Here is a 72089-nt window from a genome sequence, read left to right as displayed (position 1 = left end):
TATTCACCTTAAACACTGTTTCAGGCAAGAGATTGTGTTTTAGACTAAAAGGGAATACATTATAAGAAGAATATCAACTTTGAAACTCTGTTCTTTACCTTTTTCACACTATGAAACAGCTTTGTATTCACCTTAAACACTGTTTCAGGGCAAGAGATTGTGTTTTAGACTAAAAGGGAATGCATTATAAGAAGAATCTTTACTTAGAAACTGTTCTTTACCTTTTTCACACTATGAAACAGCTTTGTATTCACCTTAAACACTGTTTCAGGGCAAGAGATTGTATTTTAGACTAAAAGGGAATGCATTATAAGAAGAATCTTTACTTTGAAACTCTGTCCTTTACCTTTTTCACACTATGAAACAGCTTTGTATTCACCTTAAACACTGTTTCAGGGCAAGAGATTGTGTTTTAGAATAAAAGGGAATGCATTATAAGAAGAATCTTTACTTAGAAACTGTTCTTTACCTTTTTCACACAATGAAACAGCTTTGTATTCACCTTAAACACTGTTTCAGGGCAAGATATTGTGTTTTAGACTAAAAGGGAATGCATTATAAGAAGAATCTTTACTTTGAAACTCTGTTCTTTACCTTTTTCACACTATGAAACAGCTTTGTATTCACCTTAAACACTGTTTCAGGCAAGAGATTGTGTTTTAGACTAAAAGGGAATACATTATAAGAAGAATATCTACTTTGAAACTCTGTTCTTTACCTTTTTCACACTATGAAACAGCTTTGTATTCACCTTAAACACTGTTTCAGGGCAAGAGATTGTGTTTTAGACTAAAAGGGAATGCATTATAAGAAGAATCTTTACTTAGAAACTGTTCTTTACCTTTTTCACACTATGAAACAGCTTTGTATTCACCTTAAACACTGTTGCAGGGCAAGAGATTGTGTTTTAGACTAAAAGGGAATGCATTATAAGAAGAATCTTTACTTAGAAACTCTGTTCTTTACCTTTTTCACACTATGAAACAGCTTTGTATTCAGCTTAAACAATGTTTCAGGGTAAGAGATTGTGTTTTCGACTAAAAGGGTATGCATTATAAGAAGAATCTTTACTTTGAAACTCTGCTCTTTACCTTTTTCACACAATGAAACAGCTTTGTATTCACCTTAAACACTGTTTCAGGCAAGAGATTGTGTTTTAGACTAAAAGGGAATGCATTATAAGAAGAATATCTACTTTGAAACTCTGTTCTTTACCTTTTTCACACTATGAAACAGCTTTGTATTCACCTTAAACACTGTTTCAGGGCAAGAGATTGTGTTTTAGACTAAAAGGGAATGCATTATAAGAAGAATCTTTACTTAGAAACTGTTCTTTACCTTTTTCACACTATGAAACAGCTTTGTATTCACCTTAAACACTGTTTCAGGGCAAGAGATTGTATTTTAGACTAAAAGGGAATGCATTATAAGAAGAATCTTTACTTTGAAACTCTGTCCTTTACCTTTTTCACACTATGAAACAGCTTTGTATTCACCTTAAACAGTGTTTCAGGGCAAGAGATTGTGTTTTAGAATAAAAGGGAATGCATTATAAGAAGAATCTTTACTTAGAAACTGTTCTTTACCTTTTTCACACAATGAAACAGCTTTGTATTCACCTTAAACACTGTTTCAGGGCAAGATATTGTGTTTTAGACTAAAAGGGAATGCATTATAAGAAGAATCTTTACTTTGAAACTCTGTTCTTTACCTTTTTCACACTATGAAACAGCTTTGTATTCACCTTAAACACTGTTTCAGGCAAGAGATTGTGTTTTAGACTAAAAGGGAATACATTATAAGAAGAATATCTACTTTGAAACTCTGTTCTTTACCTTTTTCACACTATGAAACAGCTTTGTATTCACCTTAAACACTGTTTCAGGGCAAGAGATTGTGTTTTAGACTAAAAGGGAATGCATTATAAGAAGAATCTTTACTTAGAAACTGTTCTTTACCTTTTTCACACTATGAAACAGCTTTGTATTCACCTTAAACACTGTTGCAGGGCAAGAGATTGTGTTTTAGACTAAAAGGGAATGCATTATAAGAAGAATCTTTACTTAGAAACTCTGTTCTTTACCTTTTTCACACTATGAAACAGCTTTGTATTCAGCTTAAACAATGTTTCAGGGTAAGAGATTGTGTTTTCGACTAAAAGGGTATGCATTATAAGAAGAATCTTTACTTTGAAACTCTGCTCTTTACCTTTTTCACACAATGAAACAGCTTTGTATTCACCTTAAACACTGTTTCAGGCAAGAGATTGTGTTTTAGACTAAAAGGGAATGCATTATAAGAAGAATATCTACTTTGAAACTCTGTTCTTTACCTTTTTCACACTATGAAACAGCTTTGGATTCACCTTAAACACTGTTTCAGGGCAAATGATTGTGTTTTAGACTAAAAGGGAATGCATTATAAGAAGAATCTTTACTTAGAAACTGTTCTTTACCTTTTTCACACTATGAAACAGCTTTGTATTCACCTTAAACACTGTTTCAGGGCAAGAGATTGTATTTTAGACTAAAAGGGAATGCATTATAAGAAGAATCTTTACTTTGAAACTGTTCTTTACCTTTTTCACACTATGAAACAGCTTTGTATTCACCTTAAACACTGTTTCAGGGCAAGAGATTGTGTTTTAGACTAAAAGGGAATGCATTATAAGAAGAATCTTTACTTTGAAACTCTGTTCTTTACCTTTTTCACACAATGAAACAGCTTTGTATTCACCTTAAACACTGTTTCAGGCAAGAGATTGTGTTTTAGACTAAAAGGGAATGCATTATAAGAAGAATATCTACTTTGAAACTCTGTTCTTTACCTTTTTCACACTATGAAACAGCTTTGTATTCACCTTAAACACTGTTTCAGGGCAAGAGATTGTGTTTTAGACTAAAAGGGAATGCATTATAAGAAGAATCTTTACTTAGAAACTGTTCTTTACCTTTTTCACACTATGAAACAGCTTTGTATTCACCTTAAACACTGTTTCAGGCAAGAGATTGTGTTTTAGACTAAAAGGGAATACATTATAAGAAGAATATCAACTTTGAAACTCTGTTCTTTACCTTTTTCACACTATGAAACAGCTTTGTATTCACCTTAAACACTGTTTCAGGGCAAGAGATTGTGTTTTAGACTAAAAGGGAATGCATTATAAGAAGAATCTTTACTTAGAAACTGTTCTTTACCTTTTTCACACTATGAAACAGCTTTGTATTCACCTTAAACACTGTTTCAGGGCAAGAGATTGTATTTTAGACTAAAAGGGAATGCATTATAAGAAGAATCTTTACTTTGAAACTCTGTCCTTTACCTTTTTCACACTATGAAACAGCTTTGTATTCACCTTAAACACTGTTTCAGGGCAAGAGATTGTGTTTTAGAATAAAAGGGAATGCATTATAAGAAGAATCTTTACTTAGAAACTGTTCTTTACCTTTTTCACACAATGAAACAGCTTTGTATTCACCTTAAACACTGTTTCAGGGCAAGATATTGTGTTTTAGACTAAAAGGGAATGCATTATAAGAAGAATCTTTACTTTGAAACTCTGTTCTTTACCTTTTTCACACTATGAAACAGCTTTGTATTCACCTTAAACACTGTTTCAGGCAAGAGATTGTGTTTTAGACTAAAAGGGAATACATTATAAGAAGAATATCTACTTTGAAACTCTGTTCTTTACCTTTTTCACACTATGAAACAGCTTTGTATTCACCTTAAACACTGTTTCAGGGCAAGAGATTGTGTTTTAGACTAAAAGGGAATGCATTATAAGAAGAATCTTTACTTAGAAACTGTTCTTTACCTTTTTCACACTATGAAACAGCTTTGTATTCACCTTAAACACTGTTGCAGGGCAAGAGATTGTGTTTTAGACTAAAAGGGAATGCATTATAAGAAGAATCTTTACTTAGAAACTCTGTTCTTTACCTTTTTCACACTATGAAACAGCTTTGTATTCAGCTTAAACAATGTTTCAGGGTAAGAGATTGTGTTTTCGACTAAAAGGGTATGCATTATAAGAAGAATCTTTACTTTGAAACTCTGCTCTTTACCTTTTTCACACAATGAAACAGCTTTGTATTCACCTTAAACACTGTTTCAGGCAAGAGATTGTGTTTTAGACTAAAAGGGAATGCATTATAAGAAGAATATCTACTTTGAAACTCTGTTCTTTACCTTTTTCACACTATGAAACAGCTTTGGATTCACCTTAAACACTGTTTCAGGGCAAATGATTGTGTTTTAGACTAAAAGGGAATGCATTATAAGAAGAATCTTTACTTAGAAACTGTTCTTTACCTTTTTCACACTATGAAACAGCTTTGTATTCACCTTAAACACTGTTTCAGGGCAAGAGATTGTATTTTAGACTAAAAGGGAATGCATTATAAGAAGAATCTTTACTTTGAAACTCTGTTCTTTACCTTTTTCACACTATGAAACAGCTTTGTATTCACCTTAAACACTGTTTCAGGGCAAGAGATTGTGTTTTAGACTAAAAGGGAATGCATTATAAGAAGAATCTTTACTTAGAAACTGTTCTTTACCTTTTTCACACAATGAAACAGCTTTGTATTCACCTTAAACACTGTTTCAGGGCAAGATATTGTGTTTTAGACTAAAAGGGAATGCATTATAAGAAGAATCTTTACTTTGAAACTCTGTTCTTTACCTTTTTCACACTATGAAACAGCTTTGTATTCACCTTAAACACTGTTTCAGGCAAGAGATTGTGTTTTAGACTAAAAGGGAATACATTATAAGAAGAATATCTACTTTGAAACTCTGTTCTTTACCTTTTTCACACTATGAAACAGCTTTGTATTCACCTTAAACACTGTTTCAGGGCAAGAGATTGTGTTTTAGACTAAAAGGGAATGCATTATAAGAAGAATCTTTACTTAGAAACTGTTCTTTACCTTTTTCACACTATGAAACAGCTTTGTATTCACCTTAAACACTGTTGCAGGGCAAGAGATTGTGTTTTAGACTAAAAGGGAATGCATTATAAGAAGAATCTTTACTTAGAAACTCTGTTCTTTACCTTTTTCACACTATGAAACAGCTTTGTATTCAGCTTAAACAATGTTTCAGGGTAAGAGATTGTGTTTTCGACTAAAAGGGTATGCATTATAAGAAGAATCTTTACTTTGAAACTCTGCTCTTTACCTTTTTCACACAATGAAACAGCTTTGTATTCACCTGAAACACTGTTTCAGGCAAGAGATTGTGTTTTAGACTAAAAGGGAATGCATTATAAGAAGAATATCTACTTTGAAACTCTGTTCTTTACCTTTTTCACACTATGAAACAGCTTTGGATTCACCTTAAACACTGTTTCAGGGCAAATGATTGTGTTTTAGACTAAAAGGGAATGCATTATAAGAAGAATCTTTACTTAGAAACTGTTCTTTACCTTTTTCACACTATGAAACAGCTTTGTATTCACCTTAAACACTGTTTCAGGGCAAGAGATTGTATTTTAGACTAAAAGGGAATGCATTATAAGAAGAATCTTTACTTTGAAACTCTGTTCTTTACCTTTTTCACACTATGAAACAGCTTTGTATTCACCTTAAACACTGTTTCAGGGCAAGAGATTGTGTTTTAGACTAAAAGGGAATGCATTATAAGAAGAATCTTTACTTAGAAACTGTTCTTTACCTTTTTCACACAATGAAACAGCTTTGTATTCACCTTAAACACTGTTTCAGGGCAAGATATTGTGTTTTAGACTAAAAGGGAATGCATTATAAGAAGAATCTTTACTTTGAAACTCTGTTCTTTACCTTTTTCACACTATGAAACAGCTTTGTATTCACCTTAAACACTGTTTCAGGCAAGAGATTGTGTTTTAGACTAAAAGGGAATACATTATAAGAAGAATATCTACTTTGAAACTCTGTTCTTTACCTTTTTCACACTATGAAACAGCTTTGTATTCACCTTAAACACTGTTTCAGGGCAAGAGATTGTGTTTTAGACTAAAAGGGAATGCATTATAAGAAGAATCTTTACTTAGAAACTGTTCTTTACCTTTTTCACACTATGAAACAGCTTTGTATTCACCTTAAACACTGTTGCAGGGCAAGAGATTGTGTTTTAGACTAAAAGGGAATGCATTATAAGAAGAATCTTTACTTAGAAACTCTGTTCTTTACCTTTTTCACACTATGAAACAGCTTTGTATTCAGCTTAAACAATGTTTCAGGGTAAGAGATTGTGTTTTCGACTAAAAGGGTATGCATTATAAGAAGAATCTTTACTTTGAAACTCTGCTCTTTACCTTTTTCACACAATGAAACAGCTTTGTATTCACCTGAAACACTGTTTCAGGCAAGAGATTGTGTTTTAGACTAAAAGGGAATGCATTATAAGAAGAATATCTACTTTGAAACTCTGTTCTTTACCTTTTTCACACTATGAAACAGCTTTGGATTCACCTTAAACACTGTTTCAGGGCAAATGATTGTGTTTTAGACTAAAAGGGAATGCATTATAAGAAGAATCTTTACTTAGAAACTGTTCTTTACCTTTTTCACACTATGAAACAGCTTTGTATTCACCTTAAACACTGTTTCAGGGCAAGAGATTGTATTTTAGACTAAAAGGGAATGCATTATAAGAAGAATCTTTACTTTGAAACTCTGTTCTTTACCTTTTTCACACTATGAAACAGCTTTGTATTCACCTTAAACACTGTTTCAGGGCAAGAGATTGTGTTTTAGACTAAAAGGGAATGCATTATAAGAAGAATCTTTACTTTGAAACTCTGTTCTTTACCTTTTTCACACAATGAAACAGCTTTGTATTCACCTTAAACACTGTTTCAGGCAAGAGATTGTGTTTTAGACTAAAAGGGAATGCATTATAAGAAGAATATCTACTTTGAAACTCTGTTCTTTACCTTTTTCACACTATGAAACAGCTTTGTATTCACCTTAAACACTGTTTCAGGGCAAGAGATTGTGTTTTAGACTAAAAGGGAATGCATTATAAGAAGAATCTTTACTTAGAAACTGTTCTTTACCTTTTTCACACTATGAAACAGCTTTGTATTCACCTTAAACACTGTTGCAGGGCAAGAGATTGTGTTTTAGACTAAAAGGGAATGCATTATAAGAAGAATCTTTACTTAGAAACTCTGTTCTTTACCTTTTTCACACTATGAAACAGCTTTGTATTCAGCTTAAACAATGTTTCAGGGTAAGAGATTGTGTTTTCGACTAAAAGGGTATGCATTATAAGAAGAATCTTTACTTTGAAACTCTGCTCTTTACCTTTTTCACACAATGAAACAGCTTTGTATTCACCTTAAACACTGTTTCAGGCAAGAGATTGTGTTTTAGACTAAAAGGGAATGCATTATAAGAAGAATATCTACTTTGAAACTCTGTTCTTTACCTTTTTCACACTATGAAACAGCTTTGGATTCACCTTAAACACTGTTTCAGGGCAAATGATTGTGTTTTAGACTAAAAGGGAATGCATTATAAGAAGAATATCTACTTTGAAACTCTGTTCTTTACCTTTTTCACACTATGAAACAGCTTTGTATTCACCTTAAACACTGTTTCAGGGCAAGAGATTGTGTTTTAGACTAAAAGGGAATGCATTATAAGAAGAATCTTTACTTAGAAACTGTTCTTTACCTTTTTCACACTATGAAACAGCTTTGTATTCACCTTAAACACTGTTTCAGGCAAGAGATTGTGTTTTAGACTAAAAGGGAATACATTATAAGAAGAATATCAACTTTGAAACTCTGTTCTTTACCTTTTTCACACTATGAAACAGCTTTGTATTCACCTTAAACACTGTTTCAGGGCAAGAGATTGTGTTTTAGACTAAAAGGGAATGCATTATAAGAAGAATCTTTACTTAGAAACTGTTCTTTACCTTTTTCACACTATGAAACAGCTTTGTATTCACCTTAAACACTGTTTCAGGGCAAGAGATTGTATTTTAGACTAAAAGGGAATGCATTATAAGAAGAATCTTTACTTTGAAACTCTGTCCTTTACCTTTTTCACACTATGAAACAGCTTTGTATTCACCTTAAACACTGTTGCAGGGCAAGAGATTGTGTTTTAGACTAAAAGGGAATGCATTATAAGAAGAATCTTTACTTAGAAACTCTGTTCTTTACCTTTTTCACACTATGAAACAGCTTTGTATTCACCTTAAACACTGTTTCAGGGCAAGAGATTGTGTTTTAGACTAAAAGGGAATGCATTATAAGAAGAATCTTTACTTAGAAACTGTTCTTTACCTTTTTCACACTATGAAACAGCTTTGTATTCACCTTAAACACTGTTGCAGGGCAAGAGATTGTGTTTTAGACTAAAAGGGAATGCATTATAAGAAGAATCTTTACTTAGAAACTCTGTTCTTTACCTTTTTCACACTATGAAACAGCTTTGTATTCAGCTTAAACAATGTTTCAGGGTAAGAGATTGTGTTTTCGACTAAAAGGGTATGCATTATAAGAAGAATCTTTACTTTGAAACTCTGCTCTTTACCTTTTTCACACAATGAAACAGCTTTGTATTCACCTGAAACACTGTTTCAGGCAAGAGATTGTGTTTTAGACTAAAAGGGAATGCATTATAAGAAGAATATCTACTTTGAAACTCTGTTCTTTACCTTTTTCACACTATGAAACAGCTTTGGATTCACCTTAAACACTGTTTCAGGGCAAATGATTGTGTTTTAGACTAAAAGGGAATGCATTATAAGAAGAATCTTTACTTAGAAACTGTTCTTTACCTTTTTCACACTATGAAACAGCTTTGTATTCACCTTAAACACTGTTTCAGGGCAAGAGATTGTATTTTAGACTAAAAGGGAATGCATTATAAGAAGAATCTTTACTTTGAAACTCTGTTCTTTACCTTTTTCACACTATGAAACAGCTTTGTATTCACCTTAAACACTGTTTCAGGGCAAGAGATTGTGTTTTAGACTAAAAGGGAATGCATTATAAGAAGAATCTTTACTTTGAAACTCTGTTCTTTACCTTTTTCACACAATGAAACAGCTTTGTATTCACCTTAAACACTGTTTCAGGCAAGAGATTGTGTTTTAGACTAAAAGGGAATGCATTATAAGAAGAATATCTACTTTGAAACTCTGTTCTTTACCTTTTTCACACTATGAAACAGCTTTGTATTCACCTTAAACACTGTTTCAGGGCAAGAGATTGTGTTTTAGACTAAAAGGGAATGCATTATAAGAAGAATCTTTACTTAGAAACTGTTCTTTACCTTTTTCACACTATGAAACAGCTTTGTATTCACCTTAAACACTGTTGCAGGGCAAGAGATTGTGTTTTAGACTAAAAGGGAATGCATTATAAGAAGAATCTTTACTTAGAAACTCTGTTCTTTACCTTTTTCACACTATGAAACAGCTTTGTATTCAGCTTAAACAATGTTTCAGGGTAAGAGATTGTGTTTTCGACTAAAAGGGTATGCATTATAAGAAGAATCTTTACTTTGAAACTCTGCTCTTTACCTTTTTCACACAATGAAACAGCTTTGTATTCACCTTAAACACTGTTTCAGGCAAGAGATTGTGTTTTAGACTAAAAGGGAATGCATTATAAGAAGAATATCTACTTTGAAACTCTGTTCTTTACCTTTTTCACACTATGAAACAGCTTTGGATTCACCTTAAACACTGTTTCAGGGCAAATGATTGTGTTTTAGACTAAAAGGGAATGCATTATAAGAAGAATATCTACTTTGAAACTCTGTTCTTTACCTTTTTCACACTATGAAACAGCTTTGTATTCACCTTAAACACTGTTTCAGGGCAAGAGATTGTGTTTTAGACTAAAAGGGAATGCATTATAAGAAGAATCTTTACTTAGAAACTGTTCTTTACCTTTTTCACACTATGAAACAGCTTTGTATTCACCTTAAACACTGTTTCAGGCAAGAGATTGTGTTTTAGACTAAAAGGGAATACATTATAAGAAGAATATCAACTTTGAAACTCTGTTCTTTACCTTTTTCACACTATGAAACAGCTTTGTATTCACCTTAAACACTGTTTCAGGGCAAGAGATTGTGTTTTAGACTAAAAGGGAATGCATTATAAGAAGAATCTTTACTTAGAAACTGTTCTTTACCTTTTTCACACTATGAAACAGCTTTGTATTCACCTTAAACACTGTTTCAGGGCAAGAGATTGTATTTTAGACTAAAAGGGAATGCATTATAAGAAGAATCTTTACTTTGAAACTCTGTCCTTTACCTTTTTCACACTATGAAACAGCTTTGTATTCACCTTAAACACTGTTGCAGGGCAAGAGATTGTGTTTTAGACTAAAAGGGAATGCATTATAAGAAGAATCTTTACTTAGAAACTCTGTTCTTTACCTTTTTCACACTATGAAACAGCTTTGTATTCAGCTTAAACAATGTTTCAGGGTAAGAGATTGTGTTTTCGACTAAAAGGGTATGCATTATAAGAAGAATCTTTACTTTGAAACTCTGCTCTTTACCTTTTTCACACAATGAAACAGCTTTGTATTCACCTTAAACACTGTTTCAGGCAAGAGATTGTGTTTTAGACTAAAAGGGAATGCATTATAAGAAGAATATCTACTTTGAAACTCTGTTCTTTACCTTTTTCACACTATGAAACAGCTTTGGATTCACCTTAAACACTGTTTCAGGGCAAATGATTGTGTTTTAGACTAAAAGGGAATGCATTATAAGAAGAATCTTTACTTAGAAACTGTTCTTTACCTTTTTCACACTATGAAACAGCTTTGTATTCACCTTAAACACTGTTTCAGGGCAAGAGATTGTATTTTAGACTAAAAGGGAATGCATTATAAGAAGAATCTTTACTTTGAAACTCTGTTCTTTACCTTTTTCACACTATGAAACAGCTTTGTATTCACCTTAAACACTGTTTCAGGGCAAGAGATTGTGTTTTAGACTAAAAGGGAATGCATTATAAGAAGAATCTTTACTTAGAAACTGTTCTTTACCTTTTTCACACAATGAAACAGCTTTGTATTCACCTTAAACACTGTTTCAGGGCAAGATATTGTGTTTTAGACTAAAAGGGAATGCATTATAAGAAGAATCTTTACTTTGAAACTCTGTTCTTTACCTTTTTCACACTATGAAACAGCTTTGTATTCACCTTAAACACTGTTTCAGGCAAGAGATTGTGTTTTAGACTAAAAGGGAATACATTATAAGAAGAATATCTACTTTGAAACTCTGTTCTTTACCTTTTTCACACTATGAAACAGCTTTGTATTCACCTTAAACACTGTTTCAGGGCAAGAGATTGTGTTTTAGACTAAAAGGGAATGCATTATAAGAAGAATCTTTACTTAGAAACTGTTCTTTACCTTTTTCACACTATGAAACAGCTTTGTATTCACCTTAAACACTGTTGCAGGGCAAGAGATTGTGTTTTAGACTAAAAGGGAATGCATTATAAGAAGAATCTTTACTTAGAAACTCTGTTCTTTACCTTTTTCACACTATGAAACAGCTTTGTATTCAGCTTAAACAATGTTTCAGGGTAAGAGATTGTGTTTTCGACTAAAAGGGTATGCATTATAAGAAGAATCTTTACTTTGAAACTCTGCTCTTTACCTTTTTCACACAATGAAACAGCTTTGTATTCACCTGAAACACTGTTTCAGGCAAGAGATTGTGTTTTAGACTAAAAGGGAATGCATTATAAGAAGAATATCTACTTTGAAACTCTGTTCTTTACCTTTTTCACACTATGAAACAGCTTTGGATTCACCTTAAACACTGTTTCAGGGCAAATGATTGTGTTTTAGACTAAAAGGGAATGCATTATAAGAAGAATCTTTACTTAGAAACTGTTCTTTACCTTTTTCACACTATGAAACAGCTTTGTATTCACCTTAAACACTGTTTCAGGGCAAGAGATTGTATTTTAGACTAAAAGGGAATGCATTATAAGAAGAATCTTTACTTTGAAACTCTGTTCTTTACCTTTTTCACACTATGAAACAGCTTTGTATTCACCTTAAACACTGTTTCAGGGCAAGAGATTGTGTTTTAGACTAAAAGGGAATGCATTATAAGAAGAATCTTTACTTTGAAACTCTGTTCTTTACCTTTTTCACACAATGAAACAGCTTTGTATTCACCTTAAACACTGTTTCAGGCAAGAGATTGTGTTTTAGACTAAAAGGGAATGCATTATAAGAAGAATATCTACTTTGAAACTCTGTTCTTTACCTTTTTCACACTATGAAACAGCTTTGTATTCACCTTAAACACTGTTTCAGGGCAAGAGATTGTGTTTTAGACTAAAAGGGAATGCATTATAAGAAGAATCTTTACTTAGAAACTGTTCTTTACCTTTTTCACACTATGAAACAGCTTTGTATTCACCTTAAACACTGTTTCAGGGCAAGAGATTGTGTTTTAGACTAAAAGGGAATGCATTATAAGAAGAATCTTTACTTTGAAACTCTGTTCTTTACCTTTTTCACACAATGAAACAGCTTTGTATTCACCTTAAACACTGTTTCAGGCAAGAGATTGTGTTTTAGACTAAAAGGGAATGCATTATAAGAAGAATATCTACTTTGAAACTCTGTTCTTTACCTTTTTCACACTATGAAACAGCTTTGTATTCACCTTAAACACTGTTTCAGGGCAAGAGATTGTGTTTTAGACTAAAAGGGAATGCATTATAAGAAGAATCTTTACTTAGAAACTGTTCTTTACCTTTTTCACACTATGAAACAGCTTTGTATTCACCTTAAACACTGTTTCAGGCAAGAGATTGTGTTTTAGACTAAAAGGGAATACATTATAAGAAGAATATCAACTTTGAAACTCTGTTCTTTACCTTTTTCACACTATGAAACAGCTTTGTATTCACCTTAAACACTGTTTCAGGGCAAGAGATTGTGTTTTAGACTAAAAGGGAATGCATTATAAGAAGAATCTTTACTTAGAAACTGTTCTTTACCTTTTTCACACTATGAAACAGCTTTGTATTCACCTTAAACACTGTTTCAGGGCAAGAGATTGTATTTTAGACTAAAAGGGAATGCATTATAAGAAGAATCTTTACTTTGAAACTCTGTCCTTTACCTTTTTCACACTATGAAACAGCTTTGTATTCACCTTAAACACTGTTTCAGGGCAAGAGATTGTGTTTTAGAATAAAAGGGAATGCATTATAAGAAGAATCTTTACTTAGAAACTGTTCTTTACCTTTTTCACACAATGAAACAGCTTTGTATTCACCTTAAACACTGTTTCAGGGCAAGATATTGTGTTTTAGACTAAAAGGGAATGCATTATAAGAAGAATCTTTACTTTGAAACTCTGTTCTTTACCTTTTTCACACTATGAAACAGCTTTGTATTCACCTTAAACACTGTTTCAGGCAAGAGATTGTGTTTTAGACTAAAAGGGAATACATTATAAGAAGAATATCTACTTTGAAACTCTGTTCTTTACCTTTTTCACACTATGAAACAGCTTTGTATTCACCTTAAACACTGTTTCAGGGCAAGAGATTGTGTTTTAGACTAAAAGGGAATGCATTATAAGAAGAATCTTTACTTAGAAACTGTTCTTTACCTTTTTCACACTATGAAACAGCTTTGTATTCACCTTAAACACTGTTGCAGGGCAAGAGATTGTGTTTTAGACTAAAAGGGAATGCATTATAAGAAGAATCTTTACTTAGAAACTCTGTTCTTTACCTTTTTCACACTATGAAACAGCTTTGTATTCAGCTTAAACAATGTTTCAGGGTAAGAGATTGTGTTTTCGACTAAAAGGGTATGCATTATAAGAAGAATCTTTACTTTGAAACTCTGCTCTTTACCTTTTTCACACAATGAAACAGCTTTGTATTCACCTTAAACACTGTTTCAGGCAAGAGATTGTGTTTTAGACTAAAAGGGAATGCATTATAAGAAGAATATCTACTTTGAAACTCTGTTCTTTACCTTTTTCACACTATGAAACAGCTTTGGATTCACCTTAAACACTGTTTCAGGGCAAATGATTGTGTTTTAGACTAAAAGGGAATGCATTATAAGAAGAATCTTTACTTAGAAACTGTTCTTTACCTTTTTCACACTATGAAACAGCTTTGTATTCACCTTAAACACTGTTTCAGGGCAAGAGATTGTATTTTAGACTAAAAGGGAATGCATTATAAGAAGAATCTTTACTTTGAAACTCTGTTCTTTACCTTTTTCACACTATGAAACAGCTTTGTATTCACCTTAAACACTGTTTCAGGGCAAGAGATTGTGTTTTAGACTAAAAGGGAATGCATTATAAGAAGAATCTTTACTTAGAAACTGTTCTTTACCTTTTTCACACAATGAAACAGCTTTGTATTCACCTTAAACACTGTTTCAGGGCAAGATATTGTGTTTTAGACTAAAAGGGAATGCATTATAAGAAGAATCTTTACTTTGAAACTCTGTTCTTTACCTTTTTCACACTATGAAACAGCTTTGTATTCACCTTAAACACTGTTTCAGGCAAGAGATTGTGTTTTAGACTAAAAGGGAATACATTATAAGAAGAATATCTACTTTGAAACTCTGTTCTTTACCTTTTTCACACTATGAAACAGCTTTGTATTCACCTTAAACACTGTTTCAGGGCAAGAGATTGTGTTTTAGACTAAAAGGGAATGCATTATAAGAAGAATCTTTACTTAGAAACTGTTCTTTACCTTTTTCACACTATGAAACAGCTTTGTATTCACCTTAAACACTGTTGCAGGGCAAGAGATTGTGTTTTAGACTAAAAGGGAATGCATTATAAGAAGAATCTTTACTTAGAAACTCTGTTCTTTACCTTTTTCACACTATGAAACAGCTTTGTATTCAGCTTAAACAATGTTTCAGGGTAAGAGATTGTGTTTTCGACTAAAAGGGTATGCATTATAAGAAGAATCTTTACTTTGAAACTCTGCTCTTTACCTTTTTCACACAATGAAACAGCTTTGTATTCACCTGAAACACTGTTTCAGGCAAGAGATTGTGTTTTAGACTAAAAGGGAATGCATTATAAGAAGAATATCTACTTTGAAACTCTGTTCTTTACCTTTTTCACACTATGAAACAGCTTTGGATTCACCTTAAACACTGTTTCAGGGCAAATGATTGTGTTTTAGACTAAAAGGGAATGCATTATAAGAAGAATCTTTACTTAGAAACTGTTCTTTACCTTTTTCACACTATGAAACAGCTTTGTATTCACCTTAAACACTGTTTCAGGGCAAGAGATTGTATTTTAGACTAAAAGGGAATGCATTATAAGAAGAATCTTTACTTTGAAACTCTGTTCTTTACCTTTTTCACACTATGAAACAGCTTTGTATTCACCTTAAACACTGTTTCAGGGCAAGAGATTGTGTTTTAGACTAAAAGGGAATGCATTATAAGAAGAATCTTTACTTAGAAACTGTTCTTTACCTTTTTCACACAATGAAACAGCTTTGTATTCACCTTAAACACTGTTTCAGGGCAAGATATTGTGTTTTAGACTAAAAGGGAATGCATTATAAGAAGAATCTTTACTTTGAAACTCTGTTCTTTACCTTTTTCACACTATGAAACAGCTTTGTATTCACCTTAAACACTGTTTCAGGCAAGAGATTGTGTTTTAGACTAAAAGGGAATACATTATAAGAAGAATATCTACTTTGAAACTCTGTTCTTTACCTTTTTCACACTATGAAACAGCTTTGTATTCACCTTAAACACTGTTTCAGGGCAAGAGATTGTGTTTTAGACTAAAAGGGAATGCATTATAAGAAGAATCTTTACTTAGAAACTGTTCTTTACCTTTTTCACACTATGAAACAGCTTTGTATTCACCTTAAACACTGTTGCAGGGCAAGAGATTGTGTTTTAGACTAAAAGGGAATGCATTATAAGAAGAATCTTTACTTAGAAACTCTGTTCTTTACCTTTTTCACACTATGAAACAGCTTTGTATTCAGCTTAAACAATGTTTCAGGGTAAGAGATTGTGTTTTCGACTAAAAGGGTATGCATTATAAGAAGAATCTTTACTTTGAAACTCTGCTCTTTACCTTTTTCACACAATGAAACAGCTTTGTATTCACCTGAAACACTGTTTCAGGCAAGAGATTGTGTTTTAGACTAAAAGGGAATGCATTATAAGAAGAATATCTACTTTGAAACTCTGTTCTTTACCTTTTTCACACTATGAAACAGCTTTGGATTCACCTTAAACACTGTTTCAGGGCAAATGATTGTGTTTTAGACTAAAAGGGAATGCATTATAAGAAGAATCTTTACTTAGAAACTGTTCTTTACCTTTTTCACACTATGAAACAGCTTTGTATTCACCTTAAACACTGTTTCAGGGCAAGAGATTGTATTTTAGACTAAAAGGGAATGCATTATAAGAAGAATCTTTACTTTGAAACTCTGTTCTTTACCTTTTTCACACTATGAAACAGCTTTGTATTCACCTTAAACACTGTTTCAGGGCAAGAGATTGTGTTTTAGACTAAAAGGGAATGCATTATAAGAAGAATCTTTACTTTGAAACTCTGTTCTTTACCTTTTTCACACAATGAAACAGCTTTGTATTCACCTTAAACACTGTTTCAGGCAAGAGATTGTGTTTTAGACTAAAAGGGAATGCATTATAAGAAGAATATCTACTTTGAAACTCTGTTCTTTACCTTTTTCACACTATGAAACAGCTTTGTATTCACCTTAAACACTGTTTCAGGGCAAGAGATTGTGTTTTAGACTAAAAGGGAATGCATTATAAGAAGAATCTTTACTTAGAAACTGTTCTTTACCTTTTTCACACTATGAAACAGCTTTGTATTCACCTTAAACACTGTTGCAGGGCAAGAGATTGTGTTTTAGACTAAAAGGGAATGCATTATAAGAAGAATCTTTACTTAGAAACTCTGTTCTTTACCTTTTTCACACTATGAAACAGCTTTGTATTCAGCTTAAACAATGTTTCAGGGTAAGAGATTGTGTTTTCGACTAAAAGGGTATGCATTATAAGAAGAATCTTTACTTTGAAACTCTGCTCTTTACCTTTTTCACACAATGAAACAGCTTTGTATTCACCTTAAACACTGTTTCAGGCAAGAGATTGTGTTTTAGACTAAAAGGGAATGCATTATAAGAAGAATATCTACTTTGAAACTCTGTTCTTTACCTTTTTCACACTATGAAACAGCTTTGGATTCACCTTAAACACTGTTTCAGGGCAAATGATTGTGTTTTAGACTAAAAGGGAATGCATTATAAGAAGAATATCTACTTTGAAACTCTGTTCTTTACCTTTTTCACACTATGAAACAGCTTTGTATTCACCTTAAACACTGTTTCAGGGCAAGAGATTGTGTTTTAGACTAAAAGGGAATGCATTATAAGAAGAATCTTTACTTAGAAACTGTTCTTTACCTTTTTCACACTATGAAACAGCTTTGTATTCACCTTAAACACTGTTTCAGGCAAGAGATTGTGTTTTAGACTAAAAGGGAATACATTATAAGAAGAATATCAACTTTGAAACTCTGTTCTTTACCTTTTTCACACTATGAAACAGCTTTGTATTCACCTTAAACACTGTTTCAGGGCAAGAGATTGTGTTTTAGACTAAAAGGGAATGCATTATAAGAAGAATCTTTACTTAGAAACTGTTCTTTACCTTTTTCACACTATGAAACAGCTTTGTATTCACCTTAAACACTGTTTCAGGGCAAGAGATTGTATTTTAGACTAAAAGGGAATGCATTATAAGAAGAATCTTTACTTTGAAACTCTGTCCTTTACCTTTTTCACACTATGAAACAGCTTTGTATTCACCTTAAACACTGTTGCAGGGCAAGAGATTGTGTTTTAGACTAAAAGGGAATGCATTATAAGAAGAATCTTTACTTAGAAACTCTGTTCTTTACCTTTTTCACACTATGAAACAGCTTTGTATTCACCTTAAACACTGTTTCAGGGCAAGAGATTGTGTTTTAGACTAAAAGGGAATGCATTATAAGAAGAATCTTTACTTAGAAACTGTTCTTTACCTTTTTCACACTATGAAACAGCTTTGTATTCACCTTAAACACTGTTGCAGGGCAAGAGATTGTGTTTTAGACTAAAAGGGAATGCATTATAAGAAGAATCTTTACTTAGAAACTCTGTTCTTTACCTTTTTCACACTATGAAACAGCTTTGTATTCAGCTTAAACAATGTTTCAGGGTAAGAGATTGTGTTTTCGACTAAAAGGGTATGCATTATAAGAAGAATCTTTACTTTGAAACTCTGCTCTTTACCTTTTTCACACAATGAAACAGCTTTGTATTCACCTGAAACACTGTTTCAGGCAAGAGATTGTGTTTTAGACTAAAAGGGAATGCATTATAAGAAGAATATCTACTTTGAAACTCTGTTCTTTACCTTTTTCACACTATGAAACAGCTTTGGATTCACCTTAAACACTGTTTCAGGGCAAATGATTGTGTTTTAGACTAAAAGGGAATGCATTATAAGAAGAATCTTTACTTAGAAACTGTTCTTTACCTTTTTCACACTATGAAACAGCTTTGTATTCACCTTAAACACTGTTTCAGGGCAAGAGATTGTATTTTAGACTAAAAGGGAATGCATTATAAGAAGAATCTTTACTTTGAAACTCTGTTCTTTACCTTTTTCACACTATGAAACAGCTTTGTATTCACCTTAAACACTGTTTCAGGGCAAGAGATTGTGTTTTAGACTAAAAGGGAATGCATTATAAGAAGAATCTTTACTTTGAAACTCTGTTCTTTACCTTTTTCACACAATGAAACAGCTTTGTATTCACCTTAAACACTGTTTCAGGCAAGAGATTGTGTTTTAGACTAAAAGGGAATGCATTATAAGAAGAATATCTACTTTGAAACTCTGTTCTTTACCTTTTTCACACTATGAAACAGCTTTGTATTCACCTTAAACACTGTTTCAGGGCAAGAGATTGTGTTTTAGACTAAAAGGGAATGCATTATAAGAAGAATCTTTACTTAGAAACTGTTCTTTACCTTTTTCACACTATGAAACAGCTTTGTATTCACCTTAAACACTGTTGCAGGGCAAGAGATTGTGTTTTAGACTAAAAGGGAATGCATTATAAGAAGAATCTTTACTTAGAAACTCTGTTCTTTACCTTTTTCACACTATGAAACAGCTTTGTATTCAGCTTAAACAATGTTTCAGGGTAAGAGATTGTGTTTTCGACTAAAAGGGTATGCATTATAAGAAGAATCTTTACTTTGAAACTCTGCTCTTTACCTTTTTCACACAATGAAACAGCTTTGTATTCACCTTAAACACTGTTTCAGGCAAGAGATTGTGTTTTAGACTAAAAGGGAATGCATTATAAGAAGAATATCTACTTTGAAACTCTGTTCTTTACCTTTTTCACACTATGAAACAGCTTTGGATTCACCTTAAACACTGTTTCAGGGCAAATGATTGTGTTTTAGACTAAAAGGGAATGCATTATAAGAAGAATATCTACTTTGAAACTCTGTTCTTTACCTTTTTCACACTATGAAACAGCTTTGTATTCACCTTAAACACTGTTTCAGGGCAAGAGATTGTGTTTTAGACTAAAAGGGAATGCATTATAAGAAGAATCTTTACTTAGAAACTGTTCTTTACCTTTTTCACACTATGAAACAGCTTTGTATTCACCTTAAACACTGTTTCAGGCAAGAGATTGTGTTTTAGACTAAAAGGGAATACATTATAAGAAGAATATCAACTTTGAAACTCTGTTCTTTACCTTTTTCACACTATGAAACAGCTTTGTATTCACCTTAAACACTGTTTCAGGGCAAGAGATTGTGTTTTAGACTAAAAGGGAATGCATTATAAGAAGAATCTTTACTTAGAAACTGTTCTTTACCTTTTTCACACTATGAAACAGCTTTGTATTCACCTTAAACACTGTTTCAGGGCAAGAGATTGTATTTTAGACTAAAAGGGAATGCATTATAAGAAGAATCTTTACTTTGAAACTCTGTCCTTTACCTTTTTCACACTATGAAACAGCTTTGTATTCACCTTAAACACTGTTGCAGGGCAAGAGATTGTGTTTTAGACTAAAAGGGAATGCATTATAAGAAGAATCTTTACTTAGAAACTCTGTTCTTTACCTTTTTCACACTATGAAACAGCTTTGTATTCAGCTTAAACAATGTTTCAGGGTAAGAGATTGTGTTTTCGACTAAAAGGGTATGCATTATAAGAAGAATCTTTACTTTGAAACTCTGCTCTTTACCTTTTTCACACAATGAAACAGCTTTGTATTCACCTTAAACACTGTTTCAGGCAAGAGATTGTGTTTTAGACTAAAAGGGAATGCATTATAAGAAGAATATCTACTTTGAAACTCTGTTCTTTACCTTTTTCACACTATGAAACAGCTTTGGATTCACCTTAAACACTGTTTCAGGGCAAATGATTGTGTTTTAGACTAAAAGGGAATGCATTATAAGAAGAATCTTTACTTAGAAACTGTTCTTTACCTTTTTCACACTATGAAACAGCTTTGTATTCACCTTAAACACTGTTTCAGGGCAAGAGATTGTATTTTAGACTAAAAGGGAATGCATTATAAGAAGAATCTTTACTTTGAAACTCTGTTCTTTACCTTTTTCACACTATGAAACAGCTTTGTATTCACCTTAAACACTGTTTCAGGGCAAGAGATTGTGTTTTAGACTAAAAGGGAATGCATTATAAGAAGAATCTTTACTTAGAAACTGTTCTTTACCTTTTTCACACAATGAAACAGCTTTGTATTCACCTTAAACACTGTTTCAGGGCAAGATATTGTGTTTTAGACTAAAAGGGAATGCATTATAAGAAGAATCTTTACTTTGAAACTCTGTTCTTTACCTTTTTCACACTATGAAACAGCTTTGTATTCACCTTAAACACTGTTTCAGGCAAGAGATTGTGTTTTAGACTAAAAGGGAATACATTATAAGAAGAATATCTACTTTGAAACTCTGTTCTTTACCTTTTTCACACTATGAAACAGCTTTGTATTCACCTTAAACACTGTTTCAGGGCAAGAGATTGTGTTTTAGACTAAAAGGGAATGCATTATAAGAAGAATCTTTACTTAGAAACTGTTCTTTACCTTTTTCACACTATGAAACAGCTTTGTATTCACCTTAAACACTGTTGCAGGGCAAGAGATTGTGTTTTAGACTAAAAGGGAATGCATTATAAGAAGAATCTTTACTTAGAAACTCTGTTCTTTACCTTTTTCACACTATGAAACAGCTTTGTATTCAGCTTAAACAATGTTTCAGGGTAAGAGATTGTGTTTTCGACTAAAAGGGTATGCATTATAAGAAGAATCTTTACTTTGAAACTCTGCTCTTTACCTTTTTCACACAATGAAACAGCTTTGTATTCACCTGAAACACTGTTTCAGGCAAGAGATTGTGTTTTAGACTAAAAGGGAATGCATTATAAGAAGAATATCTACTTTGAAACTCTGTTCTTTACCTTTTTCACACTATGAAACAGCTTTGGATTCACCTTAAACACTGTTTCAGGGCAAATGATTGTGTTTTAGACTAAAAGGGAATGCATTATAAGAAGAATCTTTACTTAGAAACTGTTCTTTACCTTTTTCACACTATGAAACAGCTTTGTATTCACCTTAAACACTGTTTCAGGGCAAGAGATTGTATTTTAGACTAAAAGGGAATGCATTATAAGAAGAATCTTTACTTTGAAACTCTGTTCTTTACCTTTTTCACACTATGAAACAGCTTTGTATTCACCTTAAACACTGTTTCAGGGCAAGAGATTGTGTTTTAGACTAAAAGGGAATGCATTATAAGAAGAATCTTTACTTTGAAACTCTGTTCTTTACCTTTTTCACACAATGAAACAGCTTTGTATTCACCTTAAACACTGTTTCAGGCAAGAGATTGTGTTTTAGACTAAAAGGGAATGCATTATAAGAAGAATATCTACTTTGAAACTCTGTTCTTTACCTTTTTCACACTATGAAACAGCTTTGTATTCACCTTAAACACTGTTTCAGGGCAAGAGATTGTGTTTTAGACTAAAAGGGAATGCATTATAAGAAGAATCTTTACTTAGAAACTGTTCTTTACCTTTTTCACACTATGAAACAGCTTTGTATTCACCTTAAACACTGTTGCAGGGCAAGAGATTGTGTTTTAGACTAAAAGGGAATGCATTATAAGAAGAATCTTTACTTAGAAACTCTGTTCTTTACCTTTTTCACACTATGAAACAGCTTTGTATTCAGCTTAAACAATGTTTCAGGGTAAGAGATTGTGTTTTCGACTAAAAGGGTATGCATTATAAGAAGAATCTTTACTTTGAAACTCTGCTCTTTACCTTTTTCACACAATGAAACAGCTTTGTATTCACCTTAAACACTGTTTCAGGCAAGAGATTGTGTTTTAGACTAAAAGGGAATGCATTATAAGAAGAATATCTACTTTGAAACTCTGTTCTTTACCTTTTTCACACTATGAAACAGCTTTGGATTCACCTTAAACACTGTTTCAGGGCAAATGATTGTGTTTTAGACTAAAACGGAATGCATTATAAGAAGAATCTTTACTTAGAAACTGTTCTTTACCTTTTTCACACTATGAAACAGCTTTGTATTCACCTTAAACACTGTTTCAGGCAAGAGATTGTGTTTTAGACTAAAAGGGAATACATTATAAGAAGAATATCAACTTTGAAACTCTGTTCTTTACCTTTTTCACACTATGAAACAGCTTTGTATTCACCTTAAACACTGTTTCAGGGCAAGAGATTGTGTTTTAGACTAAAAGGGAATGCATTATAAGAAGAATCTTTACTTAGAAACTGTTCTTTACCTTTTTCACACTATGAAACAGCTTTGTATTCACCTTAAACACTGTTTCAGGGCAAGAGATTGTATTTTAGACTAAAAGGGAATGCATTATAAGAAGAATCTTTACTTTGAAACTCTGTCCTTTACCTTTTTCACACTATGAAACAGCTTTGTATTCACCTTAAACACTGTTGCAGGGCAAGAGATTGTGTTTTAGACTAAAAGGGAATGCATTATAAGAAGAATCTTTACTTAGAAACTCTGTTCTTTACCTTTTTCACACTATGAAACAGCTTTGTATTCAGCTTAAACAATGTTTCAGGGTAAGAGATTGTGTTTTCGACTAAAAGGGTATGCATTATAAGAAGAATCTTTACTTTGAAACTCTGCTCTTTACCTTTTTCACACAATGAAACAGCTTTGTATTCACCTTAAACACTGTTTCAGGCAAGAGATTGTGTTTTAGACTAAAAGGGAATGCATTATAAGAAGAATATCTACTTTGAAACTCTGTTCTTTACCTTTTTCACACTATGAAACAGCTTTGGATTCACCTTAAACACTGTTTCAGGGCAAATGATTGTGTTTTAGACTAAAAGGGAATGCATTATAAGAAGAATCTTTACTTAGAAACTGTTCTTTACCTTTTTCACACTATGAAACAGCTTTGTATTCACCTTAAACACTGTTTCAGGGCAAGAGATTGTATTTTAGACTAAAAGGGAATGCATTATAAGAAGAATCTTTACTTTGAAACTCTGTTCTTTACCTTTTTCACACTATGAAACAGCTTTGTATTCACCTTAAACACTGTTTCAGGGCAAGAGATTGTGTTTTAGACTAAAAGGGAATGCATTATAAGAAGAATCTTTACTTAGAAACTGTTCTTTACCTTTTTCACACAATGAAACAGCTTTGTATTCACCTTAAACACTGTTTCAGGGCAAGATATTGTGTTTTAGACTAAAAGGGAATGCATTATAAGAAGAATCTTTACTTTGAAACTCTGTTCTTTACCTTTTTCACACTATGAAACAGCTTTGTATTCACCTTAAACACTGTTTCAGGCAAGAGATTGTGTTTTAGACTAAAAGGGAATACATTATAAGAAGAATATCTACTTTGAAACTCTGTTCTTTACCTTTTTCACACTATGAAACAGCTTTGTATTCACCTTAAACACTGTTTCAGGGCAAGAGATTGTGTTTTAGACTAAAAGGGAATGCATTATAAGAAGAATCTTTACTTAGAAACTGTTCTTTACCTTTTTCACACTATGAAACAGCTTTGTATTCACCTTAAACACTGTTGCAGGGCAAGAGATTGTGTTTTAGACTAAAAGGGAATGCATTATAAGAAGAATCTTTACTTAGAAACTCTGTTCTTTACCTTTTTCACACTATGAAACAGCTTTGTATTCAGCTTAAACAATGTTTCAGGGTAAGAGATTGTGTTTTCGACTAAAAGGGTATGCATTATAAGAAGAATCTTTACTTTGAAACTCTGCTCTTTACCTTTTTCACACAATGAAACAGCTTTGTATTCACCTGAAACACTGTTTCAGGCAAGAGATTGTGTTTTAGACTAAAAGGGAATGCATTATAAGAAGAATATCTACTTTGAAACTCTGTTCTTTACCTTTTTCACACTATGAAACAGCTTTGGATTCACCTTAAACACTGTTTCAGGGCAAATGATTGTGTTTTAGACTAAAAGGGAATGCATTATAAGAAGAATCTTTACTTAGAAACTGTTCTTTACCTTTTTCACACTATGAAACAGCTTTGTATTCACCTTAAACACTGTTTCAGGGCAAGAGATTGTATTTTAGACTAAAAGGGAATGCATTATAAGAAGAATCTTTACTTTGAAACTCTGTTCTTTACCTTTTTCACACTATGAAACAGCTTTGTATTCACCTTAAACACTGTTTCAGGGCAAGAGATTGTGTTTTAGACTAAAAGGGAATGCATTATAAGAAGAATCTTTACTTTGAAACTCTGTTCTTTACCTTTTTCACACAATGAAACAGCTTTGTATTCACCTTAAACACTGTTTCAGGCAAGAGATTGTGTTTTAGACTAAAAGGGAATGCATTATAAGAAGAATATCTACTTTGAAACTCTGTTCTTTACCTTTTTCACACTATGAAACAGCTTTGTATTCACCTTAAACACTGTTTCAGGGCAAGAGATTGTGTTTTAGACTAAAAGGGAATGCATTATAAGAAGAATCTTTACTTAGAAACTGTTCTTTACCTTTTTCACACTATGAAACAGCTTTGTATTCACCTTAAACACTGTTGCAGGGCAAGAGATTGTGTTTTAGACTAAAAGGGAATGCATTATAAGAAGAATCTTTACTTAGAAACTCTGTTCTTTACCTTTTTCACACTATGAAACAGCTTTGTATTCAGCTTAAACAATGTTTCAGGGTAAGAGATTGTGTTTTCGACTAAAAGGGTATGCATTATAAGAAGAATCTTTACTTTGAAACTCTGCTCTTTACCTTTTTCACACAATGAAACAGCTTTGTATTCACCTTAAACACTGTTTCAGGCAAGAGATTGTGTTTTAGACTAAAAGGGAATGCATTATAAGAAGAATATCTACTTTGAAACTCTGTTCTTTACCTTTTTCACACTATGAAACAGCTTTGGATTCACCTTAAACACTGTTTCAGGGCAAATGATTGTGTTTTAGACTAAAACGGAATGCATTATAAGAAGAATCTTTACTTAGAAACTGTTCTTTACCTTTTTCACACTATGAAACAGCTTTGTATTCACCTTAAACACTGTTTCAGGGCAAGAGATTGTATTTTAGACTAAAAGGGAATGCATTATAAGAAGAATCTTTACTTTGAAACTCTGTTCTTTACCTTTTTCACACTATGAAACAGCTTTGTATTCACCTTAAACACTGTTTCAGGGCAAGAGATTGTGTTTTAGACTAAAAGGGAATGCATTATAAGAAGAATCTTTACTTTGAAACTCTGTTCTTTACCTTTTTCACACAATGAAACAGCTTTGTATTCACCTTAAACACTGTTTCAGGCAAGAGATTGTGTTTTAGACTAAAAGGGAATGCATTATAAGAAGAATATCTACTTTGAAACTCTGTTCTTTACCTTTTTCACACTATGAAACAGCTTTGTATTCACCTTAAACACTGTTTCAGGGCAAGAGATTGTGTTTTAGACTAAAAGGGAATGCATTATAAGAAGAATCTTTACTTAGAAACTGTTCTTTACCTTTTTCACACTATGAAACAGCTTTGTATTCACCTTAAACACTGTTTCAGGCAAGAGATTGTGTTTTAGACTAAAAGGGAATACATTATAAGAAGAATATCAACTTTGAAACTCTGTTCTTTACCTTTTTCACACTATGAAACAGCTTTGTATTCACCTTAAACACTGTTTCAGGGCAAGAGATTGTGTTTTAGACTAAAAGGGAATGCATTATAAGAAGAATCTTTACTTAGAAACTGTTCTTTACCTTTTTCACACTATGAAACAGCTTTGTATTCACCTTAAACACTGTTTCAGGGCAAGAGATTGTATTTTAGACTAAAAGGGAATGCATTATAAGAAGAATCTTTACTTTGAAACTCTGTCCTTTACCTTTTTCACACTATGAAACAGATTTGTATTCACCTTAAACACTGTTGCAGGGCAAGAGATTGTGTTTTAGACTAAAAGGGAATGCATTATAAGAAGAATCTTTACTTAGAAACTCTGTTCTTTACCTTTTTCACACTATGAAACAGCTTTGTATTCAGCTTAAACAATGTTTCAGGGTAAGAGATTGTGTTTTCGACTAAAAGGGTATGCATTATAAGAAGAATCTTTACTTTGAAACTCTGCTCTTTACCTTTTTCACACAATGAAACAGCTTTGTATTCACCTTAAACACTGTTTCAGGCAAGAGATTGTGTTTTAGACTAAAAGGGAATGCATTATAAGAAGAATATCTACTTTGAAACTCTGTTCTTTACCTTTTTCACACTATGAAACAGCTTTGGATTCACCTTAAACACTGTTTCAGGGCAAATGATTGTGTTTTAGACTAAAAGGGAATGCATTATAAGAAGAATCTTTACTTAGAAACTGTTCTTTACCTTTTTCACACTATGAAACAGCTTTGTATTCACCTTAAACACTGTTTCAGGGCAAGAGATTGTATTTTAGACTAAAAGGGAATGCATTATAAGAAGAATCTTTACTTTGAAACTCTGTTCTTTACCTTTTTCACACTATGAAACAGCTTTGTATTCACCTTAAACACTGTTTCAGGGCAAGAGATTGTGTTTTAGACTAAAAGGGAATGCATTATAAGAAGAATCTTTACTTAGAAACTGTTCTTTACCTTTTTCACACAATGAAACAGCTTTGTATTCACCTTAAACACTGTTTCAGGGCAAGATATTGTGTTTTAGACTAAAAGGGAATGCATTATAAGAAGAATCTTTACTTTGAAACTCTGTTCTTTACCTTTTTCACACTATGAAACAGCTTTGTATTCACCTTAAACACTGTTTCAGGCAAGAGATTGTGTTTTAGACTAAAAGGGAATACATTATAAGAAGAATATCTACTTTGAAACTCTGTTCTTTACCTTTTTCACACTATGAAACAGCTTTGTATTCACCTTAAACACTGTTTCAGGGCAAGAGATTGTGTTTTAGACTAAAAGGGAATGCATTATAAGAAGAATCTTTACTTAGAAACTGTTCTTTACCTTTTTCACACTATGAAACAGCTTTGTATTCACCTTAAACACTGTTGCAGGGCAAGAGATTGTGTTTTAGACTAAAAGGGAATGCATTATAAGAAGAATCTTTACTTAGAAACTCTGTTCTTTACCTTTTTCACACTATGAAACAGCTTTGTATTCAGCTTAAACAATGTTTCAGGGTAAGAGATTGTGTTTTCGACTAAAAGGGTATGCATTATAAGAAGAATCTTTACTTTGAAACTCTGCTCTTTACCTTTTTCACACAATGAAACAGCTTTGTATTCACCTGAAACACTGTTTCAGGCAAGAGATTGTGTTTTAGACTAAAAGGGAATGCATTATAAGAAGAATATCTACTTTGAAACTCTGTTCTTTACCTTTTTCACACTATGAAACAGCTTTGGATTCACCTTAAACACTGTTTCAGGGCAAATGATTGTGTTTTAGACTAAAAGGGAATGCATTATAAGAAGAATCTTTACTTAGAAACTGTTCTTTACCTTTTTCACACTATGAAACAGCTTTGTATTCACCTTAAACACTGTTTCAGGGCAAGAGATTGTATTTTAGACTAAAAGGGAATGCATTATAAGAAGAATCTTTACTTTGAAACTCTGTTCTTTACCTTTTTCACACTATGAAACAGCTTTGTATTCACCTTAAACACTGTTTCAGGGCAAGAGATTGTGTTTTAGACTAAAAGGGAATGCATTATAAGAAGAATCTTTACTTTGAAACTCTGTTCTTTACCTTTTTCACACAATGAAACAGCTTTGTATTCACCTTAAACACTGTTTCAGGCAAGAGATTGTGTTTTAGACTAAAAGGGAATGCATTATAAGAAGAATATCTACTTTGAAACTCTGTTCTTTACCTTTTTCACACTATGAAACAGCTTTGTATTCACCTTAAACACTGTTTCAGGGCAAGAGATTGTGTTTTAGACTAAAAGGGAATGCATTATAAGAAGAATCTTTACTTAGAAACTGTTCTTTACCTTTTTCACACTATGAAACAGCTTTGTATTCACCTTAAACACTGTTGCAGGGCAAGAGATTGTGTTTTAGACTAAAAGGGAATGCATTATAAGAAGAATCTTTACTTAGAAACTCTGTTCTTTACCTTTTTCACACTATGAAACAGCTTTGTATTCAGCTTAAACAATGTTTCAGGGTAAGAGATTGTGTTTTCGACTAAAAGGGTATGCATTATAAGAAGAATCTTTACTTTGAAACTCTGCTCTTTACCTTTTTCACACAATGAAACAGCTTTGTATTCACCTTAAACACTGTTTCAGGCAAGAGATTGTGTTTTAGACTAAAAGGGAATGCATTATAAGAAGAATATCTACTTTGAAACTCTGTTCTTTACCTTTTTCACACTATGAAACAGCTTTGGATTCACCTTAAACACTGTTTCAGGGCAAATGATTGTGTTTTAGACTAAAACGGAATGCATTATAAGAAGAATCTTTACTTAGAAACTGTTCTTTACCTTTTTCACACTATGAAACAGCTTTGTATTCACCTTAAACACTGTTTCAGGGCAAGAGATTGTATTTTAGACTAAAAGGGAATGCATTATAAGAAGAATCTTTACTTTGAAACTCTGTTCTTTACCTTTTTCACACTATGAAACAGCTTTGTATTCACCTTAAACACTGTTTCAGGGCAAGAGATTGTGTTTTAGACTAAAAGGGAATGCATTATAAGAAGAATCTTTACTTTGAAACTCTGTTCTTTACCTTTTTCACACAATGAAACAGCTTTGTATTCACCTTAAACACTGTTTCAGGCAAGAGATTGTGTTTTAGACTAAAAGGGAATGCATTATAAGAAGAATATCTACTTTGAAACTCTGTTCTTTACCTTTTTCACACTATGAAACAGCTTTGTATTCACCTTAAACACTGTTTCAGGGCAAGAGATTGTGTTTTAGACTAAAAGGGAATGCATTATAAGAAGAATCTTTACTTAGAAACTGTTCTTTACCTTTTTCACACTATGAAACAGCTTTGTATTCACCTTAAACACTGTTTCAGGCAAGAGATTGTGTTTTAGACTAAAAGGGAATACATTATAAGAAGAATATCAACTTTGAAACTCTGTTCTTTACCTTTTTCACACTATGAAACAGCTTTGTATTCACCTTAAACACTGTTTCAGGGCAAGAGATTGTGTTTTAGACTAAAAGGGAATGCATTATAAGAAGAATCTTTACTTAGAAACTGTTCTTTACCTTTTTCACACTATGAAACAGCTTTGTATTCACCTTAAACACTGTTTCAGGGCAAGAGATTGTATTTTAGACTAAAAGGGAATGCATTATAAGAAGAATCTTTACTTTGAAACTCTGTCCTTTACCTTTTTCACACTATGAAACAGATTTGTATTCACCTTAAACACTGTTGCAGGGCAAGAGATTGTGTTTTAGACTAAAAGGGAATGCATTATAAGAAGAATCTTTACTTAGAAACTCTGTTCTTTACCTTTTTCACACTATGAAACAGCTTTGTATTCAGCTTAAACAATGTTTCAGGGTAAGAGATTGTGTTTTCGACTAAAAGGGTATGCATTATAAGAAGAATCTTTACTTTGAAACTCTGCTCTTTACCTTTTTCACACAATGAAACAGCTTTGTATTCACCTTAAACACTGTTTCAGGCAAGAGATTGTGTTTTAGACTAAAAGGGAATGCATTATAAGAAGAATATCTACTTTGAAACTCTGTTCTTTACCTTTTTCACACTATGAAACAGCTTTGGATTCACCTTAAACACTGTTTCAGGGCAAATGATTGTGTTTTAGACTAAAAGGGAATGCATTATAAGAAGAATCTTTACTTAGAAACTGTTCTTTACCTTTTTCACACTATGAAACAGCTTTGTATTCACCTTAAACACTGTTTCAGGGCAAGAGATTGTATTTTAGACTAAAAGGGAATGCATTATAAGAAGAATCTTTACTTTGAAACTCTGTTCTTTACCTTTTTCACACTATGAAACAGCTTTGTATTCACCTTAAACACTGTTTCAGGGCAAGAGATTGTGTTTTAGACTAAAAGGGAATGCATTATAAGAAGAATCTTTACTTAGAAACTGTTCTTTACCTTTTTCACACAATGAAACAGCTTTGTATTCACCTTAAACACTGTTTCAGGGCAAGATATTGTGTTTTAGACTAAAAGGGAATGCATTATAAGAAGAATCTTTACTTTGAAACTCTGTTCTTTACCTTTTTCACACTATGAAACAGCTTTGTATTCACCTTAAACACTGTTTCAGGCAAGAGATTGTGTTTTAGACTAAAAGGGAATACATTATAAGAAGAATATCTACTTTGAAACTCTGTTCTTTACCTTTTTCACACTATGAAACAGCTTTGTATTCACCTTAAACACTGTTTCAGGGCAAGAGATTGTGTTTTAGACTAAAAGGGAATGCATTATAAGAAGAATCTTTACTTAGAAACTGTTCTTTACCTTTTTCACACTATGAAACAGCTTTGTATTCACCTTAAACACTGTTGCAGGGCAAGAGATTGTGTTTTAGACTAAAAGGGAATGCATTATAAGAAGAATCTTTACTTAGAAACTCTGTTCTTTACCTTTTTCACACTATGAAACAGCTTTGTATTCAGCTTAAACAATGTTTCAGGGTAAGAGATTGTGTTTTCGACTAAAAGGGTATGCATTATAAGAAGAATCTTTACTTTGAAACTCTGCTCTTTACCTTTTTCACACAATGAAACAGCTTTGTATTCACCTGAAACACTGTTTCAGGCAAGAGATTGTGTTTTAGACTAAAAGGGAATGCATTATAAGAAGAATATCTACTTTGAAACTCTGTTCTTTACCTTTTTCACACTATGAAACAGCTTTGGATTCACCTTAAACACTGTTTCAGGGCAAATGATTGTGTTTTAGACTAAAAGGGAATGCATTATAAGAAGAATCTTTACTTAGAAACTGTTCTTTACCTTTTTCACACTATGAAACAGCTTTGTATTCACCTTAAACACTGTTTCAGGGCAAGAGATTGTATTTTAGACTAAAAGGGAATGCATTATAAGAAGAATCTTTACTTTGAAACTCTGTTCTTTACCTTTTTCACACTATGAAACAGCTTTGTATTCACCTTAAACACTGTTTCAGGGCAAGAGATTGTGTTTTAGACTAAAAGGGAATGCATTATAAGAAGAATCTTTACTTTGAAACTCTGTTCTTTACCTTTTTCACACAATGAAACAGCTTTGTATTCACCTTAAACACTGTTTCAGGCAAGAGATTGTGTTTTAGACTAAAAGGGAATGCATTATAAGAAGAATCTTTACTTTGAAACTCTGTCCTTTACCTTTTTCACACTATGAAACAGCTTTGTATTCACCTTAAACACTGTTTCAGGGCAAGAGATTGTGTTTTAGACTAAAAGGGAATGCATTATAAGAAGAATCTTTACTTTGAAACTCTGTTCTTTACCTTTTTCACACTATGAAACAGCTTTGTATTCACCTTAAACACTGTTTCAGGGCAAGAGATTGTGTTTTAGACTAAAAGGGAATGCATTATAAGAAGAATCTTTACTTTGAAACTCTGTTCTTTACCTTTTTCACACAATGAAACAGCTTTGTATTCACCTTAAACACTGTTTCAGGCAAGAAATTGTGTTTTAGACTAAAAGGGAATGCATTATAAGAAGAATCTTTACTTTGAAACTCTTTTCTTTACCTTTTTCACACTATGAAACAGCTTTGTATTCACCTTAAACACTGTTTCAGGCAAGAGATTGTGTTTTAGACTAAAAGGGAATGCATTATAAGAAGAATCTTTACTTTGAAACTCTGTTCTTTACCTTTTTCACACTATGAAACAGCTTTGTATTCACCTTAAACACTGTTTCAGGGCAAGAGATTGTGTTTTAGACTAAAAGGGAATGCATTATAAGAAGAATCTTTACTTTGAAACTCTGTTCTTTACCTTTTTCACACAATGAAACAGCTTTGTATTCACCTTAAACACTGTTTCAGGCAAGAGATTGTGTTTTAGACTAAAAGGGAATGCATTATAAGAAGAATCTTTACTTAGAAACTGTTCTTTACCTTTTTCACACTATGAAACAGCTTTGTATTCACCTTAAACACTGTTTCAGGCAAGAGATTGTGTTTTAGACTAAAAGGGAATACATTATAAGAAGAATATCAACTTTGAAACTCTGTTCTTTACCTTTTTCACACTATGAAACAGCTTTGTATTCACCTTAAACACTGTTTCAGGGCAAGAGATTGTGTTTTAGACTAAAAGGGAATGCATTATAAGAAGAATCTTTACTTAGAAACTGTTCTTTACCTTTTTCACACTATGAAACAGCTTTGTATTCACCTTAAACACTGTTTCAGGGCAAGAGATTGTATTTTAGACTAAAAGGGAATGCATTATAAGAAGAATCTTTACTTTGAAACTCTGTCCTTTACCTTTTTCACACTATGAAACAGCTTTGTATTCACCTTAAACACTGTTTCAGGGCAAGAGATTGTGTTTTAGAATAAAAGGGAATGCATTATAAGAAGAATCTTTACTTAGAAACTGTTCTTTACCTTTTTCACACAATGAAACAGCTTTGTATTCACCTTAAACACTGTTTCAGGGCAAGATATTGTGTTTTAGACTAAAAGGGAATGCATTATAAGAAGAATCTTTACTTTGAAACTCTGTTCTTTACCTTTTTCACACTATGAAACAGCTTTGTATTCACCTTAAACACTGTTTCAGGCAAGAGATTGTGTTTTAGACTAAAAGGGAATACATTATAAGAAGAATATCTACTTTGAAACTCTGTTCTTTACCTTTTTCACACTATGAAACAGCTTTGTATTCACCTTAAACACTGTTTCAGGGCAAGAGATTGTGTTTTAGACTAAAAGGGAATGCATTATAAGAAGAATCTTTACTTAGAAACTGTTCTTTACCTTTTTCACACTATGAAACAGCTTTGTATTCACCTTAAACACTGTTGCAGGGCAAGAGATTGTGTTTTAGACTAAAAGGGAATGCATTATAAGAAGAATCTTTACTTAGAAACTCTGTTCTTTACCTTTTTCACACTATGAAACAGCTTTGTATTCAGCTTAAACAATGTTTCAGGGTAAGAGATTGTGTTTTCGACTAAAAGGGTATGCATTATAAGAAGAATCTTTACTTTGAAACTCTGCTCTTTACCTTTTTCACACAATGAAACAGCTTTGTATTCACCTGAAACACTGTTTCAGGCAAGAGATTGTGTTTTAGACTAAAAGGGAATGCATTATAAGAAGAATATCTACTTTGAAACTCTGTTCTTTACCTTTTTCACACTATGAAACAGCTTTGGATTCACCTTAAACACTGTTTCAGGGCAAATGATTGTGTTTTAGACTAAAAGGGAATGCATTATAAGAAGAATCTTTACTTAGAAACTGTTCTTTACCTTTTTCACACTATGAAACAGCTTTGTATTCACCTTAAACACTGTTTCAGGGCAAGAGATTGTATTTTAGACTAAAAGGGAATGCATTATAAGAAGAATCTTTACTTTGAAACTCTGTTCTTTACCTTTTTCACACTATGAAACAGCTTTGTATTCACCTTAAACACTGTTTCAGGGCAAGAGATTGTGTTTTAGACTAAAAGGGAATGCATTATAAGAAGAATCTTTACTTTGAAACTCTGTTCTTTACCTTTTTCACACAATGAAACAGCTTTGTATTCACCTTAAACACTGTTTCAGGCAAGAGATTGTGTTTTAGACTAAAAGGGAATGCATTATAAGAAGAATATCTACTTTGAAACTCTGTTCTTTACCTTTTTCACACTATGAAACAGCTTTGTATTCACCTTAAACACTGTTTCAGGGCAAGAGATTGTGTTTTAGACTAAAAGGGAATGCGTTATAAGAAGAATCTTTACTTAGAAACTGTTCTTTACCTTTTTCACACTATGAAACAGCTTTGTATTCACCTTAAACACTGTTGCAGGGCAAGAGATTGTGTTTTAGACTAAAAGGGAATGCATTATAAGAAGAATCTTTACTTAGAAACTCTGTTCTTTACCTTTTTCACACTATGAAACAGCTTTGTATTCAGCTTAAACAATGTTTCAGGGTAAGAGATTGTGTTTTCGACTAAAAGGGTATGCATTATAAGAAGAATCTTTACTTTGAAACTCTGCTCTTTACCTTTTTCACACAATGAAACAGCTTTGTATTCACCTTAAACACTGTTTCAGGCAAGAGATTGTGTTTTAGACTAAAAGGGAATGCATTATAAGAAGAATATCTACTTTGAAACTCTGTTCTTTACCTTTTTCACACTATGAAACAGCTTTGGATTCACCTTAAACACTGTTTCAGGGCAAATGATTGTGTTTTAGACTAAAAGGGAATGCATTATAAGAAGAATCTTTACTTAGAAACTGTTCTTTACCTTTTTCACACTATGAAACAGCTTTGTATTCACCTTAAACACTGTTTCAGGGCAAGAGATTGTATTTTAGACTAAAAGGGAATGCATTATAAGAAGAATCTTTACTTTGAAACTCTGTTCTTTACCTTTTTCACACTATGAAACAGCTTTGTATTCACCTTAAACACTGTTTCAGGGCAAGAGATTGTGTTTTAGACTAAAAGGGAATGCATTATAAGAAGAATCTTTACTTTGAAACTCTGTTCTTTACCTTTTTCACACAATGAAACAGCTTTGTATTCACCTTAAACACTGTTTCAGGCAAGAGATTGTGTTTTAGACTAAAAGGGAATGCATTATAAGAAGAATATCTACTTTGAAACTCTGTTCTTTACCTTTTTCACACTATGAAACAGCTTTGTATTCACCTTAAACACTGTTTCAGGGCAAGAGATTGTGTTTTAGACTAAAAGGGAATGCATTATAAGAAGAATCTTTACTTAGAAACTGTTCTTTACCTTTTTCACACTATGAAACAGCTTTGTATTCACCTTAAACACTGTTTCAGGCAAGAGATTGTGTTTTAGACTAAAAGGGAATACATTATAAGAAGAATATCAACTTTGAAACTCTGTTCTTTACCTTTTTCACACTATGAAACAGCTTTGTATTCACCTTAAACACTGTTTCAGGGCAAGAGATTGTGTTTTAGACTAAAAGGGAATGCATTATAAGAAGAATCTTTACTTAGAAACTGTTCTTTACCTTTTTCACACTATGAAACAGCTTTGTATTCACCTTAAACACTGTTTCAGGGCAAGAGATTGTATTTTAGACTAAAAGGGAATGCATTATAAGAAGAATCTTTACTTTGAAACTCTGTCCTTTACCTTTTTCACACTATGAAACAGCTTTGTATTCACCTTAAACACTGTTGCAGGGCAAGAGATTGTGTTTTAGACTAAAAGGGAATGCATTATAAGAAGAATCTTTACTTAGAAACTCTGTTCTTTACCTTTTTCACACTATGAAACAGCTTTGTATTCAGCTTAAACAATGTTTCAGGGTAAGAGATTGTGTTTTCGACTAAAAGGGTATGCATTATAAGAAGAATCTTTACTTTGAAACTCTGCTCTTTACCTTTTTCACACAATGAAACAGCTTTGTATTCACCTTAAACACTGTTTCAGGCAAGAGATTGTGTTTTAGACTAAAAGGGAATGCATTATAAGAAGAATATCTACTTTGAAACTCTGTTCTTTACCTTTTTCACACTATGAAACAGCTTTGGATTCACCTTAAACACTGTTTCAGGGCAAATGATTGTGTTTTAGACTAAAAGGGAATGCATTATAAGAAGAATCTTTACTTAGAAACTGTTCTTTACCTTTTTCACACTATGAAACAGCTTTGTATTCACCTTAAACACTGTTTCAGGGCAAGAGATTGTATTTTAGACTAAAAGGGAATGCATTATAAGAAGAATCTTTACTTTGAAACTCTGTTCTTTACCTTTTTCACACTATGAAACAGCTTTGTATTCACCTTAAACACTGTTTCAGGGCAAGAGATTGTGTTTTAGACTAAAAGGGAATGCATTATAAGAAGAATCTTTACTTAGAAACTGTTCTTTACCTTTTTCACACAATGAAACAGCTTTGTATTCACCTTAAACACTGTTTCAGGGCAAGATATTGTGTTTTAGACTAAAAGGGAATGCATTATAAGAAGAATCTTTACTTTGAAACTCTGTTCTTTACCTTTTTCACACTATGAAACAGCTTTGTATTCACCTTAAACACTGTTTCAGGCAAGAGATTGTGTTTTAGACTAAAAGGGAATACATTATAAGAAGAATATCTACTTTGAAACTCTGTTCTTTACCTTTTTCACACTATGAAACAGCTTTGTATTCACCTTAAACACTGTTTCAGGGCAAGAGATTGTGTTTTAGACTAAAAGGGAATGCATTATAAGAAGAATCTTTACTTAGAAACTGTTCTTTACCTTTTTCACACTATGAAACAGCTTTGTATTCTCCTTAAACACTGTTGCAGGGCAAGAGATTGTGTTTTAGACTAAAAGGGAATGCATTATAAGAAGAATCTTTACTTAGAAACTCTGTTCTTTACCTTTTTCACACTATGAAACAGCTTTGTATTCAGCTTAAACAATGTTTCAGGGTAAGAGATTGTGTTTTCGACTAAAAGGGTATGCATTATAAGAAGAATCTTTACTTTGAAACTCTGCTCTTTACCTTTTTCACACAATGAAACAGCTTTGTATTCACCTGAAACACTGTTTCAGGCAAGAGATTGTGTTTTAGACTAAAAGGGAATGCATTATAAGAAGAATATCTACTTTGAAACTCTGTTCTTTACCTTTTTCACACTATGAAACAGCTTTGGATTCACCTTAAACACTGTTTCAGGGCAAATGATTGTGTTTTAGACTAAAAGGGAATGCATTATAAGAAGAATCTTTACTTAGAAACTGTTCTTTACCTTTTTCACACTATGAAACAGCTTTGTATTCACCTTAAACACTGTTTCAGGGCAAGAGATTGTACTTTAGACTAAAAGGGAATGCATTATAAGAAGAATCTTTACTTTGAAACTCTGTTCTTTACCTTTTTCACACTATGAAACAGCTTTGTATTCACCTTAAACACTGTTTCAGGGCAAGAGATTGTGTTTTAGACTAAAAGGGAATGCATTATAAGAAGAATCTTTACTTTGAAACTCTGTTCTTTACCTTTTTCACACAATGAAACAGCTTTGTATTCACCTTAAACACTGTTTCAGGCAAGAGATTGTGTTTTAGACTAAAAGGGAATGCATTATAAGAAGAATATCTACTTTGAAACTCTGTCCTTTACCTTTTTCACACTATGAAACAGCTTTGTATTCACCTTAAACACTGTTTCAGGGCAAGAGATTGTGTTTTAGACTAAAAGGGAATGCATTATAAGAAGAATCTTTACTTTGAAACTCTGTTCTTTACCTTTTTCACACTATGAAACAGCTTTGTATTCACCTTAAACACTGTTTCAGGGCAAGAGATTGTGTTTTAGACTAAAAGGGAATGCATTATAAGAAGAATCTTTACTTTGAAACTCTGTTCTTTACCTTTTTCACACAATGAAACAGCTTTGTATTCACCTTAAACACTGTTTCAGGCAAGAAATTGTGTTTTAGACTAAAAGGGAATGCATTATAAGAAGAATCTTTACTTTGAAACTCTTTTCTTTACCTTTTTCACACTATGAAACAGCTTTGTATTCACCTTAAACACTGTTTCAGGCAAGAGATTGTGTTTTAGACTAAAAGGGAATGCATTATAAGAAGAATCTTTACTTTGAAACTCTGTTCTTTACCTTTTTCACACTATGAAACAGCTTTGTATTCACCTTAAACACTGTTTCAGGGCAAGAGATTGTGTTTTAGACTAAAAGGGAATGCATTATAAGAAGAATCTTTACTTTGAAACTCTGTTCTTTACCTTTTTCACACAATGAAACAGCTTTGTATTCACCTTAAACACTGTTTCAGGCAAGAGATTGTGTTTTAGACTAAAAGGGAATGCATTATAAGAAGAATCTTTACTTAGAAACTGTTCTTTACCTTTTTCACACTATGAAACAGCTTTGTATTCACCTTAAACACTGTTTCAGGCAAGAGATTGTGTTTTAGACTAAAAGGGAATACATTATAAGAAGAATATCAACTTTGAAACTCTGTTCTTTACCTTTTTCACACTATGAAACAGCTTTGTATTCACCTTAAACACTGTTTCAGGGCAAGAGATTGTGTTTTAGACTAAAAGGGAATGCATTATAAGAAGAATCTTTACTTAGAAACTGTTCTTTACCTTTTTCACACTATGAAACAGCTTTGTATTCACCTTAAACACTGTTTCAGGGCAAGAGATTGTATTTTAGACTAAAAGGGAATGCATTATAAGAAGAATCTTTACTTTGAAACTCTGTCCTTTACCTTTTTCACACTATGAAACAGCTTTGTATTCACCTTAAACACTGTTTCAGGGCAAGAGATTGTGTTTTAGAATAAAAGGGAATGCATTATAAGAAGAATCTTTACTTAGAAACTGTTCTTTACCTTTTTCACACAATGAAACAGCTTTGTATTCACCTTAAACACTGTTTCAGGGCAAGATATTGTGTTTTAGACTAAAAGGGAATGCATTATAAGAAGAATCTTTACTTTGAAACTCTGTTCTTTACCTTTTTCACACTATGAAACAGCTTTGTATTCACCTTAAACACTGTTTCAGGCAAGAGATTGTGTTTTAGACTAAAAGGGAATACATTATAAGAAGAATATCTACTTTGAAACTCTGTTCTTTACCTTTTTCACACTATGAAACAGCTTTGTATTCACCTTAAACACTGTTTCAGGGCAAGAGATTGTGTTTTAGACTAAAAGGGAATGCATTATAAGAAGAATCTTTACTTAGAAACTGTTCTTTACCTTTTTCACACTATGAAACAGCTTTGTATTCACCTTAAACACTGTTGCAGGGCAAGAGATTGTGTTTTAGACTAAAAGGGAATGCATTATAAGAAGAATCTTTACTTAGAAACTCTGTTCTTTACCTTTTTCACACTATGAAACAGCTTTGTATTCAGCTTAAACAATGTTTCAGGGTAAGAGATTGTGTTTTCGACTAAAAGGGTATGCATTATAAGAAGAATCTTTACTTTGAAACTCTGCTCTTTACCTTTTTCACACAATGAAACAGCTTTGTATTCACCTTAAACACTGTTTCAGGCAAGAGATTGTGTTTTAGACTAAAAGGGAATGCATTATAAGAAGAATATCTACTTTGAAACTCTGTTCTTTACCTTTTTCACACTATGAAACAGCTTTGGATTCACCTTAAACACTGTTTCAGGGCAAATGATTGTGTTTTAGACTAAAAGGGAATGCATTATAAGAAGAATCTTTACTTAGAAACTGTTCTTTACCTTTTTCACACTATGAAACAGCTTTGTATTCACCTTAAACACTGTTTCAGGGCAAGAGATTGTATTTTAGACTAAAAGGGAATGCATTATAAGAAGAATCTTTACTTTGAAACTCTGTTCTTTACCTTTTTCACACTATGAAACAGCTTTGTATTCACCTTAAACACTGTTTCAGGGCAAGAGATTGTGTTTTAGACTAAAAGGGAATGCATTATAAGAAGAATCTTTACTTTGAAACTCTGTTCTTTACCTTTTTCACACAATGAAACAGCTTTGTATTCACCTTAAACACTGTTTCAGGCAAGAGATTGTGTTTTAGACTAAAAGGGAATGCATTATAAGAAGAATATCTACTTTGAAACTCTGTTCTTTACCTTTTTCACACTATGAAACAGCTTTGTATTCACCTTAAACACTGTTTCAGGGCAAGAGATTGTGTTTTAGACTAAAAGGGAATGCATTATAAGAAGAATCTTTACTTAGAAACTGTTCTTTACCTTTTTCACACTATGAAACAGCTTTGTATTCACCTTAAACACTGTTTCAGGCAAGAGATTGTGTTTTAGACTAAAAGGGAATACATTATAAGAAGAATATCAACTTTGAAACTCTGTTCTTTACCTTTTTCACACTATGAAACAGCTTTGTATTCACCTTAAACACTGTTTCAGGGCAAGAGATTGTGTTTTAGACTAAAAGGGAATGCATTATAAGAAGAATCTTTACTTAGAAACTGTTCTTTACCTTTTTCACACTATGAAACAGCTTTGTATTCACCTTAAACACTGTTTCAGGGCAAGAGATTGTATTTTAGACTAAAAGGGAATGCATTATAAGAAGAATCTTTACTTTGAAACTCTGTCCTTTACCTTTTTCACACTATGAAACAGCTTTGTATTCACCTTAAACACTGTTTCAGGGCAAGAGATTGTGTTTTAGAATAAAAGGGAATGCATTATAAGAAGAATCTTTACTTAGAAACTGTTCTTTACCTTTTTCACACAATGAAACAGCTTTGTATTCACCTTAAACACTGTTTCAGGGCAAGATATTGTGTTTTAGACTAAAAGGGAATGCATTATAAGAAGAATCTTTACTTTGAAACTCTGTTCTTTACCTTTTTCACACTATGAAACAGCTTTGTATTCACCTTAAACACTGTTTCAGGCAAGAGATTGTGTTTTAGACTAAAAGGGAATACATTATAAGAAGAATATCTACTTTGAAACTCTGTTCTTTACCTTTTTCACACTATGAAACAGCTTTGTATTCACCTTAAACACTGTTTCAGGGCAAGAGATTGTGTTTTAGACTAAAAGGGAATGCATTATAAGAAGAATCTTTACTTAGAAACTGTTCTTTACCTTTTTCACACTATGAAACAGCTTTGTATTCACCTTAAACACTGTTGCAGGGCAAGAGATTGTGTTTTAGACTAAAAGGGAATGCATTATAAGAAGAATCTTTACTTAGAAACTCTGTTCTTTACCTTTTTCACACTATGAAACAGCTTTGTATTCAGCTTAAACAATGTTTCAGGGTAAGAGATTGTGTTTTCGACTAAAAGGGTATGCATTATAAGAAGAATCTTTACTTTGAAACTCTGCTCTTTACCTTTTTCACACAATGAAACAGCTTTGTATTCACCTTAAACACTGTTTCAGGCAAGAGATTGTGTTTTAGACTAAAAGGGAATGCATTATAAGAAGAATATCTACTTTGAAACTCTGTTCTTTACCTTTTTCACACTATGAAACAGCTTTGGATTCACCTTAAACACTGTTTCAGGGCAAATGATTGTGTTTTAGACTAAAAGGGAATGCATTATAAGAAGAATCTTTACTTAGAAACTGTTCTTTACCTTTTTCACACTATGAAACAGCTTTGTATTCACCTTAAACACTGTTTCAGGGCAAGAGATTGTATTTTAGACTAAAAGGGAATGCATTATAAGAAGAATCTTTACTTTGAAACTCTGTTCTTTACCTTTTTCACACTATGAAACAGCTTTGTATTCACCTTAAACACTGTTTCAGGGCAAGAGATTGTGTTTTAGACTAAAAGGGAATGCATTATAAGAAGAATCTTTACTTAGAAACTGTTCTTTACCTTTTTCACACAATGAAACAGCTTTGTATTCACCTTAAACACTGTTTCAGGGCAAGATATTGTGTTTTAGACTAAAAGGGAATGCATTATAAGAAGAATCTTTACTTTGAAACTCTGTTCTTTACCTTTTTCACACTATGAAACAGCTTTGTATTCACCTTAAACACTGTTTCAGGCAAGAGATTGTGTTTTAGACTAAAAGGGAATACATTATAAGAAGAATATCTACTTTGAAACTCTGTTCTTTACCTTTTTCACACTATGAAACAGCTTTGTATTCACCTTAAACACTGTTTCAGGGCAAGAGATTGTGTTTTAGACTAAAAGGGAATGCATTATAAGAAGAATCTTTACTTAGAAACTGTTCTTTACCTTTTTCACACTATGAAACAGCTTTGTATTCACCTTAAACACTGTTGCAGGGCAAGAGATTGTGTTTTAGACTAAAAGGGAATGCATTATAAGAAGAATCTTTACTTAGAAACTCTGTTCTTTACCTTTTTCACACTATGAAACAGCTTTGTATTCAGCTTAAACAATGTTTCAGGGTAAGAGATTGTGTTTTCGACTAAAAGGGTATGCATTATAAGAAGAATCTTTACTTTGAAACTCTGCTCTTTACCTTTTTCACACAATGAAACAGCTTTGTATTCACCTGAAACACTGTTTCAGGCAAGAGATTGTGTTTTAGACTAAAAGGGAATGCATTATAAGAAGAATATCTACTTTGAAACTCTGTTCTTTACCTTTTTCACACTATGAAACAGCTTTGGATTCACCTTAAACACTGTTTCAGGGCAAATGATTGTGTTTTAGACTAAAAGGGAATGCATTATAAGAAGAATCTTTACTTAGAAACTGTTCTTTACCTTTTTCACACTATGAAACAGCTTTGTATTCACCTTAAACACTGTTTCAGGGCAAGAGATTGTATTTTAGACTAAAAGGGAATGCATTATAAGAAGAATCTTTACTTTGAAACTCTGTTCTTTACCTTTTTCACACTATGAAACAGCTTTGTATTCACCTTAAACACTGTTTCAGGGCAAGAGATTGTGTTTTAGACTAAAAGGGAATGCATTATAAGAAGAATCTTTACTTTGAAACTCTGTTCTTTACCTTTTTCACACAATGAAACAGCTTTGTATTCACCTTAAACACTGTTTCAGGCAAGAGATTGTGTTTTAGACTAAAAGGGAATGCATTATAAGAAGAATATCTACTTTGAAACTCTGTTCTTTACCTTTTTCACACTATGAAACAGCTTTGTATTCACCTTAAACACTGTTTCAGGGCAAGAGATTGTGTTTTAGACTAAAAGGGAATGCATTATAAGAAGAATCTTTACTTAGAAACTGTTCTTTACCTTTTTCACACTATGAAACAGCTTTGTATTCACCTTAAACACTGTTGCAGGGCAAGAGATTGTGTTTTAGACTAAAAGGGAATGCATTATAAGAAGAATCTTTACTTAGAAACTCTGTTCTTTACCTTTTTCACACTATGAAACAGCTTTGTATTCAGCTTAAACAATGTTTCAGGGTAAGAGATTGTGTTTTCGACTAAAAGGGTATGCATTATAAGAAGAATCTTTACTTTGAAACTCTGCTCTTTACCTTTTTCACACAATGAAACAGCTTTGTATTCACCTTAAACACTGTTTCAGGCAAGAGATTGTGTTTTAGACTAAAAGGGAATGCATTATAAGAAGAATATCTACTTTGAAACTCTGTTCTTTACCTTTTTCACACTATGAAACAGCTTTGGATTCACCTTAAACACTGTTTCAGGGCAAATGATTGTGTTTTAGACTAAAAGGGAATGCATTATAAGAAGAATATCTACTTTGAAACTCTGTTCTTTACCTTTTTCACACTATGAAACAGCTTTGTATTCACCTTAAACACTGTTTCAGGGCAAGAGATTGTGTTTTAGACTAAAAGGGAATGCATTATAAGAAGAATCTTTACTTAGAAACTGTTCTTTACCTTTTTCACACTATGAAACAGCTTTGTATTCACCTTAAACACTGTTTCAGGCAAGAGATTGTGTTTTAGACTAAAAGGGAATACATTATAAGAAGAATATCAACTTTGAAACTCTGTTCTTTACCTTTTTCACACTATGAAACAGCTTTGTATTCACCTTAAACACTGTTTCAGGGCAAGAGATTGTGTTTTAGACTAAAAGGGAATGCATTATAAGAAGAATCTTTACTTAGAAACTGTTCTTTACCTTTTTCACACTATGAAACAGCTTTGTATTCACCTTAAACACTGTTTCAGGGCAAGAGATTGTATTTTAGACTAAAAGGGAATGCATTATAAGAAGAATCTTTACTTTGAAACTCTGTCCTTTACCTTTTTCACACTATGAAACAGCTTTGTATTCACCTTAAACACTGTTGCAGGGCAAGAGATTGTGTTTTAGACTAAAAGGGAATGCATTATAAGAAGAATCTTTACTTAGAAACTCTGTTCTTTACCTTTTTCACACTATGAAACAGCTTTGTATTCAGCTTAAACAATGTTTCAGGGTAAGAGATTGTGTTTTCGACTAAAAGGGTATGCATTATAAGAAGAATCTTTACTTTGAAACTCTGCTCTTTACCTTTTTCACACAATGAAACAGCTTTGTATTCACCTTAAACACTGTTTCAGGCAAGAGATTGTGTTTTAGACTAAAAGGGAATGCATTATAAGAAGAATATCTACTTTGAAACTCTGTTCTTTACCTTTTTCACACTATGAAACAGCTTTGGATTCACCTTAAACACTGTTTCAGGGCAAATGATTGTGTTTTAGACTAAAAGGGAATGCATTATAAGAAGAATCTTTACTTAGAAACTGTTCTTTACCTTTTTCACACTATGAAACAGCTTTGTATTCACCTTAAACACTGTTTCAGGGCAAGAGATTGTATTTTAGACTAAAAGGGAATGCATTATAAGAAGAATCTTTACTTTGAAACTCTGTTCTTTACCTTTTTCACACTATGAAACAGCTTTGTATTCACCTTAAACACTGTTTCAGGGCAAGAGATTGTGTTTTAGACTAAAAGGGAATGCATTATAAGAAGAATCTTTACTTAGAAACTGTTCTTTACCTTTTTCACACAATGAAACAGCTTTGTATTCACCTTAAACACTGTTTCAGGGCAAGATATTGTGTTTTAGACTAAAAGGGAATGCATTATAAGAAGAATCTTTACTTTGAAACTCTGTTCTTTACCTTTTTCACACTATGAAACAGCTTTGTATTCACCTTAAACACTGTTTCAGGCAAGAGATTGTGTTTTAGACTAAAAGGGAATACATTATAAGAAGAATATCTACTTTGAAACTCTGTTCTTTACCTTTTTCACACTATGAAACAGCTTTGTATTCACCTTAAACACTGTTTCAGGGCAAGAGATTGTGTTTTAGACTAAAAGGGAATGCATTATAAGAAGAATCTTTACTTAGAAACTGTTCTTTACCTTTTTCACACTATGAAACAGCTTTGTATTCACCTTAAACACTGTTGCAGGGCAAGAGATTGTGTTTTAGACTAAAAGGGAATGCATTATAAGAAGAATCTTTACTTAGAAACTCTGTTCTTTACCTTTTTCACACTATGAAACAGCTTTGTATTCAGCTTAAACAATGTTTCAGGGTAAGAGATTGTGTTTTCGACTAAAAGGGTATGCATTATAAGAAGAATCTTTACTTTGAAACTCTGCTCTTTACCTTTTTCACACAATGAAACAGCTTTGTATTCACCTGAAACACTGTTTCAGGCAAGAGATTGTGTTTTAGACTAAAAGGGAATGCATTATAAGAAGAATATCTACTTTGAAACTCTGTTCTTTACCTTTTTCACACTATGAAACAGCTTTGGATTCACCTTAAACACTGTTTCAGGGCAAATGATTGTGTTTTAGACTAAAAGGGAATGCATTATAAGAAGAATCTTTACTTAGAAACTGTTCTTTACCTTTTTCACACTATGAAACAGCTTTGTATTCACCTTAAACACTGTTTCAGGGCAAGAGATTGTATTTTAGACTAAAAGGGAATGCATTATAAGAAGAATCTTTACTTTGAAACTCTGTTCTTTACCTTTTTCACACTATGAAACAGCTTTGTATTCACCTTAAACACTGTTTCAGGGCAAGAGATTGTGTTTTAGACTAAAAGGGAATGCATTATAAGAAGAATCTTTACTTTGAAACTCTGTTCTTTACCTTTTTCACACAATGAAACAGCTTTGTATTCACCTTAAACACTGTTTCAGGCAAGAGATTGTGTTTTAGACTAAAAGGGAATGCATTATAAGAAGAATATCTACTTTGAAACTCTGTTCTTTACCTTTTTCACACTATGAAACAGCTTTGTATTCACCTTAAACACTGTTTCAGGGCAAGAGATTGTGTTTTAGACTAAAAGGGAATGCATTATAAGAAGAATCTTTACTTAGAAACTGTTCTTTACCTTTTTCACACTATGAAACAGCTTTGTATTCACCTTAAACACTGTTGCAGGGCAAGAGATTGTGTTTTAGACTAAAAGGGAATGCATTATAAGAAGAATCTTTACTTAGAAACTCTGTTCTTTACCTTTTTCACACTATGAAACAGCTTTGTATTCAGCTTAAACAATGTTTCAGGGTAAGAGATTGTGTTTTCGACTAAAAGGGTATGCATTATAAGAAGAATCTTTACTTTGAAACTCTGCTCTTTACCTTTTTCACACAATGAAACAGCTTTGTATTCACCTTAAACACTGTTTCAGGCAAGAGATTGTGTTTTAGACTAAAAGGGAATGCATTATAAGAAGAATATCTACTTTGAAACTCTGTTCTTTACCTTTTTCACACTATGAAACAGCTTTGGATTCACCTTAAACACTGTTTCAGGGCAAATGATTGTGTTTTAGACTAAAAGGGAATGCATTATAAGAAGAATCTTTACTTAGAAACTGTTCTTTACCTTTTTCACACTATGAAACAGCTTTGTATTCACCTTAAACACTGTTTCAGGGCAAGAGATTGTATTTTAGACTAAAAGGGAATGCATTATAAGAAGAATCTTTACTTTGAAACTCTGTTCTTTACCTTTTTCACACTATGAAACAGCTTTGTATTCACCTTAAACACTGTTTCAGGGCAAGAGATTGTGTTTTAGACTAAAAGGGAATGCATTATAAGAAGAATCTTTACTTTGAAACTCTGTTCTTTACCTTTTTCACACAATGAAACAGCTTTGTATTCACCTTAAACACTGTTTCAGGCAAGAGATTGTGTTTTAGACTAAAAGGGAATGCATTATAAGAAGAATATCTACTTTGAAACTCTGTTCTTTACCTTTTTCACACTATGAAACAGCTTTGGATTCACCTTAAACACTGTTTCAGGGCAAATGATTGTGTTTTAGACTAAAAGGGAATGCATTATAAGAAGAATCTTTACTTAGAAACTGTTCTTTACCTTTTTCACACTATGAAACAGCTTTGTATTCACCTTAAACACTGTTTCAGGGCAAGAGATTGTATTTTAGACTAAAAGGGAATGCATTATAAGAAGAATCTTTACTTTGAAACTCTGTTCTTTACCTTTTTCACACTATGAAACAGCTTTGTATTCACCTTAAACACTGTTTCAGGGCAAGAGATTGTGTTTTAGACTAAAAGGGAATGCATTATAAGAAGAATCTTTACTTAGAAACTGTTCTTTACCTTTTTCACACAATGAAACAGCTTTGTATTCACCTTAAACACTGTTTCAGGGCAAGATATTGTGTTTTAGACTAAAAGGGAATGCATTATAAGAAGAATCTTTACTTTGAAACTCTGTTCTTTACCTTTTTCACACTATGAAACAGCTTTGTATTCACCTTAAACACTGTTTCAGGCAAGAGATTGTGTTTTAGACTAAAAGGGAATACATTATAAGAAGAATATCTACTTTGAAACTCTGTTCTTTACCTTTTTCACACTATGAAACAGCTTTGTATTCACCTTAAACACTGTTTCAGGGCAAGAGATTGTGTTTTAGACTAAAAGGGAATGCATTATAAGAAGAATCTTTACTTAGAAACTGTTCTTTACCTTTTTCACACTATGAAACAGCTTTGTATTCACCTTAAACACTGTTGCAGGGCAAGAGATTGTGTTTTAGACTAAAAGGGAATGCATTATAAGAAGAATCTTTACTTAGAAACTCTGTTCTTTACCTTTTTCACACTATGAAACAGCTTTGTATTCAGCTTAAACAATGTTTCAGGGTAAGAGATTGTGTTTTCGACTAAAAGGGTATGCATTATAAGAAGAATCTTTACTTTGAAACTCTGCTCTTTACCTTTTTCACACTATGAAACAGCTTTGTATTCACCTTAAACACTGTTTCAGGGCAAGAGATTGTATTTTAGACTAAAAGGGAATGCATTATAAGAAGAATCTTTACTTTGAAACTCTGTTCTTTACCTTTTTCACACTATGAAACAGCTTTGTATTCACCTTAAACACTGTTTCAGGGCAAGAGATTGTGTTTTAGACTAAAAGGGAATGCATTATAAGAAGAATCTTTACTTTGAAACTCTGTTCTTTACCTTTTTCACACAATGAAACAGCTTTGTATTCACCTTAAACACTGTTTCAGGCAAGAGATTGTGTTTTAGACTAAAAGGGAATGCATTATAAGAAGAATATCTACTTTGAAACTCTGTTCTTTACCTTTTTCACACTATGAAACAGCTTTGTATTCACCTTAAACACTGTTTCAGGGCAAGAGATTGTGTTTTAGACTAAAAGGGAATGCATTATAAGAAGAATCTTTACTTAGAAACTGTTCTTTACCTTTTTCACACTATGAAACAGCTTTGTATTCACCTTAAACACTGTTGCAGGGCAAGAGATTGTGTTTTAGACTAAAAGGGAATGCATTATAAGAAGAATCTTTACTTAGAAACTCTGTTCTTTACCTTTTTCACACTATGAAACAGCTTTGTATTCAGCTTAAACAATGTTTCAGGGTAAGAGATTGTGTTTTCGACTAAAAGGGTATGCATTATAAGAAGAATCTTTACTTTGAAACTCTGCTCTTTACCTTTTTCACACAATGAAACAGCTTTGTATTCACCTTAAACACTGTTTCAGGCAAGAGATTGTGTTTTAGACTAAAAGGGAATGCATTATAAGAAGAATATCTACTTTGAAACTCTGTTCTTTACCTTTTTCACACTATGAAACAGCTTTGGATTCACCTTAAACACTGTTTCAGGGCAAATGATTGTGTTTTAGACTAAAAGGGAATGCATTATAAGAAGAATATCTACTTTGAAACTCTGTTCTTTACCTTTTTCACACTATGAAACAGCTTTGTATTCACCTTAAACACTGTTTCAGGGCAAGAGATTGTGTTTTAGACTAAAAGGGAATGCATTATAAGAAGAATCTTTACTTAGAAACTGTTCTTTACCTTTTTCACACTATGAAACAGCTTTGTATTCACCTTAAACACTGTTTCAGGCAAGAGATTGTGTTTTAGACTAAAAGGGAATACATTATAAGAAGAATATCAACTTTGAAACTCTGTTCTTTACCTTTTTCACACTATGAAACAGCTTTGTATTCACCTTAAACACTGTTTCAGGGCAAGAGATTGTGTTTTAGACTAAAAGGGAATGCATTATAAGAAGAATCTTTACTTAGAAACTGTTCTTTACCTTTTTCACACTATGAAACAGCTTTGTATTCACCTTAAACACTGTTTCAGGGCAAGAGATTGTATTTTAGACTAAAAGGGAATGCATTATAAGAAGAATCTTTACTTTGAAACTCTGTCCTTTACCTTTTTCACACTATGAAACAGCTTTGTATTCACCTTAAACACTGTTGCAGGGCAAGAGATTGTGTTTTAGACTAAAAGGGAATGCATTATAAGAAGAATCTTTACTTAGAAACTCTGTTCTTTACCTTTTTCACACTATGAAACAGCTTTGTATTCAGCTTAAACAATGTTTCAGGGTAAGAGATTGTGTTTTCGACTAAAAGGGTATGCATTATAAGAAGAATCTTTACTTTGAAACTCTGCTCTTTACCTTTTTCACACAATGAAACAGCTTTGTATTCACCTTAAACACTGTTTCAGGCAAGAGATTGTGTTTTAGACTAAAAGGGAATGCATTATAAGAAGAATATCTACTTTGAAACTCTGTTCTTTACCTTTTTCACACTATGAAACAGCTTTGGATTCACCTTAAACACTGTTTCAGGGCAAATGATTGTGTTTTAGACTAAAAGGGAATGCATTATAAGAAGAATCTTTACTTAGAAACTGTTCTTTACCTTTTTCACACTATGAAACAGCTTTGTATTCACCTTAAACACTGTTTCAGGGCAAGAGATTGTATTTTAGACTAAAAGGGAATGCATTATAAGAAGAATCTTTACTTTGAAACTCTGTTCTTTACCTTTTTCACACTATGAAACAGCTTTGTATTCACCTTAAACACTGTTTCAGGGCAAGAGATTGTGTTTTAGACTAAAAGGGAATGCATTATAAGAAGAATCTTTACTTAGAAACTGTTCTTTACCTTTTTCACACAATGAAACAGCTTTGTATTCACCTTAAACACTGTTTCAGGGCAAGATATTGTGTTTTAGACTAAAAGGGAATGCATTATAAGAAGAATCTTTACTTTGAAACTCTGTTCTTTACCTTTTTCACACTATGAAACAGCTTTGTATTCACCTTAAACACTGTTTCAGGCAAGAGATTGTGTTTTAGACTAAAAGGGAATACATTATAAGAAGAATATCTACTTTGAAACTCTGTTCTTTACCTTTTTCACACTATGAAACAGCTTTGTATTCACCTTAAACACTGTTTCAGGGCAAGAGATTGTGTTTTAGACTAAAAGGGAATGCATTATAAGAAGAATCTTTACTTAGAAACTGTTCTTTACCTTTTTCACACTATGAAACAGCTTTGTATTCACCTTAAACACTGTTGCAGGGCAAGAGATTGTGTTTTAGACTAAAAGGGAATGCATTATAAGAAGAATCTTTACTTAGAAACTCTGTTCTTTACCTTTTTCACACTATGAAACAGCTTTGTATTCAGCTTAAACAATGTTTCAGGGTAAGAGATTGTGTTTTCGACTAAAAGGGTATGCATTATAAGAAGAATCTTTACTTTGAAACTCTGCTCTTTACCTTTTTCACACAATGAAACAGCTTTGTATTCACCTGAAACACTGTTTCAGGCAAGAGATTGTGTTTTAGACTAAAAGGGAATGCATTATAAGAAGAATATCTACTTTGAAACTCTGTTCTTTACCTTTTTCACACTATGAAACAGCTTTGGATTCACCTTAAACACTGTTTCAGGGCAAATGATTGTGTTTTAGACTAAAAGGGAATGCATTATAAGAAGAATCTTTACTTAGAAACTGTTCTTTACCTTTTTCACACTATGAAACAGCTTTGTATTCACCTTAAACACTGTTTCAGGGCAAGAGATTGTATTTTAGACTAAAAGGGAATGCATTATAAGAAGAATCTTTACTTTGAAACTCTGTTCTTTACCTTTTTCACACTATGAAACAGCTTTGTATTCACCTTAAACACTGTTTCAGGGCAAGAGATTGTGTTTTAGACTAAAAGGGAATGCATTATAAGAAGAATCTTTACTTTGAAACTCTGTTCTTTACCTTTTTCACACAATGAAACAGCTTTGTATTCACCTTAAACACTGTTTCAGGCAAGAGATTGTGTTTTAGACTAAAAGGGAATGCATTATAAGAAGAATATCTACTTTGAAACTCTGTTCTTTACCTTTTTCACACTATGAAACAGCTTTGTATTCACCTTAAACACTGTTTCAGGGCAAGAGATTGTGTTTTAGACTAAAAGGGAATGCATTATAAGAAGAATCTTTACTTAGAAACTGTTCTTTACCTTTTTCACACTATGAAACAGCTTTGTATTCACCTTAAACACTGTTGCAGGGCAAGAGATTGTGTTTTAGACTAAAAGGGAATGCATTATAAGAAGAATCTTTACTTAGAAACTCTGTTCTTTACCTTTTTCACACTATGAAACAGCTTTGTATTCAGCTTAAACAATGTTTCAGGGTAAGAGATTGTGTTTTCGACTAAAAGGGTATGCATTATAAGAAGAATCTTTACTTTGAAACTCTGCTCTTTACCTTTTTCACACAATGAAACAGCTTTGTATTCACCTTAAACACTGTTTCAGGCAAGAGATTGTGTTTTAGACTAAAAGGGAATGCATTATAAGAAGAATATCTACTTTGAAACTCTGTTCTTTACCTTTTTCACACTATGAAACAGCTTTGGATTCACCTTAAACACTGTTTCAGGGCAAATGATTGTGTTTTAGACTAAAAGGGAATGCATTATAAGAAGAATCTTTACTTAGAAACTGTTCTTTACCTTTTTCACACTATGAAACAGCTTTGTATTCACCTTAAACACTGTTTCAGGGCAAGAGATTGTATTTTAGACTAAAAGGGAATGCATTATAAGAAGAATCTTTACTTTGAAACTCTGTTCTTTACCTTTTTCACACTATGAAACAGCTTTGTATTCACCTTAAACACTGTTTCAGGGCAAGAGATTGTGTTTTAGACTAAAAGGGAATGCATTATAAGAAGAATCTTTACTTTGAAACTCTGTTCTTTACCTTTTTCACACAATGAAACAGCTTTGTATTCACCTTAAACACTGTTTCAGGCAAGAGATTGTGTTTTAGACTAAAAGGGAATGCATTATAAGAAGAATATCTACTTTGAAACTCTGTTCTTTACCTTTTTCACACTATGAAACAGCTTTGTATTCACCTTAAACACTGTTTCAGGGCAAGAGATTGTGTTTTAGACTAAAAGGGAATGCATTATAAGAAGAATCTTTACTTAGAAACTGTTCTTTACCTTTTTCACACTATGAAACAGCTTTGGATTCACCTTAAACACTGTTTCAGGGCAAATGATTGTGTTTTAGACTAAAAGGGAATGCATTATAAGAAGAATCTTTACTTAGAAACTGTTCTTTACCTTTTTCACACTATGAAACAGCTTTGTATTCACCTTAAACACTGTTTCAGGGCAAGAGATTGTATTTTAGACTAAAAGGGAATGCATTATAAGAAGAATCTTTACTTTGAAACTCTGTTCTTTACCTTTTTCACACTATGAAACAGCTTTGTATTCACCTTAAACACTGTTTCAGGGCAAGAGATTGTGTTTTAGACTAAAAGGGAATGCATTATAAGAAGAATCTTTACTTTGAAACTCTGTTCTTTACCTTTTTCACACTATGAAACAGCTTTGGATTCACCTTAAACACTGTTTCAGGCAAGAGATTGTGTTTTAGACTAAAAGGGAATGCATTATAAGAAGAATATCTACTTTGAAACTCTGTTCTTTACCTTTTTCACACTATGAAACAGCTTTGTATTCACCTTAAACACTGTTTCAGGGCAAGAGATTGTGTTTTAGACTAAAAGGGAATGCATTATAAGAAGAATCTTTACTTAGAAACTGTTCTTTACCTTTTTCACACTATGAAACAGCTTTGTATTCACCTTAAACACTGTTGCAGGGCAAGAGATTGTGTTTTAGACTAAAAGGGAATGCATTATAAGAAGAATCTTTACTTAGAAACTCTGTTCTTTACCTTTTTCACACTATGAAACAGCTTTGTATTCAGCTTAAACAATGTTTCAGGGTAAGAGATTGTGTTTTCGACTAAAAGGGTATGCATTATAAGAAGAATCTTTACTTTGAAACTCTGCTCTTTACCTTTTTCACACAATGAAACAGCTTTGTATTCACCTTAAACACTGTTTCAGGCAAGAGATTGTGTTTTAGACTAAAAGGGAATGCATTATAAGAAGAATATCTACTTTGAAACTCTGTTCTTTACCTTTTTCACACTATGAAACAGCTTTGGATTCACCTTAAACACTGTTTCAGGGCAAATGATTGTGTTTTAGACTAAAAGGGAATGCATTATAAGAAGAATCTTTACTTAGAAACTGTTCTTTACCTTTTTCACACTATGAAACAGCTTTGTATTCACCTTAAACACTGTTTCAGGGCAAGAGATTGTATTTTAGACTAAAAGGGAATGCATTATAAGAAGAATCTTTACTTTGAAACTCTGTTCTTTACCTTTTTCACACTATGAAACAGCTTTGTATTCACCTTAAACACTGTTTCAGGGCAAGAGATTGTGTTTTAGACTAAAAGGGAATGCATTATAAGAAGAATCTTTACTTTGAAACTCTGTTCTTTACCTTTTTCACACAATGAAACAGCTTTGTATTCACCTTAAACACTGTTTCAGGCAAGAGATTGTGTTTTAGACTAAAAGGGAATGCATTATAAGAAGAATATCTACTTTGAAACTCTGTTCTTTACCTTTTTCACACTATGAAACAGCTTTGTATTCACCTTAAACACTGTTTCAGGGCAAGAGATTGTGTTTTAGACTAAAAGGGAATGCATTATAAGAAGAATCTTTACTTAGAAACTGTTCTTTACCTTTTTCACACTATGAAACAGCTTTGTATTCACCTTAAACACTGTTTCAGGCAAGAGATTGTGTTTTAGACTAAAAGGGAATACATTATAAGAAGAATATCAACTTTGAAACTCTGTTCTTTACCTTTTTCACACTATGAAACAGCTTTGTATTCACCTTAAACACTGTTTCAGGGCAAGAGATTGTGTTTTAGACTAAAAGGGAATGCATTATAAGAAGAATCTTTACTTAGAAACTGTTCTTTACCTTTTTCACACTATGAAACAGCTTTGTATTCACCTTAAACACTGTTTCAGGGCAAGAGATTGTATTTTAGACTAAAAGGGAATGCATTATAAGAAGAATATCTACTTTGAAACTCTGTTCTTTACCTTTTTCACACTATGAAACAGCTTTGGATTCACCTTAAACACTGTTTCAGGGCAAATGATTGTGTTTTAGACTAAAAGGGAATGCATTATAAGAAGAATCTTTACTTAGAAACTGTTCTTTACCTTTTTCACACTATGAAACAGCTTTGTATTCACCTTAAACACTGTTTCAGGGCAAGAGATTGTATTTTAGACTAAAAGGGAATGCATTATAAGAAGAATCTTTACTTTGAAACTCTGTTCTTTACCTTTTTCACACTATGAAACAGCTTTGTATTCACCTTAAACACTGTTTCAGGGCAAGAGATTGTGTTTTAGACTAAAAGGGAATGCATTATAAGAAGAATCTTTACTTAGAAACTGTTCTTTACCTTTTTCACACAATGAAACAGCTTTGTATTCACCTTAAACACTGTTTCAGGGCAAGATATTGTGTTTTAGACTAAAAGGGAATGCATTATAAGAAGAATCTTTACTTTGAAACTCTGTTCTTTACCTTTTTCACACTATGAAACAGCTTTGTATTCACCTTAAACACTGTTTCAGGCAAGAGATTGTGTTTTAGACTAAAAGGGAATACATTATAAGAAGAATATCTACTTTGAAACTCTGTTCTTTACCTTTTTCACACTATGAAACAGCTTTGTATTCACCTTAAACACTGTTTCAGGGCAAGAGATTGTGTTTTAGACTAAAAGGGAATGCATTATAAGAAGAATCTTTACTTAGAAACTGTTCTTTACCTTTTTCACACTATGAAACAGCTTTGTATTCACCTTAAACACTGTTGCAGGGCAAGAGATTGTGTTTTAGACTAAAAGGGAATGCATTATAAGAAGAATCTTTACTTAGAAACTCTGTTCTTTACCTTTTTCACACTATGAAACAGCTTTGTATTCAGCTTAAACAATGTTTCAGGGTAAGAGATTGTGTTTTCGACTAAAAGGGTATGCATTATAAGAAGAATCTTTACTTTGAAACTCTGCTCTTTACCTTTTTCACACAATGAAACAGCTTTGTATTCACCTGAAACACTGTTTCAGGCAAGAGATTGTGTTTTAGACTAAAAGGGAATGCATTATAAGAAGAATATCTACTTTGAAACTCTGTTCTTTACCTTTTTCACACTATGAAACAGCTTTGGATTCACCTTAAACACTGTTTCAGGGCAAATGATTGTGTTTTAGACTAAAAGGGAATGCATTATAAGAAGAATCTTTACTTAGAAACTGTTCTTTACCTTTTTCACACTATGAAACAGCTTTGTATTCACCTTAAACACTGTTTCAGGGCAAGAGATTGTATTTTAGACTAAAAGGGAATGCATTATAAGAAGAATCTTTACTTTGAAACTCTGTTCTTTACCTTTTTCACACTATGAAACAGCTTTGTATTCACCTTAAACACTGTTTCAGGGCAAGAGATTGTGTTTTAGACTAAAAGGGAATGCATTATAAGAAGAATCTTTACTTTGAAACTCTGTTCTTTACCTTTTTCACACAATGAAACAGCTTTGTATTCACCTTAAACACTGTTTCAGGCAAGAGATTGTGTTTTAGACTAAAAGGGAATGCATTATAAGAAGAATATCTACTTTGAAACTCTGTTCTTTACCTTTTTCACACTATGAAACAGCTTTGTATTCACCTTAAACACTGTTTCAGGGCAAGAGATTGTGTTTTAGACTAAAAGGGAATGCATTATAAGAAGAATCTTTACTTAGAAACTGTTCTTTACCTTTTTCACACTATGAAACAGCTTTGTATTCACCTTAAACACTGTTGCAGGGCAAGAGATTGTGTTTTAGACTAAAAGGGAATGCATTATAAGAAGAATCTTTACTTTGAAACTCTGTTCTTTACCTTTTTCACACTATGAAACAGCTTTGTATTCACCTTAAACACTGTTTCAGGGCAAGAGATTGTGTTTTAGACTAAAAGGGAATGCATTATAAGAAGAATCTTTACTTTGAAACTCTGTTCTTTACCTTTTTCACACAATGAAACAGCTTTGTATTCACCTTAAACACTGTTTCAGGCAAGAGATTGTATTTTAGACTAAAAGGGAATGCATTATAAGAAGAATCTTTACTTTGAAACTCTGTCCTTTACCTTTTTCACACTATGAAACAGCTTTGTATTCACCTTAAACACTGTTTCAGGGCAAGATATTGTGTTTTAGACTAAAAGGGAATGCATTATAAGAAGAATCTTTACTTTGAAACTCTGTTCTTTACCTTTTTCACACTATGAAACAGCTTTGTATTCACCTTAAACACTGTTTCAGGGCAAGAGATTGTGTTTTAGACTAAAAGGGAATGCATTATAAGAAGAATCTTTACTTTGAAACTCTGTTCTTTACCTTTTTCACACAATGAAACAGCTTTGTATTCACCTTAAACACTGTTTCAGGCAAGAAATTGTGTTTTAGACTAAAAGGGAATGCATTATAAGAAGAATATCTACTTTGAAACTCTGTTCTTTACCTTTTTCACACTATGAAACAGCTTTGTATTCACCTTAAACACTGTTTCAGGGCAAGAGATTGTGTTTTAGACTAAAAGGGAATGCATTATAAGAAGAATCTTTACTTAGAAACTGTTCTTTACCTTTTTCACACAATGAAACAGCTTTGTATTCACCTTAAACACTGTTTCAGGGCAAGATATTGTGTTTTAGACTAAAAGGGAATGCATTATAAGAAGAATCTTTACTTTGAAACTCTGTTCTTTACCTTTTTCACACTATGAAACAGCTTTGTATTCACCTTAAACACTGTTTCAGGCAAGAGATTGTGTTTTAGACTAAAAGGGAATACATTATAAGAAGAATATCTACTTTGAAACTCTGTTGTTTACCTTTTTCACACTATGAAACAGCTTTGTATTCACCTTAAACACTGTTTCAGGGCAAGAGATTGTATTTTAGACTAAAAGGGAATGCATTATAAGAAGAATCTTTGCTTAGAAACTGTTCTTTACCTTTTTCACACTATGAAACAGCTTTGTATTCACCTTAAACACTGTTTCAGGGCAAGAGATTGTATTTTAGACTAAAAGGGAATGCATTATAAGAAGAATCTTTACTTTGAAACTCTGTTCTTTACCTTTTTCACACTATGAAACAGCTTTGTATTCACCTTAAACACTGTTTCAGGGCAAGAGATTGTGTTTTAGACAAAAAGGGAATGCATTATAAGAAGAATCTTTACTTTGAAACTCTGTTCTTTACCTTTTTCACACTATGAAACAGCTTTGTATTCACCTTAAACACTGTTGCAGGGCAAGAGATTGTGTTTTAGAGTAAAAGGGAATGCATTATAAGAAGAATCTTTACTTTGAAACTCTGTTCTTTACCTTTTTCACACTATGAAACAGCTTTGTATTCACCTTAAACACTGTTTCAGGGAAGAGATTGTGTTTTAGACTAAAAGGGAATGCATTATAAGAAGAATCTTTACTTAGAAACTATGTTCTTTACCTGTTTCACACTATGAAACAGTTTTGTATTCACCTTAAACACTGTTTCAGGGCAAGAGATTGTGTTTTAGACTAAAAGGGAATGCATTATAAGAAGAATCTTTACTTTGAAACTCTGTTCTTTACCTTTTTCACACTATGAAACAGCTTTGTATTCACCTTAAACACTGTTTCAGGGCAAGATATTGTGTTTTAGACTAAAAGGGAATGCATTATAAGAAGAATCTTTACTTTGAAACTCTGTTCTTTACCTTTTTCACACTATGAAACAGCTTTGTATTCACCTTAAACACTGTTTCAGGCAAGAGATTGTGTTTTAGACTAAAAGGGAATACATTATAAGAAGAATATCTACTTTGAAACTCTGTTGTTTACCTTTTTCACACTATGAAACAGCTTTGTATTCACCTTAAACACTGTTTCAGGGCAAGAGATTGTATTTTAGACTAAAAGGGAATGCATTATAAGAAGAATCTTTACTTAGAAACTGTTCTTTACCTTTTTCACACTATGAAACAGCTTTGTATTCACCTTAAACACTGTTTCAGGGCAAGAGATTGTATTTTAGACTAAAAGGGAATGCATTATAAGAAGAATCTTTACTTTGAAACTCTGTTCTTTACCTTTTTCACACTATGAAACAGCTTTTTATTCACCTTAAACACTGTTTCAGGGCAAGAGATTGTGTTTTAGACAAAAAGGGAATGCATTATAAGAAGAATCTTTACTTTGAAACTCTGTTCTTTACCTTTTTCACACTATGAAACAGCTTTGTATTCACCTTAAACACTGTTGCAGGGCAAGAGATTGTGTTTTAGAGTAAAAGGGAATGCATTATAAGAAGAATCTTTACTTTGAAACTCTGTTCTTTACCTTTTTCACACTATGAAACAGCTTTGTATTCACCTTAAACACTGTTTCAGGGAAGAGATTGTGTTTTAGACTAAAAGGGAATGCATTATAAGAAGAATCTTTACTTAGAAACTATGTTCTTTACCTGTTGCACACTATGAAACAGTTTTGTATTCACCTTAAACACTGTTTCAGGGCAAGAGATTGTGTTTTAGACTAAAAGGGAATGCATTATAAGAAGAATCTTTACTTTGAAACTCTGTTCTTTACCTTTTTCACACTATGAAACAGCTTTGTATTCACCTTAAACACTGTTTCAGGGCAAGAGATTGTGTTTTAGACTAAAAGGGAATGCATTATAAGAAGAATCTTTACTTTGAAACTCTGTTCTTTACCTTTTTCACACAATGAAACAGCTTTGTATTCACCTTAAACACTGTTTCAGGCAAGAAATTGTGTTTTAGACTAAAAGGGAATGCATTATAAGAAGAATATCTACTTTGAAACTCTGTTCTTTACCTTTTTCACACTATGAAACAGCTTTGGATTCACCTTAAACACTGTTTCAGGGCAAATGATTGTGTTTTAGACTAAAAGGGAATGCATTATAAGAAGAATCTTTACTTAGAAACTGTTCTTTACCTTTTTCACACTATGAAACAGCTTTGTATTCACCTTAAACACTGTTTCAGGGCAAGAGATTGTATTTTAGACTAAAAGGGAATGCATTATAAGAAGAATCTTTACTTTGAAACTCTGTTCTTTACCTTTTTCACACTATGAAACAGCTTTGTATTCACCTTAAACACTGTTTCAGGGCAAGAGATTGTGTTTTAGACTAAAAGGGAATGCATTATAAGAAGAATCTTTACTTTGAAACTCTGTTCTTTACCTTTTTCACACAATGAAACAGCTTTGTATTCACCTTAAACACTGTTTCAGGCAAGAGATTGTGTTTTAGACTAAAAGGGAATGCATTATAAGAAGAATATCTACTTTGAAACTCTGTTCTTTACCTTTTTCACACTATGAAACAGCTTTGTATTCACCTTAAACACTGTTTCAGGGCAAGAGATTGTGTTTTAGACTAAAAGGGAATGCATTATAAGAAGAATCTTTACTTAGAAACTGTTCTTTACCTTTTTCACACTATGAAACAGCTTTGTATTCACCTTAAACACTGTTGCAGGGCAAGAGATTGTGTTTTAGACTAAAAGGGAATGCATTATAAGAAGAATCTTTACTTAGAAACTGTTCTTTACCTTTTTCACACAATGAAACAGCTTTGTATTCACCTTAAACACTGTTTCAGGGCAAGATATTGTGTTTTAGACTAAAAGGGAATGCATTATAAGAAGAATCTTTACTTTGAAACTCTGTTCTTTACCTTTTTCACACTATGAAACAGCTTTGTATTCACCTTAAACACTGTTTCAGGCAAGAGATTGTGTTTTAGACTAAAAGGGAATACATTATAAGAAGAATATCTACTTTGAAACTCTGTTGTTTACCTTTTTCACACTATGAAACAGCTTTGTATTCACCTTAAACACTGTTTCAGGGCAAGAGATTGTATTTTAGACTAAAAGGGAATGCATTATAAGAAGAATCTTTGCTTAGAAACTGTTCTTTACCTTTTTCACACTATGAAACAGCTTTGTATTCACCTTAAACACTGTTTCAGGGCAAGAGATTGTATTTTAGACTAAAAGGGAATGCATTATAAGAAGAATCTTTACTTTGAAACTCTGTTCTTTACCTTTTTCACACTATGAAACAGCTTTGTATTCACCTTAAACACTGTTTCAGGGCAAGAGATTGTGTTTTAGACAAAAAGGGAATGCATTATAAGAAGAATCTTTACTTTGAAACTCTGTTCTTTACCTTTTTCACACTATGAAACAGCTTTGTATTCACCTTAAACACTGTTGCAGGGCAAGAGATTGTGTTTTAGAGTAAAAGGGAATGCATTATAAGAAGAATCTTTACTTTGAAACTCTGTTCTTTACCTTTTTCACACTATGAAACAGCTTTGTATTCACCTTAAACACTGTTTCAGGGAAGAGATTGTGTTTTAGACTAAAAGGGAATGCATTATAAGAAGAATCTTTACTTAGAAACTATGTTCTTTACCTGTTTCACACTATGAAACAGTTTTGTATTCACCTTAAACACTGTTTCAGGGCAAGAGATTGTGTTTTAGACTAAAAGGGAATGCATTATAAGAAGAATCTTTACTTTGAAACTCTGTTCTTTACCTTTTTCACACTATGAAACAGCTTTGTATTCACCTTAAACACTGTTTCAGGGCAAGATATTGTGTTTTAGACTAAAAGGGAATGCATTATAAGAAGAATCTTTACTTTGAAACTCTGTTCTTTACCTTTTTCACACTATGAAACAGCTTTGTATTCACCTTAAACACTGTTTCAGGCAAGAGATTGTGTTTTAGACTAAAAGGGAATACATTATAAGAAGAATATCTACTTTGAAACTCTGTTGTTTACCTTTTTCACACTATGAAACAGCTTTGTATTCACCTTAAACACTGTTTCAGGGCAAGAGATTGTATTTTAGACTAAAAGGGAATGCATTATAAGAAGAATCTTTACTTAGAAACTGTTCTTTACCTTTTTCACACTATGAAACAGCTTTGTATTCACCTTAAACACTGTTTCAGGGCAAGAGATTGTATTTTAGACTAAAAGGGAATGCATTATAAGAAGAATCTTTACTTTGAAACTCTGTTCTTTACCTTTTTCACACTATGAAACAGCTTTGTATTCACCTTAAACACTGTTTCAGGGCAAGAGATTGTGTTTTAGACAAAAAGGGAATGCATTATAAGAAGAATCTTTACTTTGAAACTCTGTTCTTTACCTTTTTCACACTATGAAACAGCTTTGTATTCACCTTAAACACTGTTGCAGGGCAAGAGATTGTGTTTTAGAGTAAAAGGGAATGCATTATAAGAAGAATCTTTACTTTGAAACTCTGTTCTTTACCTTTTTCACACTATGAAACAGCTTTGTATTCACCTTAAACACTGTTTCAGGGAAGAGATTGTGTTTTAGACTAAAAGGGAATGCATTATAAGAAGAATCTTTACTTAGAAACTATGTTCTTTACCTGTTGCACACTATGAAACAGTTTTGTATTCACCTTAAACACTGTTTCAGGGCAAGAGATTGTGTTTTAGACTAAAAGGGAATGCATTATAAGAAGAATCTTTACTTTGAAACTCTGTTCTTTACCTTTTTCACACTATGAAACAGCTTTGTATTCACCTTAAACACTGTTTCAGGGCAAGAGATTGTGTTTTAGACTAAAAGGGAATGCATTATAAGAAGAATCTTTACTTTGAAACTCTGTTCTTTACCTTTTTCACACAATGAAACAGCTTTGTATTCACCTTAAACACTGTTTCAGGCAAGAAATTGTGTTTTAGACTAAAAGGGAATGCATTATAAGAAGAATATCTACTTTGAAACTCTGTTCTTTACCTTTTTCACACTATGAAACAGCTTTGGATTCACCTTAAACACTGTTTCAGGGCAAATGATTGTGTTTTAGACTAAAAGGGAATGCATTATAAGAAGAATCTTTACTTAGAAACTGTTCTTTACCTTTTTCACACTATGAAACAGCTTTGTATTCACCTTAAACACTGTTTCAGGGCAAGAGATTGTATTTTAGACTAAAAGGGAATGCATTATAAGAAGAATCTTTACTTTGAAACTCTGTTCTTTACCTTTTTCACACTATGAAACAGCTTTGTATTCACCTTAAACACTGTTTCAGGGCAAGAGATTGTGTTTTAGACTAAAAGGGAATGCATTATAAGAAGAATCTTTACTTTGAAACTCTGTTCTTTACCTTTTTCACACAATGAAACAGCTTTGTATTCACCTTAAACACTGTTTCAGGCAAGAGATTGTGTTTTAGACTAAAAGGGAATGCATTATAAGAAGAATATCTACTTTGAAACTCTGTTCTTTACCTTTTTCACACTATGAAACAGCTTTGTATTCACCTTAAACACTGTTTCAGGGCAAGAGATTGTGTTTTAGACTAAAAGGGAATGCATTATAAGAAGAATCTTTACTTAGAAACTGTTCTTTACCTTTTTCACACTATGAAACAGCTTTGTATTCACCTTAAACACTGTTTCAGGCAAGAGATTGTGTTTTAGACTAAAAGGGAATACATTATAAGAAGAATATCAACTTTGAAACTCTGTTCTTTACCTTTTTCACACTATGAAACAGCTTTGTATTCACCTTAAACACTGTTTCAGGGCAAGAGATTGTGTTTTAGACTAAAAGGGAATGCATTATAAGAAGAATCTTTACTTAGAAACTGTTCTTTACCTTTTTCACACTATGAAACAGCTTTGTATTCACCTTAAACACTGTTTCAGGACAAGAGATTGTATTTTAGACTAAAAGGGAATGCATTATAAGAAGAATCTTTACTTTGAAACTCTGTCCTTTACCTTTTTCACACTATGAAACAGCTTTGTATTCACCTTAAACACTGTTGCAGGGCAAGAGATTGTGTTTTAGACTAAAAGGGAATGCATTATAAGAAGAATCTTTACTTAGAAACTCTGTTCTTTACCTTTTTCACACTATGAAACAGCTTTGGATTCACCTTAAACACTGTTTCAGGGCAAATGATTGTGTTTTAGACTAAAAGGGAATGCATTATAAGAAGAATCTTTACTTAGAAACTGTTCTTTACCTTTTTCACACTATGAAACAGCTTTGTATTCACCTTAAACACTGTTTCAGGGCAAGAGATTGTATTTTAGACTAAAAGGGAATGCATTATAAGAAGAATCTTTACTTTGAAACTCTGTTCTTTACCTTTTTCACACTATGAAACAGCTTTGTATTCACCTTAAACACTGTTTCAGGGCAAGAGATTGTGTTTTAGACTAAAAGGGAATGCATTATAAGAAGAATCTTTACTTAGAAACTGTTCTTTACCTTTTTCACACAATGAAACAGCTTTGTATTCACCTTAAACACTGTTTCAGGGCAAGATATTGTGTTTTAGACTAAAAGGGAATGCATTATAAGAAGAATCTTTACTTTGAAACTCTGTTCTTTACCTTTTTCACACTATGAAACAGCTTTGTATTCACCTTAAACACTGTTTCAGGCAAGAGATTGTGTTTTAGACTAAAAGGGAATACATTATAAGAAGAATATCTACTTTGAAACTCTGTTCTTTACCTTTTTCACACTATGAAACAGCTTTGTATTCACCTTAAACACTGTTTCAGGGCAAGAGATTGTGTTTTAGACTAAAAGGGAATGCATTATAAGAAGAATCTTTACTTAGAAACTGTTCTTTACCTTTTTCACACTATGAAACAGCTTTGTATTCACCTTAAACACTGTTGCAGGGCAAGAGATTGTGTTTTAGACTAAAAGGGAATGCATTATAAGAAGAATCTTTACTTAGAAACTCTGTTCTTTACCTTTTTCACACTATGAAACAGCTTTGTATTCAGCTTAAACAATGTTTCAGGGTAAGAGATTGTGTTTTCGACTAAAAGGGTATGCATTATAAGAAGAATCTTTACTTTGAAACTCTGCTCTTTACCTTTTTCACACAATGAAACAGCTTTGTATTCACCTGAAACACTGTTTCAGGCAAGAGATTGTGTTTTAGACTAAAAGGGAATGCATTATAAGAAGAATATCTACTTTGAAACTCTGTTCTTTACCTTTTTCACACTATGAAACAGCTTTGGATTCACCTTAAACACTGTTTCAGGGCAAATGATTGTGTTTTAGACTAAAAGGGAATGCATTATAAGAAGAATCTTTACTTAGAAACTATTCTTTACCTTTTTCACACTATGAAACAGCTTTGTATTCACCTTAAACACTGTTTCAGGGCAAGAGATTGTATTTTAGACTAAAAGGGAATGCATTATAAGAAGAATCTTTACTTTGAAACTCTGTTCTTTACCTTTTTCACACTATGAAACAGCTTTGTATTCACCTTAAACACTGTTTCAGGGCAAGAGATTGTGTTTTAGACTAAAAGGGAATGCATTATAAGAAGAATCTTTACTTTGAAACTCTGTTCTTTACCTTTTTCACACAATGAAACAGCTTTGTATTCACCTTAAACACTGTTTCAGGCAAGAGATTGTGTTTTAGACTAAAAGGGAATGCATTATAAGAAGAATATCTACTTTGAAACTCTGTTCTTTACCTTTTTCACACTATGAAACAGCTTTGGATTCACCTTAAACACTGTTTCAGGCAAGAGATTGTGTTTTAGACTAAAAGGGAATACATTATAAGAAGAATATCTACTTTGAAACTCTGTTCTTTACCTTTTTCACACTATGAAACAGCTTTGTATTCACCTTAAACACTGTTTCAGGGCAAGAGATTGTGTTTTAGACTAAAAGGGAATGCATTATAAGAAGAATCTTTACTTAGAAACTGTTCTTTACCTTTTTCACACTATGAAACAGCTTTGTATTCACCTTAAACACTGTTGCAGGGCAAGAGATTGTGTTTTAGACTAAAAGGGAATGCATTATAAGAAGAATCTTTACTTAGAAACTCTGTTCTTTACCTTTTTCACACTATGAAACAGCTTTGTATTCAGCTTAAACAATGTTTCAGGGTAAGAGATTGTGTTTTCGACTAAAAGGGTATGCATTATAAGAAGAATCTTTACTTTGAAACTCTGCTCTTTACCTTTTTCACACAATGAAACAGCTTTGTATTCACCTGAAACACTGTTTCAGGCAAGAGATTGTGTTTTAGACTAAAAGGGAATGCATTATAAGAAGAATATCTACTTTGAAACTCTGTTCTTTACCTTTTTCACACTATGAAACAGCTTTGGATTCACCTTAAACACTGTTTCAGGGCAAATGATTGTGTTTTAGACTAAAAGGGAATGCATTATAAGAAGAATCTTTACTTAGAAACTGTTCTTTACCTTTTTCACACTATGAAACAGCTTTGTATTCACCTTAAACACTGTTTCAGGGCAAGAGATTGTATTTTAGACTAAAAGGGAATGCATTATAAGAAGAATCTTTACTTTGAAACTCTGTTCTTTACCTTTTTCACACTATGAAACAGCTTTGTATTCACCTTAAACACTGTTTCAGGGCAAGAGATTGTGTTTTAGACTAAAAGGGAATGCATTATAAGAAGAATCTTTACTTTGAAACTCTGTTCTTTACCTTTTTCACACAATGAAACAGCTTTGTATTCACCTTAAACACTGTTTCAGGCAAGAGATTGTGTTTTAGACTAAAAGGGAATGCATTATAAGAAGAATATCTACTTTGAAACTCTGTTCTTTACCTTTTTCACACTATGAAACAGCTTTGTATTCACCTTAAACACTGTTTCAGGGCAAGAGATTGTGTTTTAGACTAAAAGGGAATGCATTATAAGAAGAATCTTTACTTAGAAACTGTTCTTTACCTTTTTCACACTATGAAACAGCTTTGTATTCACCTTAAACACTGTTGCAGGGCAAGAGATTGTGTTTTAGACTAAAAGGGAATGCATTATAAGAAGAATATCTACTTTGAAACTCTGTTCTTTACCTTTTTCACACTATGAAACAGCTTTGTATTCACCTTAAACACTGTTTCAGGGCAAGATATTGTGTTTTAGACTAAAAGGGAATGCATTATAAGAAGAATCTTTACTTTGAAACTCTGTTCTTTACCTTTTTCACACTATGAAACAGCTTTGTATTCACCTTAAACACTGTTTCAGGGCAAGAGATTGTGTTTTAGACTAAAAGGGAATGCATTATAAGAAGAATCTTTACTTTGAAACTCTGTTCTTTACCTTTTTCACACAATGAAACAGCTTTGTATTCACCTTAAACACTGTTTCAGGCAAGAAATTGTGTTTTAGACTAAAAGGGAATGCATTATAAGAAGAATATCTACTTTGAAACTCTGTTCTTTACCTTTTTCACACTATGAAACAGCTTTGTATTCACCTTAAACACTGTTTCAGGGCAAGAGATTGTGTTTTAGACTAAAAGGGAATGCATTATAAGAAGAATCTTTACTTAGAAACTGTTCTTTACCTTTTTCACACTATGAAACAGCTTTGTATTCACCTTAAACACTGTTGCAGGGCAAGAGATTGTGTTTTAGACTAAAAGGGAATGCATTATAAGAAGAATCTTTACTTAGAAACTCTGTTCTTTACCTTTTTCACACTATGAAACAGCTTTGGATTCACCTTAAACACTGTTTCAGGGCAAATGATTGTGTTTTAGACTAAAAGGGAATGCATTATAAGAAGAATCTTTACTTAGAAACTGTTCTTTACCTTTTTCACACTATGAAACAGCTTTGTATTCACCTTAAACACTGTTTCAGGGCAAGAGATTGTATTTTAGACTAAAAGGGAATGCATTATAAGAAGAATCTTTACTTTGAAACTCTGTTCTTTACCTTTTTCACACTATGAAACAGCTTTGTATTCACCTTAAACACTGTTTCAGGGCAAGAGATTGTGTTTTAGACTAAAAGGGAATGCATTATAAGAAGAATCTTTACTTTGAAACTCTGTTCTTTACCTTTTTCACACAATGAAACAGCTTTGTATTCACCTTAAACACTGTTTCAGGCAAGAGATTGTGTTTTAGACTAAAAGGGAATGCATTATAAGAAGAATATCTACTTTGAAACTCTGTTCTTTACCTTTTTCACACTATGAAACAGCTTTGTATTCACCTTAAACACTGTTTCAGGGCAAGAGATTGTGTTTTAGACTAAAAGGGAATGCATTATAAGAAGAATCTTTACTTAGAAACTGTTCTTTACCTTTTTCACACTATGAAACAGCTTTGTATTCACCTTAAACACTGTTGCAGGGCAAGAGATTGTGTTTTAGACTAAAAGGGAATGCATTATAAGAAGAATCTTTACTTTGAAACTCTGTTCTTTACCTTTTTCACACTATGAAACAGCTTTGTATTCACCTTAAACACTGTTTCAGGGCAAGAGATTGTGTTTTAGACTAAAAGGGAATGCATTATAAGAAGAATCTTTACTTTGAAACTCTGTTCTTTACCTTTTTCACACTATGAAACAGCTTTGTATTCAGCTTAAACAATGTTTCAGGGTAAGAGATTGTGTTTTCGACTAAAAGGGTATGCATTATAAGAAGAATCTTTACTTTGAAACTCTGCTCTTTACCTTTTTCACACAATGAAACAGCTTTGTATTCACCTGAAACACTGTTTCAGGCAAGAGATTGTGTTTTAGACTAAAAGGGAATGCATTATAAGAAGAATATCTACTTTGAAACTCTGTTCTTTACCTTTTTCACACTATGAAACAGCTTTGGATTCACCTTAAACACTGTTTCAGGGCAAATGATTGTGTTTTAGACTAAAAGGGAATGCATTATAAGAAGAATCTTTACTTAGAAACTGTTCTTTACCTTTTTCACACTATGAAACAGCTTTGTATTCACCTTAAACACTGTTTCAGGGCAAGAGATTGTATTTTAGACTAAAAGGGAATGCATTATAAGAAGAATCTTTACTTTGAAACTCTGTTCTTTACCTTTTTCACACTATGAAACAGCTTTGTATTCACCTTAAACACTGTTTCAGGGCAAGAGATTGTGTTTTAGACTAAAAGGGAATGCATTATAAGAAGAATCTTTACTTTGAAACTCTGTTCTTTACCTTTTTCACACAATGAAACAGCTTTGTATTCACCTTAAACACTGTTTCAGGCAAGAGATTGTGTTTTAGACTAAAAGGGAATGCATTATAAGAAGAATATCTACTTTGAAACTCTGTTCTTTACCTTTTTCACACTATGAAACAGCTTTGTATTCACCTTAAACACTGTTTCAGGGCAAGAGATTGTGTTTTAGACTAAAAGGGAATGCATTATAAGAAGAATCTTTACTTAGAAACTGTTCTTTACCTTTTTCACACTATGAAACAGCTTTGTATTCACCTTAAACACTGTTGCAGGGCAAGAGATTGTGTTTTAGACTAAAAGGGAATGCATTATAAGAAGAATCTTTACTTTGAAACTCTGTTCTTTACCTTTTTCACACTATGAAACAGCTTTGTATTCACCTTAAACACTGTTTCAGGGCAAGAGATTGTGTTTTAGACTAAAAGGGAATGCATTATAAGAAGAATCTTTACTTTGAAACTCTGTTCTTTACCTTTTTCACACAATGAAACAGCTTTGTATTCACCTTAAACACTGTTTCAGGCAAGAGATTGTGTTTTAGACTAAAAGGGAATGCATTATAAGAAGAATATCTACTTTGAAACTCTGTTCTTTACCTTTTTCACACTATGAAACAGCTTTGTATTCACCTTAAACACTGTTTCAGGGCAAGATATTGTGTTTTAGACTAAAAGGGAATGCATTATAAGAAGAATCTTTACTTTGAAACTCTGTTCTTTACCTTTTTCACACTATGAAACAGCTTTGTATTCACCTTAAACACTGTTTCAGGGCAAGAGATTGTGTTTTAGACTAAAAGGGAATGCATTATAAGAAGAATCTTTACTTTGAAACTCTGTTCTTTACCTTTTTCACACAATGAAACAGCTTTGTATTCACCTTAAACACTGTTTCAGGCAAGAAATTGTGTTTTAGACTAAAAGGGAATGCATTATAAGAAGAATATCTACTTTGAAACTCTGTTCTTTACCTTTTTCACACTATGAAACAGCTTTGTATTCACCTTAAACACTGTTTCAGGGCAAGAGATTGTGTTTTAGACTAAAAGCGAATGCATTATAAGAAGAATCTTTACTTAGAAACTGTTCTTTACCTTTTTCACACAATGAAACAGCTTTGTATTCACCTTAAACACTGTTTCAGGGCAAGATATTGTGTTTTAGACTAAAAGGGAATGCATTATAAGAAGAATCTTTACTTTGAAACTCTGTTCTTTACCTTTTTCACACTATGAAACAGCTTTGTATTCACCTTAAACACTGTTTCAGGCAAGAGATTGTGTTTTAGACTAAAAGGGAATACATTATAAGAAGAATATCTACTTTGAAACTCTGTTGTTTACCTTTTTCACACTATGAAACAGCTTTGTATTCACCTTAAACACTGTTTCAGGGCAAGAGATTGTATTTTAGACTAAAAGGGAATGCATTATAAGAAGAATCTTTGCTTAGAAACTGTTCTTTACCTTTTTCACACTATGAAACAGCTTTGTATTCACCTTAAACACTGTTTCAGGGCAAGAGATTGTATTTTAGACTAAAAGGGAATGCATTATAAGAAGAATCTTTACTTTGAAACTCTGTTCTTTACCTTTTTCACACTATGAAACAGCTTTGTATTCACCTTAAACACTGTTTCAGGGCAAGAGATTGTGTTTTAGACAAAAAGGGAATGCATTATAAGAAGAATCTTTACTTTGAAACTCTGTTCTTTACCTTTTTCACACTATGAAACAGCTTTGTATTCACCTTAAACACTGTTGCAGGGCAAGAGATTGTGTTTTAGAGTAAAAGGGAATGCATTATAAGAAGAATCTTTACTTTGAAACTCTGTTCTTTACCTTTTTCACACTATGAAACAGCTTTGTATTCACCTTAAACACTGTTTCAGGGAAGAGATTGTGTTTTAGACTAAAAGGGAATGCATTATAAGAAGAATCTTTACTTAGAAACTATGTTCTTTACCTGTTTCACACTATGAAACAGTTTTGTATTCACCTTAAACACTGTTTCAGGGCAAGAGATTGTGTTTTAGACTAAAAGGGAATGCATTATAAGAAGAATCTTTACTTTGAAACTCTGTTCTTTACCTTTTTCACACTATGAAACAGCTTTGTATTCACCTTAAACACTGTTTCAGGGCAAGATATTGTGTTTTAGACTAAAAAGGAATGCATTATAAGAAGAATCTTTACTTTGAAACTCTGTTCTTTACCTTTTTCACACTATGAAACAGCTTTGTATTCACCTTAAACACTGTTTCAGGCAAGAGATTGTGTTTTAGACTAAAAGGGAATACATTATAAGAAGAATATCTACTTTGAAACTCTGTTGTTTACCTTTTTCACACTATGAAACAGCTTTGTATTCACCTTAAACACTGTTTCAGGGCAAGAGATTGTATTTTAGACTAAAAGGGAATGCATTATAAGAAGAATCTTTACTTAGAAACTGTTCTTTACCTTTTTCACACTATGAAACAGCTTTGTATTCACCTTAAACACTGTTTCAGGGCAAGAGATTGTATTTTAGACTAAAAGGGAATGCATTATAAGAAGAATCTTTACTTTGAAACTCTGTTCTTTACCTTTTTCACACTATGAAACAGCTTTGTATTCACCTTAAACACTGTTTCAGGGCAAGAGATTGTGTTTTAGACAAAAAGGGAATGCATTATAAGAAGAATCTTTACTTTGAAACTCTGTTCTTTACCTTTTTCACACTATGAAACAGCTTTGTATTCACCTTAAACACTGTTGCAGGGCAAGAGATTGTGTTTTAGAGTAAAAGGGAATGCATTATAAGAAGAATCTTTACTTTGAAACTCTGTTCTTTACCTTTTTCACACTATGAAACAGCTTTGTATTCACCTTAAACACTGTTTCAGGGAAGAGATTGTGTTTTAGACTAAAAGGGAATGC

Source organism: Electrophorus electricus, chromosome 14, assembly GCF_041902795.1.
Source record: "Electrophorus electricus isolate QZ-2024a chromosome 14, ASM4190279v1, whole genome shotgun sequence".
Taxonomy (NCBI): Eukaryota; Metazoa; Chordata; class Actinopteri; order Gymnotiformes; family Gymnotidae; genus Electrophorus; species Electrophorus electricus.
This window is presented reverse-complemented; position numbering follows the sequence as displayed.